Source organism: Hyaena hyaena, unplaced genomic scaffold (genome assembly GCF_003009895.1).
Source record: "Hyaena hyaena isolate Hyena2069 unplaced genomic scaffold, ASM300989v1 scaffold_919, whole genome shotgun sequence".
Lineage (NCBI taxonomy): Eukaryota > Metazoa > Chordata > Mammalia > Carnivora > Hyaenidae > Hyaena > Hyaena hyaena.
Window position 1 is genome coordinate 298,487 of NW_024081554.1, and position 72,089 is coordinate 370,575.

The window sequence follows — 72,089 nt, forward strand, 5'->3', positions numbered from 1 at the left end:
AAACAATACATTAACATCTCGATGAAATAGTTCTTATAATTCTACATATTTTCTGATACATTTTTTAATGTTTTTTATTTATTTTTGAGAGTGAGAAACAGAGCGCGAACAGGGGAGAGACAGAGAAAGAGGAAGACACGGAATCCGAAGCAGGCTCCAGGCTCTGAGCTGTCAGCACAAAGCCCAACGCGGGGCTCAAACCCATGGACCACGCACGAGATCCTGACCTGAGCCAAAGTCAGATCCTCAACCCACTGAGTGCCCCCATGCGCCCCTGATACATGTTGATTTATGTTTTTATGCTATGTTGTTTGGCTTCCAAAGGTTGCTATCTATTTAACTTTATTGCATGTTTATAATAAAGTGCACCAACAGTGTAAGAATAAAGTCAAACGGCTCCACCCAGAGAGACAGTGAGAGTAACCTCATCACCCTGTATCTCAGGTCTCATGTAGATAAAATGAGCATAACATCTTCCCAAATGAAGAAGGAAGCACATGATTGGCACCATTCTGATACTGTTGAAACATGAAACAAACATTAATAATTATTAGCCTTGCTGTTATTGTTAATATTATCATGACATGATCAAAGCTGACATGAGCTGTGAGTAAGCCTTGATATTCTTGTTTCAGAGAAAAATGCTCCCCTAAGACAAGTAAAAAAACACCTCAACGCCTACAGATAAAGCCAAAGTATCAATAAGAGTCCTTATTTGCCTTCTGTTGACTGCTGTTAAGTAAGGAATCCAGTTGACAGCAATGTATGCAGAGAACGCTCAAGATGTTTATGTAAAAAGAGCCAGTTAGTTATACAATTATTTTGCTCCCAGGCTATGTGAAGTCTTTATGTTATGACTCTGAGCTACATTTGGCAGAACTCCTTCTATTATGCACACACACATTCTCATTACCGAGAAAAATAACATTCATTGACATTCTCCTACCTTCTCACGTTCTGGAGGAAGATCAACTATTGATCAAGGAGTCCTCAAACAAGAGATCTTAAATCCACGCTTTCAGACAAGGTATGTTGAAATGATTCAGATTACTTTGTTATTCAGAGCCTTGAAAAATAGGTTATGAGGGTGACTCTGACAAATACAAATAACTCAACGGTACATGTGTCAAATAAATAAAACATTAGCAAACTGTAGATGAACTTTGAAGACCTCTATCTTATTGTACCTCTTATATGACTCCTTGCAACAGGGGGAGACCCCACGACAGCGTATAATGGAACCAAAAACAAAAACAAAAACAAAAAAAAAAAAGAGAGAGAAAAAAGAATACAGAAATAAAACCAAAAGGGGAAAAAAAACCCATGGGCTGATATGATAAAACATTCACTACTTTGTTGGAAAGCAGCCAAAATAATTTATACTTCAATACTCCATACTGAAATCAAAGAGAATGGGGTAGAAATGCCAATACAACTCTGCCCGGAGAGAGCTGTGAAGCAAGGCACAGCAAAAGAATATTTTGATTGAGACATTTAATGGCAATTCAAACAGACTAATTATGAATTAAGGTACTAAAAATGCATGTGATTTCACTTCTGAGGCAACAGCTGAATTTTTATTTCGAGATGCAATATTTGGCTACTCATCATAGTATGATTGGGACAATATAACTTTATTGTGTAAGTGATTTTGTGCCAACAATGTGAAAACCGAATTTCATATCCGGCTTATGTGCAAAATGGAATGCGTTCAAGATGTCAGTGAGACTCTCACGGCTCTTTTGCATTTACAAACAAATCACATGAAAACTAATGTTGTTCATGTTTTTCCAAAAATGTTGTTATTAGAGAGTATTATTCTCCCCAAAGTAAACATTTTAATCTTGACTACATACACATAATGCATTATGTTCACATTCAGTTCTCTTTACTGAGAAGGTTCAAGAAACAGTTTATGATTATAAACCACATCTAGAGTAATAACAGAAATAGAAGTTCCTGGAATTTATGTCTTTTAAATCCCTTGAGATCATTTATTTATATGTAATTTATTTTTAACCTAAAATTCATGTAGATATGCATATTATGATGCATATATTTTTATAGTTTAAATCAATAAAGTGCATGCATGTGTGTTCAGGGGTTATGATTCTGGCTGTCACATGCATTATTTTTTATAACAGATGAAGTGAATGCTGACCACTAGTGTATTCTAAGAACACTTCTAGGGCCTCATTTATAACTAATTATTGACCTTATTGTAGTTTTACTTTCCTCTTTATTCTTTATCATGTCATTATCACACATGGTATATTTCCACCTCTCCCTGAGTTATAGAAATGATGGTGCCCAAATCGAAGTGATAGCATATCAACTTTCATTTCATTGCATTACTAAGAGGCATGAATGATAGATGGTACAGTTCTCCAAACAAAATAAACAAACAAAAGCACTCTGAATTGGGCTTAGGATACAAATTTGAATATGTTTTGCCATTGATTTCAAAGTAGCCAACTTTAAATTGTACAATGATATCATTTCAAAATAAAAAGTTAGAATGCACTAAATCCTTCTTTAATAAAGGGAAAAGATACAGTCCGTGTTCTAATAAGAGTAACCTTTCTTTAATGACCCTGTTAATAGGCCTTTGTAAAATATTAGAAATTTGATTTACTTGAATTGTTCAAACATCAGTAAACATACAACTCTTATGTATACATCAAAAACTGAAAAATAATGTCAAATTTTATTGAGTATTTAAGTTCATCTTCTCATGATTAATTAGAAACCTTTTAATGTGTATATAACATTACTTAGTTAACTCCAAACATATATTCAAGTGCCACCATTTCATAGAAATAAATCTGATTACAATGCAATATTTCTCATGGAAAAATAAATGAACATATGTATTTATAGTTTTCTGGAACTTTCAAATTTGGTTGGTTCTTAAATAATTTGGTAACAAAAAAAATAATTTGGTAACACCTAAAACACATAAAATGTCCCAAGCATCTTAATAGCAAAATTCAGGAACACTCTTATTTTATGTATACTCAAAGACAACCCATGAAAATGGCTGTTAAGACTCAAGAAATGTCTTAGGTCTGAACAGTATAAAACATGTAGATGTAAATAAAAGAAAAGTTACTCCAGTCAGACACCAGTTAATATTTTAGAGTATCTTTGCATTGAAAAACGATAACCTTAGAAGAAAACAGTAAGAGTCAGAAAACCAGGTCTGAAGGGAGGATGTTTCATCCATTAATGGGATTCTAAAGGAAAGAGTGAGATGACATGAGCAGTCAGTTCTGATTAGTGAATACATTATGGTACTTTTAAAGTTCTGATGTATGCCTTCCTTTTTTTTTTTTTTTTTTTTTACCTGTGTGTCCAGGGCATGAACCAGGCGCCAGCACAGACTGAAAGCCAAGCTGGGATAAACAAGGAATTGCTTTGCCCCAGACTGATATGAGACTGGCACCACCGACCAGTTGCCACTCTACCCAGATCAGGGACTGATGTATTCCTTCCTAAACTTATCTTTTGAAGCATGTCCCTTGTTAATTGAGATTTCTGACTCACCTAGCTTTACCTTTCTGAGCTCCATTCTGAACTCTATCCTTGGGACCTCACTAAGATCCTGGATAAGACCAGTCATTTCTAATGATAATCACATGTAGTCTTGAAAATGGAAGTCTTCGGGATCAAAAGATTCCACTTTGGCATTTGAGGACTCACTCCTTAACCTTGTGTAGGACAAATCAATAAGTATATAAATTTAAAATAATAAATAAATAGCTTTCTGGCTTGTCTACCTGATAGCATCCTATCGATCCTCTGATATGAACACTGCTTAAACACCCCTTCCTCCAAGACCCTTTACCTGACTGCATTTTTCCAGCCTTTACATGGAGAATATTTGATCATACTCTCTGCTAACCTACCAACATACCTCACCATGACACCCCTGTTTCATTTTATGGCATCAAAGTGTTTTCTGTGCATGTCTCCTCCCCTGATTAGACTGCACTTTGGAAAGAACGAGAATGACATCTTTTTTAATGTCACATCTTGTCTCTCTGGCCTGATACCCAGTATAGAGTAAATGCTTCAGTAAATATTTGTGAATTAATCTGAAGGCTAGATGAGCTCCTTCTAGGGATTTTTGTCCAGAGCTTCACTTCACACAGGAAATTATTTCCACTGAGTTAAATACCTACATTTCTCAGATCCACTAGAGCTTAGCTATTGTCATGCGACTAAGTACTGGTCAGTAACATGTGATGCAACTTTTCTCTGGACTTTCAGAAAATCTTCTTAAACAAGAAGGGGTGTATCACTCCTTATGCCTTCCTCCAAGTGCCTGGCTTAAATTTGTATCAATGTGTCATATGCAATAACTGGAAATCCAGCCATCATCTTGTACCATGCGGAAAAGGGCCCTATGCAAGGAAGAGGGGAGAAAAGAATTCAAATGGTGTTGAATGGCTTTGTGGATGGCCTAGTGGGGCCATCATACTGGATCAGTGATATGGGCTGAATTGGATCCCCCTAAAAGTCTTATGTTTAAATCAGAACCACAAGTACCTTAATGTGACTGTACTTGAGACAGGGTACTATAGAGGTAATTAAGATAAAGTGAGCTCATTAGGTTGGGCCCCAAATGCAGCATGACTTTTTTTTGTGAAAAGAGGTAATGAAGACATCGACACACACAGAAGGAAAACCCTCCAAACACCGAGAGAAGGCGACAATCGACAAGTCAAGGAGAGCTTCAAAAGTAACTGACCCTGCTGATACCTTGGACTTGGCTTCTAGCTTCTAGAACTGTGAGGAAATAGATTTCTGTCGTTTAATCCACCTAGACGATAGCACTTTGTTAAAGCAGTCCTAGAAAACTAAAAGAGGTCTTGGTACAGAAAACTGAGATGCTGCTATAACAAATACCTATAATGCAAACGTAGCCCCACTACTCCGTCACTGGTAAAAGATGGAAGAATTTTAAGTGCATGTTAGAAAATGCGTACAATGCCTTGAAGAAGTTTCTGGTAGAAAAATGGAACTTCAAGGGGATTCTGGTGAGATAGAGCTCAAGAATAATAGAGAGAGCTATAGAGAAATCATCCACATTTTAGTGGTACACATGTATCATTAGGAATAAAATGTCCACAGACTATAAACAGTCAAGTCACTTCTTATTATGTCTCAATTGGAAATGAAGAAAAAGTTACTAGAACCTGGAAGAAAGGAGACACTGGTTATAAAGTGGCAAAGAACTTGGCTGAAATGTTTTCCAGTGTGTTGTGGAAGGTATAACTTATAAGTGATGGAGAGTTTCTTGAGGAGTTTTCTCAGCAAAATGTTGAAGGTTCATCCCAGTGTCTCCTGGCTACTTACAATAAAATATAAGAGGAGAGAGATAAGTTGAAGAAGGAATTGTTAAGCAAAAAAGAACCAGAAAGTCAAGATTTGGAAAATCTTTACTCTCTTCTTATTGCAAAAAAATGAAAGAAAGAAAGAAAAAGAATGTTCTGGAGCAAACATCAAGGCTGTAAGTGGACAACTATTTACAGATACAATAAGCTATCTCACCAGAAGTTGGGGATAGAGAGGGGAGGCATATGGAGATCTGTGGGGGACCCTCTTATCTGATGCCTTGGCGCCTGTGAATTGCATGAAACATCAACATCAAAGTTTTTGAGAAATTATTTTGCTTTCAGATCGTGTTAGTTTTCAAACTTGCTTAGGATCCATGACTCCTTTCTTTCTTCTTCTCTTCTCCTTTCTTCTGGAATGGAAATAACCATTTTGTGACTGTCTATACATCGTATTTTGGAAGTGGATAATTTTTTTGTCTGGTTTCACCGTTTCAGAGCTGGAGAGGAGCTTTGCTTCAGGATAGATCATAACTCAAGTCTCTCCCTTACTTGATTTAGGTGATATTTAGATGAGATTCTGAATTTAGAGCTGGTCCTGGAATTAGATAAGACTTGGTGGTGATTGTGAGGCAGTAAATATATGTTCCCTGTGAGGAAGACATGAATTTGGAAGGTCAGACAGAGGAATGTTATGTGTGGAGTTCTTTCCCTCCCAAATTCATACACTTATACTAACCCCCAGTACCTCTGAATGTGACTCTTTGGAGACAGAGACTATACAGGGGTAATGCAGGCAAAGTGAGGTCATTAAGGTGGGTCATAATCTGACATGACTGGTATTCTTACAAGAAGGGTTTAGGACACAGACTCAAGAAGGAAGACCTGTGAAGATATAGAAAGAAGATAGGTATCTACAAGCCAAGAAAATAGGCCTTAGAAAAAACCAAACCTATTAACACTTTGATCATGAAGTTCTAGCTTCCAGAATTCTGAGGAAATACATTTCTGTTGGTTAAACCACCCAGTCTGTGGTACTTTTTCCTGGTAGCCTTACTGAATTAATACATGGAGGATGACCACCTCCATACTTTTGTTATGTGAAAGAGAAACACATTTATATCCTATTGAAGGCACTAGTATTGGGGGGTTTTTAGCAACAGACAACTACATCAAATCTTATTTACTCCTATGAGTTGTAGAATGAGCTGGATCAGAAAAATGTCATCAGACTTCTTCATAGAAAATTTAACCCCCCCAAAAAAAAATGCACTCAAAATTACAGAATGTACTTTTTAAACAGAAATCTGTATTCATCAAATTAAGAATCAAGTGTCATAGTTTTTTTTTTTTTTTAATGGATGTTTTCAGGTTTGCCAATGTCCCCTTCCTCAAGGACTACTGGAATAAAGGGTCCATCAAAAACAGTAAACATGTGGTGGGATCAAGTAGCAGGAATTTCTATCATGATGCTGAAGATAAGCTTTGGAAAAGAATGTGGCAGCTGGTTTTTAGAGCAACAGCCAGATTGTAGCTGGGGAATAAAAAGGCATTTGGGGTGGAATTCAAACTATTTAATGAGTCATATGCCATCAGCATTGAGAAATTAGAAGCAATGCCAGCCCAATCATAATGGATGCAAGCTGCAAACACGATAAATAGCTTGTGCTTCACTGACTAGATATTAGCCTTACTTGGGGCCGGCTTCATGGGCACACAATTTTTGCAGTATGCACAATTCTTGTGGGTTCATGTTCTGGTTTTCGGTCATTAAATTCTTAAGTTTATCCCTGGACTTGTGTTTTGCGTGAAGTCTGATGGGCCAGTGGAGCATGTGTGAGATCAGGGGAGATCCACCAGGCGACAATATATGCACATGGGCTCAGGCCTCGGGCAGGACAGACAGCAGGCTTGGACAGAGTGCACCCAGAGGGGTCGGGCTGAAGGTTCAGCCTGCACATTACGGTCAGTCCCCGGTGCAAAAGCGAAGCTTAGTCCTAGCGGTGGTAGCAGAAGCAGAGATAGCCAGCTTGCCTTGGGAGAGGAAGCGCGCCTCATTGGGACAGTTTTCTCTGGTTTTTAAAACTGCTGCATCGTGTCAAAACCAATGTCCACAATCCTAGAAGTAAAAATTAAGTTGAAAAGTCATCACATATGATAGAAAATAGCACTATTTTCACAGTGAAATGTTCTTGTCCTGAAAGATGCAGCAATAGACGCACAAACATGAATTTTGAATTATAGTGAAACTTTGGTTCCCCAACATAATTTGTTCTGGAAACATGCCTGTCATCCAAAGCACTTGTATATCAAAGTGAATTTCAAGAACCATTGGCTCAGTTATGATCATGTGACATTCGGAGCCACGTACGACTCATATTGCAAGACATCGCTTGTTTATCAATTTAAAACGTATTAGAAATATCTACTCGTCTTGTGGAACACTCCCGGAACAAGTTACTCGCAACCCAAGGTTTTACTGTATATAAAAATCATGAAGCTTTTTTCATTTCTAGTGCAACTACCAGAAGTTATAGCAGGTAACAGAGTACGCATTACACTGGCAGTGAAAAATTTCCGTTTAAAATTAAATTCAGACTTACATGAAACTGATGTGTACGAAGAGTTAAATCTTTCTAGGAAAACTGTCTGATGTGAGAAGCATCAGCTCTACGTATATTAAAAATTATATTCTGAAATAATTCATCAGAGTGTATTCCAATATTGTCATTGCCAATTAAAAAAAACCTCTTAGAACCAGTACCAATTGCATCAGCAGAAAGATCTTTCTCAAAATTAAAAATTACCCCAAGTTACTGTGATCTTGTATTTGCCAAGAACCGCCAAAGTCATTTTTAATTATATTGATTGAAAACGAAGTTGGTAAAAGAATACATTTTGTTGAAGTAATAAATGAATTTATAGAAAAGAGAGCCAGTATAATCTTATAATCAATCAAGCTATATTAATAAAGTAATATTACTTATTGTACTGTTTAAAATTATGATCCCACAATTTTTTTCATAATTTATAAGTTTGTGTCATAATTCATATAGTATTCTTCCCCTACTATGTTTTATAAGTAATATAACATCTTTTAAGAAGTAGACTTTATCTTTTAGTATCTTTAATGGGACTTTTGAGCAAGGGTGCTTGAATTTTCATTATGCCCTAGAAGTAGTACAGCCAGTCTTTGCCTAGTTGCCAAAAAGGAAAAGAAAAAAGAAAAAGAAAAAAAAGAAAAACAGAATCCCAGGTATATTTCTGCATATTGAAAAGAGCTATACTTTTATTAAAATATTTAGAGATGTATTAATGATAAATGCATAGAAAAAAACTAAATGAACAACAAAAATAAGGCATTATTTATTCCAAAGGGAGCCAATGTGTATTAGAAAACAACCAAAAACCTCACTTGATGCCGGACCATGAACTTCGATTATACTGGCATGAAGATGAGACCATGGGCTATGACAGCCCCAGATTCTTTAATTCCTATAATGGAGGCATTAGAGCTGTAGCCGTGGGAAGCGTTTGCATGAGTGAAGTTCCTCCCTTCCCAAAGTAACAAGACGACAATAAATGCAAAACCACAAATTCAATCCAGATATGTTATTAGAAGCAGGCTAATTAAATTATAGCCTTAAATATGAGAAAAAATGTCCGACACAGTTGAGAATGACCTCCGTAGAACACAAATGAATGAGGGCTGGGAGGAGATATAATACTGCTTTCTTTGTGATAAGCCTGAAAGAGGTTTTAAAAAATTAATCGTACTATTTATCACTTGACAGGAATTACAATTGAAAATAAACACTACTGGGGCGCCTGGGTGGCTCAGTTGGTTAAGCGTCTAACTTCAGCTCAGGTCATGGTCTCAGGGTTCGTGGATTCAAGCCTCGCATCGGGCTCTGTGCTGACAGCTCGGAGCCTAGAGCCTATTTCCGATTCTGTGTCTCCCTCTCTCTCTGCCCCTCCCCTGCTCACACTCTGTCTTTCTCTCTCTTGAAAATAAATAAACATTAACAAAATTTAAAAAATTAAGTCCCTAATTTAGTGTCAGCAGGATTTGAAAACATAAATTATGCTCATCCCACCACAACAGTGGAAAGGTAAGGGGAAAATACAATGCCTCGTAGAAGTCTTACAGTAAAACTTGAAAGCATTAGACAGCTCTATCTCTTTCATTTAACCCCATTCTAGAGTATAAGCCAGATCAGGTTGAGGAATTCCTTTTCACTCAGCAGAGAAGTTTTGGAGGAGAGTATAACTTCAGTAAGTGCTACAACCTCTATTTATGGTGGAAACAGAGACAAATAAAATATGGTTTAATATGTTTAGGGAGCATTAAAAGCAAAAGTGGTTCATATGTAGATCATCCTTCTCTTCTCTTCCCTGTGATGCATTTTTTTTTCCCACTAGTAGTAATTCACAGCTATAGTTTTGAGACTGCAATATTAGCGCCTTTTTTAATCATTTAAGGGCCCTCTCAAATGTCTGCAATGCCTCATCTAAAAGCGTGGGGAGCTCCAAAACACAGAGAGCTCCTCACCATTCTATGGATGTATTTTGTAGCAAATTTGCCACCAGGAATGCTTTAAAAAGGTCTAGCATACATGGACTCAAAATATTTGTTACTTGCAACAGATAAGTGCCCAAATATCCAGGACAAATTTTTCAAATTGTGAGAAGCTAAAAATAATCTTTGGACTGAGAGACCAGTGTTTGACGATAAAGAACCCATTGCTGTATTTTTTGAACACATTTTTGCTGTATTTCTCCCTAATAGGTAAATAACCAGAAGCCACAGAAATCAATTCACATTAATTGACTCAACGGTTTACAACAGTTGCCAAGTAAGTTCATTACTCAGTATGTATGTATGCGTATGGTATGTATGTATGGTATGTATGTATGTATGTATGGTATATATCTGTGTATGTATGCATGTATGTATGACATGTATCTATGTCTGTATGTATGGTATGTATCTGTGTATGTGTGTATGTATGTATGACATGTATCTATCTATGTATGTATGGTATGTATATATGTATGCATATATGGCATATATATGTATGTATGACATGTATGTATGTATGGTATGTGTGTGTGACATGCATGCATGTATGTATGGTATGTATCTATCTATGTATGGTATGTATGCATGGCATGCATATATGTATGTATGGTATGTATGTATGGTATGCGTCTATGTATGTATCTATGTACTAATTAAGTTAGCCCCTTTGTTTGGCTATGAAAAATCATTTCCTATCTTTAAATTAACACCTGGTCAGAGAATTAGGTTCTCCAGGGAAACAATTCCTTTAAATGGTGTACAGCTTCATTCTGCCCCCTGCATTTAGTGTAAAATAGACATAAACAAACAAATAAGTTGTTAAGAACTACTTTCAGAAGAAAACAAACCTCCAGGTTCAGTTCATGGATAAGTATTGCTTTAATCTGCTGAAGATGAAATGTCACCCTTCTGTCCCAATGACCCCACCCCACCCACTGTAATGGCAGACAAGGGGGCGTTCCACAGATATGGTGGGAAGGGTGAGATACAAGAGTTTATCTTTCCCCCTAAAGACTATTCGTATACTTTTGAAAGTAACTGCAAAAGTAAAACACATAGAGAAACCAACACCGACCAGCAAAATATAATGGGCCATCACCATACAACCATATTCAAGAGGTCTGGAAGGTACCAGAGTTGAAGCACAAATTATCTTTATGTAAAAGTTTCTAAAATAATTGTTTTCCTCCAAAAGCAGTTCATGCTACCACAGAATGTGTAAAACCCGTGAATGCATATTTGACATTTGACATGGAGACGTATCTCACTGTTATTTTCATCCTGCTAAGCTGTCATTTGACTGTAAAAATACATCATTAAATGTAAGTCTCTGAAATAAGTCTGTAACATGGTGGCTGGAGGGGTTGGAAAGACGACTACAGGCTATGTTTGATCATCATTATTTTCTTTCCTTTTGGACTTACATTCCCAGACTAAGTACACTGAAGGATTGTAGAATTTGGATCGCAGAAAGAGGTCATGGCAACTTTTGTATTAGATTTCTGTTAACACAGCAAATCGCCACATGTTTTGTGGCTTAAAACAGCAGAAATGTATTATAGTATTAGAGGTCACATGTCTACAATAGATCTCAAAAGGCTAAAATTAAGGTGTCAGCAAGGTTGCATTCCTTTGGGAGTTTCTAAGGAAGCATCCATTTTTCTAGGTCCCAGATGCCGACGGCATTCCTTGGCTTTTGGCCCCTTCTTTCACATTCAAAGCCAGTAACCGTGGTTTGAATCCTCTTCATTTCACATCTCTCTGAGCTAGCTGTTTTAGTTTCTCTGCTTTTAGTGACTTGTTTGATTAAATTAGACTCGCCCAGATAATTCAAAACTTTCCCACCTCAAGATCGTTAACCTGAATCACATCTGCAAAGTCTCTTTTGTCATATAACCAGAGGTAAGATTCCCTCTAGGTCTGGGGATTAGGCGTGGGCATTCTATCCTGGCCATTGGTCTGCCTGCTGTATATTCCAATACATAGAATTGAAAGCATATTTTCACTTATTTTTTTTTAATTTTATTTTTTGAGAGATTGAGAGAGAGCACATTCATGTCCAAGAGTGGGGGAGGGTCAGAGAGAGAGGAAGAGAGAGAACTGCAGGCAGACTCTGCCATCAGCGTATAGCCTGATGCAGGGATCCACTCATAACTGTGAGATCATGACCTGAACAACATCAAGGGTCAGGTGCTTCACCGACTAAGACACCCAGGGACTCTTTCACTTACATATTCTTGTGACAAATACTAAAGATAGAAGTTTTACTTATTTTACTCTTCTCTGTACTTATGGTTCTCAAATTACAATTCCTGAAGAGCAACATCAATGCCATTGGAAACTTGATAAAAATGTGAAATTCTGAGCAACATCCCCCAACTACTGAATCCGAGTAAAGCCCTAAATCTGTGCTTTTCTAAAGACCCGGAGGGGATGCTGATGTAGAATAACACTTGAGAACCAAATTATCTACCCTGTAGAACTATAGGTTAGAAGAAGTAATTTAATACAATCTCTCTAAACACCGTTAAGAACTCCCCACTAATGTTTCTGATAGAAGGACATCAATGAATTGAATATTGTATATTTTTATTAATTTTGTATTCCTAAAAGAGTCTGTAAGCATTTATTATGAGCCACGTGTCAGGCAAAGCTCTCGTAATAACGTGTGGTGTGCACTTCCCAATTCTACCTTCAGCGACCTCATGAGAGTATGTATAACATTGTGGTGGTAGTAACATTATCAGGGAAATCAGTAAATGCTACAAATCCAATCAGAATCTGATTTTCCTGCCCAGAACTGGTGGCTAAACATTTCCCAGCAAACCTTTGATAATACTCAAGTATAAGCTCTTGGTCCTTAAAGAAATTATATATAATACCGGATGAAAAAATACTGAGGCATCAGAAATGAGAAAAACATGTGAATAAATATCTCCCACAGAATTTAGAAAAACAGTGATGGTTTTTTTTATGTCCTCATTTTTATTTTTTCTTTTCAACTAATTTCTATTATTATTGTTGATACTCTATTAATAGCATCAAATTAAATACAGTGGAAATAAATGTTTGATCCGTGCCAGGTAAATATATGTAAACGCATTCAAAAGAGTTATTAAAAAGAAAGGAATTGAGATTGTAATCTAACATAGAATCCAACTCGTTGTTATGTGAGAGAACCATGCTTACAAAGTGGGATTCAGAAATCCTAAAAATAAAGAAATGAGGAGCCCTATACCAGGCAGGGTCAAACAAAAATACACAGTGCTTGTAATAATGCTAGCTAACAAAGTGAAATTCAGAATAAAAAGCATTGGCCAGTCAAAAAGGATAACCTTTAGTGCTAAAGGCCATGCTACACAATGAAGATACAACAGTTATGGAAAATGTACTATCAAATAACACGGTGGTAACCTTCACAAGTTACAAATTACATAAAATATGCAATGAACTTATGCTTTTAAAACTATGTTGCTAAATCTAGCAATTAGATGACCTAGAACAAAGAAATCTTAGTACCAGTGAGCAAACCCAAGTCCACCTTACAGTTTTTGAAATCACTCCTAATCAGAAAGATGTGAAGTCCTTTGGAACAATGGCTAATTCTAGGTTTGTGGCAGAGGGAAAAAAGGGGGAGTCTGGGATATCTTATTGAGCAAAATACTAAGAAACTGGCCACAGATTTGTTTAGAAGTGACAATGACAGCATGGCGACAGAATCAAATGAAGGACAGAACTGGCTAAGTAGGAACAATTTGTGCTTTAATAAAAATAATATTAATGTAATTTAATATTGACCAAATAAAAATCCAGGTAGGTACAACAATGGTCACAAAAGCAGAAGCAAACACATTCCTTCCAAAAGAGTCTGTCTATGCAAAATGTTGTTGTTTTTTTTTGTTATACTTGCTGTATACATGTTATACTTCATGTAAGTGAATATAGCTCTGGTTAAATTAAACCAAGACAAAACAAACAAACAAAAAACGAAGTCAGCAAAACTCTCACACTTCTGTGTGGAAATATCTATTATTGCTCATCTAGTAAAACCCAAGGGTTTCCTTTTGTTTTGTTCCAACAGTACCATTCATACCAAGAAACTACTATGAGGGGAAAAAAAAAAACTCATGAAAATGTGTATGGTGACTTTCTGTTTAAACAGATGGTAGTGGCAAAGGCAACATAAAAGAAGTAATTTCAACAGGATGGTTCAGTAGGAAGCCATGGAGATGCTGACTTACATGAGCCAGATTTCCTTTGGTAGAACTCCAGGCCAGTGGAGAACTTATAGCACCTCACGCAGGCACAGCGCCAAGAAGAGTCTCATTGAACCAGATGGGAAACTTTGTAGTGCTTCCCTACTTGAGTGCCTCCCTCTCCCAGCACATCACAGCACATGAGGGAGGAAAAGAGGCCCATAGAATGTGGGTTCAATGTTCTGGCCTATGGGGAGAGCTGCCCAAAGACTCCTTTCTGTCTCACCTGGCTCTGAGCATTTAGGGAAAGGTAGTAACTTCAGTTGCTTGGGTACCTACCACACCACAGAATAATGGCATAGCATACATTTGATATGGGATTAATATCCACTATACATAAAGAACTCCTACAACTCAACAGCAATCACCAAAAAAAAAGCAATCCAATTAATAAGCGGGCAAAGTATCCAATTATAGTTTTTCAAAGATATGCAATTGGCCACTAAGAATATGAAAAGATCCTCAACATCACTAATCATTAGGGAAATGTAAATTAACACCAGAATGAGGGGGTCACCTCACACACATTAGGACGCCCATTATCGAAAACAACAGTGAACAGCGAGTGCTGACAGGGATGTCTGGATGTCAAAGCCCCCGTGCACTGCTGGTGGGAATGTAAATGGTGCGGCCACGATTGGAAACAATATAGAGTTTCCTCAAAATGTTAAAAAACAAAATTATCATTTGATGCAGGTCTCCCAGTTCTGGTGATACATTCAAAAGAACTGAAAGCAGGATTTTGAAGATGTATGTGCGCACTCATGTTCATTGCAGCATTATTCACAACACCCAAGAATTGGGAGCAGTCTAAACGTCCATCAATAGATGAACCAAGAAAATGCAGTATACACATACAATGGAATATTATTCAGCCTTCAAAAGGAAGGAAATTCTGACATTTGCCCGAAGTTTGAGGATACCATGCTGAGTGAAGTTGGCCAGTCAAGGGGACAATTTCTATATGACGCCACTTATGTGAGCTGTCTAGTATAGTCAAAATCACGGAATCAGAACGTAGAATAGAATTTGCGAAGGTCTGGGGAGGAGAGAAGATACGGAGCTGCTGTTCGATGGGTATAGTTTCAGTTTTGCAAGATGAAAAAGTTCTGGAGATCTGCTACACCACAATGCCAATAAAGTTAACACTATTGATCCAGGCACTGAAAATGGTTGGGGATAAAGTTGATACTATATGCTTTTTACCCCAGATTTTTAGAAAGCTGAACAAAGCAGTTTAGAATATTAATAAAAGTGTTTTTAAAGAAATGAACTATAAAATAAAAGTTGGAGAAATAGGAAAGTCAAAACAAAGGCGATGGAGAGGTAGACAATCAACGAGTCGATAGGCTGGGGATTCAGTTATTATAGAAAAAAAAATAATTGATCAAAAACGGAAAACTGAATTAACGACTTTATGGATGGAACTGCGGCCTAATTAAATAATCAGTCCAGTAATTCAGGAAGACAATACAGCATTCCACATTAGAAGAGGGGTAGAGGAGGGGTGAGGTGGGTAATCTGGCAATGACAGATAACAGCAGATAGAATCGAAGGACTAATTAGTTATGATGGTTGAGGAAAGAAACTCATTACATCAAAAGCACTCATTCAACATTTCTGTTTCGAGCATCCCATCATTTATATACTGACTCTCACCTTTTCAACTTCCTTCTTGTAAGCTGACCTAGAAATTATACAGAACTAGAGACTTCCCACTGTAATTATTGTCCTGACCCCTTGGGTTTTCCTTTCCTTTCTTGGCTTTGATTAGATTCCAGGCCTGGTTGAGTGGAGGGATAGGTGGATAATGGTGAGAAGAGAAAGATTAAGTGATAATCAATCTAGAGAGTGAATGTTGAAATTCTAAGCTCCTCCCTCTACCTGGCTACAAAGTGATAATGGTGAGGCTTCTATAACCTAGTATCTCCCACCTGGCCCTGGCTTTCTCACCCAAGAGAATGAAGGCTTTGTCCTTTGAAAAATAGGTCCAAGAATGGAAGCTAATCATAAAGACTGAAAATATTCCTCCCTGGAGACCTCTCTTCAGCCTTCATAATCTCCACGAATATTATGCTTGTTGATTGTTAAACAGATGTGGGTACCAGATTATCAATTACAATCTTCAAATGTATGGGAACCCTTCTTTTGAGGATTCCTCATCCTTATCTTTCTTTATTTAGTCCAAAGCTTTCTGAAGCAGAGCCCTTATGGACCTCCTAAGGAAAGGTGTATGGCCTACATATTATAAAATATTTTAACTGAAAAAAACCCTTTATTAGACTTAAATTTTGTGTAGAATTTGCTTTGATATGAAATTCTAAAGGATAATTGTCTTTCAGAATGTTAAAGGCACTGGTCCAATTTTCTTCCATCTTTCAATAATGATATGTAGATTATGATATACAATCTATAATGTTATGATATATAAATGCTCATAGTCTTATCCTCAGAGTTCATTTTCTTATTGGCTTTAGGTTTTTATCAGCTATCATTTAAAAATTTTTTTAATGTTTTATTTACTTTTGAGAGAGTGAGAGAGACAGCGTGATCACGGGAGGGTCAGAGAGAGAGGGAGATGTAGAATCTGAAGACAGACTCTAGGCTCTGAGCTAGCTGTCAGCACAGAGCCCAACGCGGGACTTGAAGCCATGAATGATGAGATCATGACCTGAGCCGAAGTCGGAAGCTTAACTGACTGAGCAACCCAGGTTCCCCTCAGCTATCATTTTTTAAAAAGGCCAGCCACAACCCCGATTGTATCCCTTACTGAACGTTGTTGTATTTCTATCTATTGCCTCTGGAGAATACTTTTTCAGTCTCCTGCAGAGGGTACTGAGTGTATGGACTAGACTTTTGGTTTTCTCAGACTTTTGGGGAAATGGATTAGAAGATTAATCATTCAGTGTGTAATTTTCATTCATTTCTTCTCTTTTGGATTGTCCCACCCACACCTCTCACAGGTGACTTTGTGATCAGCCCCTTTGTGACTTTGTGACAATGAAAAACCTCATCTTGCCCTCCTTAGAAAGTTACCTCTAAGTTCAAGGTGGGAAAAAGGACTGGGTATCCAACTGTTTCTGGGAGTCACAGACAATTTTCTTGTCTTAAGCTCATGCACAATTTGTTTTCAGAATCCCTAAGCTAATGGTGGTGATGGTGGGGTTGTTGCATGTTTGTGTGTGCATTAAATGAAAAGATGGTGAGAGGGAAATGACCAATTGGCTGCATAAAAGTCATCAAAATGAATTAAATTTAGAATAGACAATGTAGAGGCACCTGGCTGGCTCAGTCAGTTGAGCGTCTGACTCTTGATTTTGGCTCAAGTCATGATCTCACAGTCTGTGGGATTGAACCTCATGTCAGGCTCTGGACTGACTGTGGATCCTGCTTAAGATTGTTTCTTTCTTTCCCTCTGCTCCTCTCCCCAACTCATATTCTCTCTCTCAAAATAAAAAAACAATAATAATAAGAATGAAAAATAAAAGAATACACGATGTAAAAACCATGATGGAAGTCATGACTCTCAGAGTGTTCCTGTAAATTACTTTGAGGGCAGAAGCAAGAGAATGTATAGTTTCAGAGTTCAGATGAAATTAACTGGTCAAAGTTAGATTTTCTTTTAAGATCCATTTTTGCCTAAAAAAACAAAAATGTACATTTTGTGTTATATCTATTTATCACTAAAATATTTTAATGACTTTACATTCATGCACATTCCAGGAAGTGCACCACATTAATCATAGGACATTGGATACCTTCAGGAATTGTGCTGTCTATCTATCCGGGGAGATAAGCACTGCCTTAAGTTGAGAGTTGGGGCTGAATTTAGATGCATAAGCTACACCATGCATAAACCTTTAATTTAGGGAACCTATCGCTAAGAAATGGCAAACTAGCTAAACTTTCAGAGACTATTATTGTCAAATTCTGTACTACTAACAAATGGCTTCTATAGCATGAGAGCATATTGACATACTCCTGACATATGTGCCTTTCAAGAATCAAAAATACTAGGGGCCCCTGGGTGGCTCAGTTAGTTAAGCATCCAGCATCAGCTCAGGTCATGACTTTGTGGTTTGTGAGTTCGAGCCACACATTGGGCTGCTGCTGTGAGCTTGGAGCCCTCTTTGGATCCTCTGTCTCCCTCTCTCTGTCTGCTACTCCTGTGCTTATGCTCTCTCTCTGTCTCAAAAATAATAAATATATATTTTTTAAAAATCTAAACGATAACTGTTTTAACACAATGTGTTTAATGTGAATTTTTATGAAGCCATATATTTACATTATTAATCACTGTATGAAATACTATGTAAGAGTGGAGTTCATGTAGGTTAATTGGACTTTTATGATTTCTGATATTGAGATCTCAAGTACCTCGAATCCACAGTAAAATACAAGAAAGTAAATCCGAGCATGAGCAAGGATCACTGGGATTAGAATGATCCTTCCTATTATAAGCCACGGGCATTTTCTAAACCATGGCAAGAACATTTCTAACATAAAACCCTTATATGAAAAAATATGGACTGGACTGGAGAGAAGAACATAGATAGGAGTCATTTCTTCCTCTAAGGGTCAGGATGAGTTACCTCATACATTGAAAACTTGGCAACTTACTCAGAAAACTTTGAAATCATACATCTTGCTAAGCTCTGAGGCCATTCCACACCCCGCTGTTCTGGGTCTCCCTCAGAAGGTTCATTGAGACTTTCTCCTCTTGTAGACTTAAAGCACCATCTGCTTGAGAAACCACTGTGCTGTGTGACATTCTTCTTTTCTTCCAATGATATGTAATTCTTAGTGCCAGATCTTTGTTTTCCCATCCCCCAGCTCATGCTCTACTTCTTTTTTTGTTCTTCTCTTTTCTCTTAATTCACGGGCTTCAGCAACAAGGACGAAAGGTTTTTAACCTCACATTGTCTAACACATCTGGCACTTACTATTGCCAAATAGACCCTTAATTCCTAACTCCATCTCTATTTCTTCATTTTAATATATACCATTCTTGATTATGAAGGGAACAAAACATACGTGTCCGAGGCATCCCTCTTCAAATTGAAAGTCCTTAATTATTTGTTCAACGTATCCAGTGGAGAGAAAGATCACAGGATGGGAAGCAGAGGAGAATCTTCTCACATATATTTAGAAGACAAAGTTCTGGCACTAAATGTATTTTCTTGTACTATTGGAATGCAGTTGGGATATGTGTTCTCATCAACCCTGCTTCCAGAAATTCATTATGAGTTTTCTTCTAACTTACTTTACTGATGGCCATTATAATTTTAATATTGAACAAAATGTGTCTAGGATTTTGTTCAACTGCTGACCTCAAGTTTATGGGCATAGTGTGCCTTTTTTTCAACTTTTTTTTCATTCTCAAGTTAGCTAATACACAGTGTAGTCTTAGCTTTCGGAGTACAAAACAGTGATTCACTTCTTACATATGACACACCGTGTTCATCCTGAAAAATGCCCTCCTCAGTGCCCATCACCCATTTAACCCACCTCTCCATCCCCTATCCCTGTCAACTCTCAGTTTGTTCTCTGTATTTAAGAGCTTCTTATTGTTTGCCTCCCTCTCTGTTTTTTATCTTATTTTTCCTTCCCTTATGCTATGGTCTTCTATTATGGTTCTCAAATTTCACATATGAGTGAAATCATATGATATCTGTCTTTCTTTGACTGACTTATTGTAATTCACATAATACCCTCCAGTTCCATCCATATTGTTGCAAATGGCAAGATTTCATTCTTTGTCATCATCGAGTAGTTCCTTTGTATATATACTGTATACCACATCTTCTTAATCCATTCATCAATTGATGGACATTTGGGCTCTCTCCATATATTGTTGATAGTGCTGCTATAAACTTTGGGGTGTCTTTTTATAAAATACTCCCCAACCTGTTTGGTGGTTCTGGTGAAACAAACATTGTACTGAGACTTCCTTCCTTCCTTTCTCTTTTTTCTTTCTTTTTCTAAACCAAAGTGCTTTGAAACCACTGCATTGTGATGGTGGGAAAGTGAAACTAAGCCTTTAACATGGCGGCAATAATGGAGTTAGTACTTGTGCACTTACATGGGGTGCATTCTTTTAGCCACCTTTCCAATATAAATTTCCTTAATCCTAACAATGCTATGTTTTCTACTTTTCCTATTTCATAGAGAAGGAGAAATCAGGTGTAAAATGTTAAATAAAACTTGCTTAGCATCAAAGAGGTAGTAAGATAAGGACCAGATTGAAATCCACAGCGTGGCTTGTGGGTACGTAGTTAAAAATCGGATACCATTGTCTTTCTTTTTAATTTATTTTAATGTTTATTTTTGAGAGAGAGAGAGAGAAACAGAATATGAAGCAGGCTCCAGACTCTGAGCTGTCAGCACAGAGCCCGACATGGGGCTCAAACTCACAAACTATGATATCATGACCTGAGCTGAAGTCAGACACTTAAGTGACTGAGCCACCCAGGAACACCCCCTCCCCAGGTTTTGATTTCTGGAAAACAATCTCTTTATTTTACTCTTTATAGTCAGATGCTCTTTCCCCGAAGAAACAGAATATTACATGCTTACAGCTGAAACATCATTTTTGATCTGTTTATATCCCTCTATACTTCTTGGGTCTTGGCTCAACTATTGTTAGCAGCAAGTCATAGAATCCCAGGTTTATGCTACCTGCTGCTTTGTTTTCTCCTATCAAATATAGGTGTTGTTTACCTTAGAGATTTATCAAAATTTCTCATCAATTCCTTTTTTTTAAAGTTATCGAACTCCTCCAAAGCCACTCTCTTTAAAAGTGGGGGAGATTCACTTTGTCAAAATAGTTACAGAAGCTGAAGGCAGAAAGGGCTGCTACATCATTCTTTATGTTCTGGGGTCCTTTTCAAAGTGCCAATTTCATTTGTACCTATAAAGTTTAAAAGATACTTAGTTCATCCAAACTTTCTGGCTGACACCAAATGGAATTCTCAGTACCTGAATTGCAATCATGGAAGATAACAGGCTCATACTGTGTGCCTTGTACTGTGATTGATTTTCAGATGCTCTTCAGCAAACCACTTGCAGCTTAATTGAAAAAAAAAAAAAAATCATTCCTCCAGGCTGTGCAAGGTACAAACTTAGAGGAAAGTAGACTTTTTTCTTGATTAGAAAGAATCCAAGTGCATTAGAGAATAGGTGAACAGAGACAATGGCTAAACACCAGCTGCCCAGCCCCATTGGGGTAGTTGGGATCCTAATTTTCTGTAGCACAATGGTTTCCAGAGTTAGGGGTTTATAACCAATAAAATATCAATAAAATATCTGAGGAGTAATATGAAATTGTTAATATTTTATTTCCTAGTAAGAATACAAAAATACATATACACCCACATGCACCCATGATCCACCAATCATCATACTGCATCCACACTGATATTACCATGTATAATCTAGCCTTATGAAAATTTCACTACATTGTCTCGATTTTTCTAATTTTCCCATGAATACAAGTTGATGTCTCTGTAGAATAAGAGTGGTTAAGGGAAGAATTATTTTTTAGGCCACAAAGACTCAACTGGAACTCCAAATTCTGCTCCAAAAAGCAATTCCATACCTGGATATTATATTTTGAACATATCAGACATCCAGCTATTTGGATATCTATTTACTCAACAAATATTTGTTAAATTTCTAGTATGTGTCAAATGTCTATATCTAAGCCAAGAAGTGACAGCTTTATTGATAAGCAAGAAGCAAGACATTCTAGACTTATGCGTATATGAGGGTAACATATATTCAATATATGCATAGTGTATCATGAAACAAAATAAGTAATCCAATTCAATGGGCCTCCCATATCTGTAAGTATGTCTGTAAAGTAGACACAGTAAGAGATAAGCAACAATAACTAATAGGATAATTATAACAATACATTGTAATATAAGTTATGTAAAAGTCATCTCTCTCTTTCTCAAAATATTTTATTATTCTGTACACTCCTTCTTCTTATAATGATGTGAATGATGAAATGCCTACGTGATGAGATTCAGAGAGGCAAATGGTATAGACATTGTGATGTAGCATTAGGCTGCCTTTGACCTTCTGACAACTGCATCAGGAGGACCATCTACTTCCAGACCCACAGTTAAGGGGGACTACTGTATAAAATAAAAGCATGGCAATGAAATGATTTTAACAAGGCTCACATTTTCCTTTCTTTTTCTTTATGTCTTGGGCAATATTCATTTTTAATTTGAAAATATAAAGTTGTTATACTTGAAATTGCTAATAAAAATTTTAAATTATCCATCATCCTGTTTTGACTAAGACAATGAAACTCTGGCTTAACAAAAAGTATTCAGCACCATTTGCACAGAGGGTTTTCAGAATTTGTTCTTAAAGTTTCTGGAAATTTCCTAGCTGTAAAGTACAGGAATCACTGAGATACACTAGGAAGCGTCTCAGGAGGCAACCAATGAGAAGTGAAGCAATTGTCATGAAAGGGACCCACGTACATTCAGCAGAGGAATCTGGAAGACACAACAATCCCCTCCTCTCCAGTTCAGGAGGGACTTAAGCTAAGGGATGAAGAGTCAGATTGTTGATTTAACAGTACGTCTCTGGCATGGTTGCTACTGGGCCTTAATATCCTGTGATTTTTAGGAAGTTCTGTAAATAGTTTGAATTTAATTCAATTTATTCAGAAATTAAACCTGTTTAGAAAGGTTCACTACCATGCTAGAATATCAGCTGGTTTAAATATTCATGTATAATATGTGTAGGTAAATCACAGTCTTAAAGAATACTTGGACTACTGCACTATTCAAACCCAAACCGATTTTTAACAAAATGTCTGTAATTAAAAGCAGCTGATGAAGCTAAATCCAAGTTATGACAAGGGAGGCTCACTCTCACTAAACTGTGTTGTTTAGAGAACTTAAAGAAAGCATATGTCCTTAAAGCCATTTGAGTACTGATAAGGAGACACCCTCTCCTCATTCTCTGCCATAGGATTCCAGTTGAGAATGGGTCAGAAGTTAGCATTTCTAAATATTTCAGAGAAGCCCATAGAAGTGTTAAAAACTTTACAAATGTCTCTCAGTCAGGGCATCTGGGTGGCTCTGTGAGTTAAAAGGCTGACTTCAGCTCAGGTCATGATCTAACAGTTTTTGAGTTTTTGAGTTTGAGCCCCACCTCAGGCTCTGTGCTATCAGCTCTGAGCCTGGAGACTGCTTCAGATTCTGTGTCCCCCTCTCTCTGCCCCTCCTGCCCCCTTCACAGTGTTGTGTCTCTTTCTCTCAAAAATAAGTAAACATTTAAAAAAACCAATGTCTCTCTGTCTTTCTGTTTCTGTGAGTGGTGGTGGTCCTCAGAATTTCCTAGTTGTGCAAAGACCAAGGTAAGTTCGTATGCTTACTCAAATGTTAGAACGGAAGATGCATTGGTGGGACATCCTTAGCATGTTCCTCTGTGGGCTTTTTCCCAAATGTGGATCACCAGTGTGAGTCAAGACGACTCCTGTGAGAAGGTAGTGTTTGGTGGCCAGGTTCTCTTGGGTGTTGCTTCCTAAGTGGAATACACAGCAGATCAGGGAGTAGGAAAGATAACACAGGGAAGACACTCTTTTCAGTTCAAAAGGAATTTATGAAAGCCAGGGATGCATTCAAGAAGCCCATGGGACCCCCAGCTGTGGAGAGTGGTTAATGTGATAATCCAGAATCAGCGTTGATATCGATTCACAGGATCCAATGGCCAGTAGAGAAAAAGGAATGGAGGGGCGCCTGGGTGGCTCAGTCGATTAAGCATCCGACTTCAGCTCAGGTCATGATCTTGTGATTCATGGTTCATGGGTTTGAGCCCTGTGTCAGGCTCTGTGCTGACAGCTCAGAGCCTGGAGCCTGTTTCAGATTCTGTATCTCCCTCTCTCTCTGACCCTCCTCTGTTCATTCTCTCTCTCTCTCTCTCTCTCTCTCTCTCTCTCCTTCTCTCTCTCAGAAATAAGTAAAACATAAAAATTAAAAAAAAAAAGAAAGAAAGAAAAAGGAATGGGAATAGTTACAGAAGCAAGAGCTCCCACCCAGCATCTTCTAAACTTCTTTCTCTGGTTGAAGTCCTGTAAGAGACTGTCAGTAACTGAATTCCCATCATTGTTCTGTATTCCTGCCTGCATGTCCCACATCTCACTCTCAGAGAGTCAGGGGCATGGCCCAAAGACTGGAGTGAGACCTCAGGAGAAGGTTCATCAATCATGTAAAGATAGAGGACAGTATGCCTTCATCTTTGAGAAACTTTTAGAGAAGGTGAGGATGGCAAGTCTTGGGAAGTATACCTCCATTCGACAGAGAGTTTTTATGGCAAGCCGACCAGATCAATTCTGCTTAAACCTATAGAGCAGCCCCTCAGGAACGATATCTCATAATCATGAAACAAAAGGTGGACCTCGTGGGTTTGGAGCCCCAGATACTGCAGAAGAGCCTCCATAATACCAGCCTGTTCAAATACGGAACAGTGATGTGGCCTTGGTTTGTCACTGAAGCCAAAGCCCAGGACATCAAGGGCAATCACTCGATAAAACCTCAGAGTCAAACCATCCCGAATCTTGTACCAATCGTAGCTGGATGCTGAGAAGCCCTGTAAAAGCGCAACTATCTCAGGACTTCAAACAACACCCACAGAGTCGTGGTGGAAGATGCTTAGTCCCCTGTGGGTAAAAAGTTTGCATGACAACCGCCTTGAGTGAAGAAGGGGAGAACAATGAGGGTAGAGAGGAGTGGGATATGCAGATAGGCCACAAGCAGGGGCATAGCCCGTAGCCCCACCTGAACCTGGTTCAGGTAAGTTCTGGGCTACAAGATTCCACGTTTGGGGGAGAGCACACATTTCATATTAATTACAACCCTATGGCTGGAATGAGACCTGGGAAGAAATAGCAAGACAGAAAAGTGAAGAGATAGGATATTATTTAGCTTAGGGATATATAGCTTAGGTGGGAAATGTACTAGGGTCCTGGAGTTGGGAAAGCCTGGGAACAAAGAATCCCCTAGTGTTTATTAGGAATCAGGAAGAGATGGTGTCTCAATTATGTCATCTAGATCACAGGCAGACACAAGGAGCACAGTTCTAAAGCAATGCCTCAGAATCCTGATGGTTTCAGAAGCATGATGTGAGGCCAAGATAAGAGGAGGGAGACACTTGCCTTTAGTATATACGCATATGTCTTGTGGAAACAGCACTGCCTTGGGTAGCAACAGGTATGAATTCTGGTTCCAGATGTCTTGTGTGTAAATCAACACCCCTCCATTTCCCTTTCTGTAAAGGTAACCTTAATCTACCTCTCAGGGACAACATGTTAACTAAAGTGTCTAATCAAAAAGAATGGGCAAATACACACAGGGGTATCCACTGGTATTGTGCTCAGAGCGGGTGTGGCAAATGAATTTCAATGCGTGTGAACACTCATTTTCTGAATGGGGTCATCCATGGGAGCAATGTGTTAAGACAGCAAACCAGGAGCTAAACCATCTACGTATGTTTTGAAATCTATTCCCTGTGTTGTAGAAACAACACATAAGTATGGAATTGGCCAGCAAAGATCAACGATGCCATTTTCATATGCAAAAGCTATACACAATTCTTTCCAAGCACGTTCTATTTGTTCTGCTTTTCCAGTGGTTGTAATTGCTGGAGTCTCTAGGTGCCTCTCTCTTTTTTATTTTTATTTTTTTAATAATGTGATGAAACCTGATTATCTTCTATTCAGACTTATTTTTCACAGTTTCTTTTGAACTCATCTACTTGAGATCTAACAAAGGAAGGACTAGTATTGTTGCTAAGGGCAACATAAGAAATGAATTCTATCATGTGTGAAATAGGCTCTCCCCTTGGAAAGTCTGTCGATAGTGATTTCCAGTGCAGACTTCTCCAACAGGTAGATAGGGATCCATCAATAGCTTTATCACCCTGTGTTCTCAACCTCAGAGCATCTACTTCTGTGCCTCTTCAACCCACCAAATGGGTAATGATTGGCAACAATTCCCTACATCTCTGCAGTCCCGACCCCTTATTGATAATTAGGTAATAATTAGCAAAGCTTAATTTTCACCAGGCATCTGTCAAGAGCTTTAAAAATATTAACTCATTTAATCCACATAATGAGGGCATAAAATAGGGACTATTATCTCCATATTACAGAAGACAAAAGAAATAAAGTGTGTATGTAATTTGCCTAAATTCAAAGAAGTAAGAGCTGGAATGAAAATCCAGACGATCTAGATGTAATGTGCTCAATCGCTCTGCTAGGCTGTTGCCCAATACTTGAGGTGAGGATTTGTGTAGAATGAGTAATAAATTCATCCAATTGTGTATACATATCTTACTATTTTTTAATGCTTATTTATTTTTGAGAGAGAGAGACAGAGTGTGAGAGGGGGAGAGGCAGACAGAGAGGGAGACACAGAATCCAAAGCAGGCTCCAGGCTCTGAGCTGTCAGCACAGAGCCCAAAGAGGGGCTTGAACCCATGAACTACAAGGTCATGACCTGAGCCAAAGTTGGACACCCAACGGACTCAGCCACCCGGCACTCCTCACCCAATTATATTTTAAAGTTATTTATAAAATTCTCTGATGACATACATTTCCATTTTCCATATTTGCTTAAATTTAACTCTTCTGTTCAATCTTATCCTTTCTGATATGACGACGCAGTGTCAAATCCAGTTGGGATTGAGTTTATAACAGAAAGTCAAGGGATGGCATGGAGTTTCATAGCTCCTACCTGGATACAATGTGTCTATTTCCAGAACAGCTTTTAGATTACTAAATAACTCACCCTAGTGCTAGATCGACAAACTCGTGAAGATCATTAAAGTCTCTCCTTGTGGCTAAAAGCAAATGTTGGAAGATTTACCCTGGTCTTCCAGCATGGAAGAAACCCACAACCACAGTCCTTTAATTGTGGTTGAGTTGATGTGCCATGATTCTGCTGAAGACCTCTGAGTGTGTCTTTCCTAAGATCTCCCACTGCTTCCTGGCTTTCCTGAGACTGGGGCTCGTCTGTTGGTATTAGAGGCACCGGGTAAGCTTGCCATTTGTTTACTTCAAGCCAACTGTGATCAAAAGCCCCTAACATAAGCTAAAAAGATAGCTTAGTGGAATCAACATCTGGCAGATAAGACTTAAATTCCCTGAAATTCTGCTTTTACATCCTAGTAGGGTAAAATCAATCTTCCTTTTACTGGGAAAAATGCAATAAACTATAACTTTCTCAGTGTGAGTTTGTTGGTTTTAAACTTTTAAAACTAAATCATATTTGTTTTACACAGAGACAACTGATAACTTTTGAGGTGACTTGTCACATCTCCAGACAAACTGGGTATATGATGAAAATCTGTCAATATCGTTTTATGACTGCTGGATCAAACTCAAGTTTTAGGTTGAGAAACAGTATCTTAATAAAGTCTTAAAGTATGTTTATTTTTATTATGAAATGATGGAAGTATCACAATAGAAAACTCAAAAGTAAAAAGGAATTTATTCCCTAATGTAGATATAAAGAAAGTTGGGTCTGAATTTGCAAGTGATAATAATAAAAATAATAAAACAAAATTATATTTTACATTTTTTTCTGTAATTAGGTGACTTTGAAGGGTTTATGTTTTTCCAACTATGTGGACCCTTCCTATTCTGAAATGAATCTGGGCAAATGAAAGTTATTACTATAAGGAGTCACTATTTCTGATGAAATTATTTCAATTCCTTTGTTATGTGGTAGAAAATACTTGATACTCTTGACTTGAAAATTGTCATATGCTTTCATATATGTTATTGCTTTAAGTTTATCTTGGCTGGACAAAGATATGAATAACTAGAAAAATAGTACATTAGAAAGAAACTAGAGCCTTAACTAAATAAATGTATTATTTTAATTTTCTATAAAAGTAAACTTGTACTCAGAATTTTATTCAGTCATATATAATTATAGGAGTATATAATTTGGATTTCAAATTCCAAAGACGGGCCAAACCAAACATCCTTAAAATGAAATATTGCAATTGATATAGCATAAAAAGTAATTGCTAGATAAAATTATTTAAATGAACCTTTATTCTTATTTTATAAGCCTTAGTTATAAAATGAATTTGGTTGAACTCAAACAGCAATCCAGTATAATTTTTTTTCCAGTTCATGAGACTCATGTAGAGGTTCTATAAGAAAGGAAAGAGAAAAATACTTCTTTCTTTTCTCACAGACCTTCTTTTAGACTGTAAGTTGAACGATAATACCTGTATACTTATCATGTACAGAAAAACTTATTAGGAAAATAGATAGGAAGCTCACACTAAATGAATACATAATTTTAGAAAATGTTTTTGCATTTGGTCAGTCATTCTTCTTGGAGAAAAAAAATCTGATCTCAGTGCAGCTTCTAAATGGTAACTAAGTGACTGACCCAGTGTTTCTCTGTGAAAAGTCCCACAATATTTCAGTAGTTTTGGATTTTGCATAGAAAACAAATGGAAAATTAGGGAATAACTGGACTTAGGGAATTAATGGAACCATATTCACATAATACAATTCACATAATTGTATTAAACACAAAACACCTCAGAAATCTATCAGGAAACACAACCACCAAAAACAACACCACGTAGCATGTATTAAGACTCTGGTATTAACTTCTAACACAGCCACACCTCAGTGAAACAAGGCCCTATTGTCGGCAAAATCAACAACATTGAGACCAACAAAAACCTCTATTTTTCATTCCTATCTTCGGTCAAGTATATTATCCAAAACCTACTCCCCATACATCAATGAAAAGGCTATGGTTTTTCTTATAAGACCCTTATTACTAACTAGAAGTTTCTTCTCATTTGGATTACCATTGCTCACTCCATCTTGAATTTAAAAAAAGAAAATCTTTTTCAAATGTAGTTCTATACGAGTCTTTCTAAACTTTTTTTTTTAATATTTATTTAATTTTGAGAGAGAGATAGAAGCAGACTGCAAGTGGGGGAGAGGCAGAAAGAGAGGGAAAGACAGCATCTGAAGCAGCCTCCAGGCTCTGAGCTGTGAGCACAGAGCCCAACGCGGGGCTCAAGCCCAAGAACTGTGGGATCAGGACCTGAGTCAAAGTCAGATGCTTAGGGGCGCCTGGGTGGCTCAGTCGGTTAAGCGTCCGACTTTCGCTTAGGTCATGATCTTGCGTTCGTGGGTTCGAGCCACGCCTCGGGCTCTCTGCTGACTGCCAGCTCAGAGCCTGGAGCCTATTTCGGAGTCTGTGTCTCCTTCTCTCTCTGACCCTCTCTCGCTCACGCTGTCTCTCTCTCTCTCTCTCTCCTAGAAATAAATAAAAATATTAAAAAAGCAAACAAACAAACAAAAAAAGACGCTTAACCGACTGAGCCACACAGATGCTCCTGTATGAGTCTATTTGTTTAATGTTTATTTATTTTGAAAGAAAGACAGAATGTGATTGGGGGAGGGGCAGAGAGAGGGTGGGAGAGAGAATCCCAAGCAGGCCTCAATCTCAGGAACCATGAGATCATGACTTGAGCCTAAATGAAGAGACGACACTCAACTGACTAAGCCACCCAGGTGCCCCTGTATGAGTCTTTTTTTGAATATGTTCAAAAGCACTTGCTCCCTACTGCTCAGAAACAGCATAACCAGCTCTATCGAATTTCATGGAATACTTGATGTAAGCTCTATATCTATTTATATTTTCCCAATTGTATGACAGACAACAAAATATATAAAACTATTGGATCCCATGATACTTCTTGGATACATCAAATATGCCCCATTCTAGTGCCACAGCTGCTTCCACATGCAGGCCTTAGTCTCTGGGCCGCAACAATCCAATGCGAAACATAAAATATGGTCTGATTGTACAACTCACTCCCTGTTACTCACAACACTGTCTTTGTTGATTTATCTGTTGGTTGCAGCCCTTCTCTCTCAGGGCTTTGTGTGTCTCACCTAAAACAGAACAATTGGTTGAAGACAATGATTTTGCTTTCAGGAGAGTGGAAAGCTGCTAGCTTCTAGCACTTACCCAAGACCTCGGGCTTCCACTTGATGGCCCAGGTATTGTATCATCTCCACTCTGTCTAATTCAAAAGGATCAAGGCAAACTTGTAATACTCTCAGCTGTTTCTGAAGGAAGGGAACAGGTGTGGAAAACATAGATCTGCCCCTAGCCTGTCCATCACCAGAGCTCAAGAGCGAGGAAACACAAGATTTGCAGTTACAATGGCTCCAGAGGTCACAACCTGCAGATGGAAGTCAGGTAGGAGGAAGAATTAGCATCACCCTGATGCAAAGGGAAATGATGTGGTGAAGTTTAGAATCTGGTAGTCGAGTCCAGAAGAAGTGTGGGTGGGATGGTGGCATGTTTGGGAATTAATTTAATGACAGAAATGGAGCTTCCATTGTGTTGCACTTGAGAATGATGTAATAATATGTAAAGTCGCCTTAAATTAGTCAAAACATTCCAAGTCATTCAGATTACTTCCATGTTGGATTTAGAAGGAGCAGGGCATCCCTGAGCTCTCTAATGGAAAGATGACACATGTCCCTACCCATGCTAAATACTAATGGCCTTTCACTGAGCTTTTATTATGTGCTACGCACTGCGTACAGTCACTTGCTTATTTTAATCTATGTTGATGTAATCTGCCTGACCATCGGTGAGGTAGGTCAAGGCTCCATTTTACATATGAGAAATGTGATGCTGAAAAAACAGATACCTTTCTCTGTTAGCAAAGAGCAAAGTCAGATTAAAGAGTCCATGACTCAAGCCCTGTGCTCTATTTAATGTAATGTAATGATTGAGCTTAAAATCTCACTCCTGGACCTCACAATCCTATCATCACATCAGGTATCACAAGAGTCACAGAGAGAATGACCTTCAAATAATAACTATGGGTGTAAATTTAACCATTCATTTATTCACGACAATTTGTTCTAGATAATGCTGCAGCAGTGAACGCAAGACAAGGTCTCTGACCCTAAGGAATACACTTATAGTAAACTACTAAGGAGAAACAGAAAATAAACACATTTTCATGACATGTCAGATGAATAGAGCCGGATAAGAAACTAATTGGAAACGCCTTTTTATAAAGGGTGATTAAGGATAGATTCTTTGCTAAGAGTTCAATTGTGATGAAGCAAGAAAGAACCATTTGGATATTGGTAGAGACAGTGTTCCAGGGGAGAAAAGAGCAAATTTCAATTGCATTGTGAAAGCCAAATGTATTTGGGAAGCTGCACGCAAATTCGTGTAGCAGAAACAGAATGGAACTGAGGCAGGTTCGTACCATTGACCTTGAACAATACAGGGGTTAGGGGCACTGACCCCCTGCACAGTGAAAACTGCCATATAACTCAAATTTAAATACGAAGAGCCTATACTGTTGACCAGAAGCTTTACTGATAACACAGTTGATGAACAAGAATTTTGTATGTGATATGTATTACTATTGTGTACTTCCAACAAAATAAGCTAGAGAAGAGAATATGTAATTTAGAAAATAGTAAGTAAGAGTGTTTACAGTTCTGTAACTTTTCAAGACAAATCATATTTAAGTGGATGCATGTAGCTCAAATCTGTGTTTTTCCAGGGCCAGCCATAGAAATAAATGCAGATAGAGGGATTAATAACCCACGACAAGTCATCTGAAGGCTTCGAGTAGAGGAGTGTCATTTTCTGTGCAGAAGAGAGAAGTTGTTGGGTTTTTTTTTTAATGTTTATTTATTTATTTTAAGAGACACAGAGAGAGAAAGCATGAGTGCATGCATGCACGCAAGTTAGGAAGGGGTGGAGAGATAGAGAAAGAAAATCGCAGCCTACTGCATGCTCTCAGCACAGAGCCCAACACGGGGCTTGATCCTAGGAACCGTAAAATCATGACCTGATCCAAAATCAAGAGCCAGATGTTCAGCTGACTGAGCCATCCAGGAGCACCTAACGAAGTTTTTAAAGGGGCCCAGGTGTTGGTCAGTTTGGACTAAGTTAACAAAACACTATATACTATGTAGCTTAAATAGCAAAAACAGTTATGAAAGCTGGGAAGTCCTAGATCAGGAAGCCTGCATGGTCATATTCCAGTGAGAGTGTTCTTTCTGGTTTATGGACAGATTTTTACTTGCTGTGTCCTCACATAGCACACACAGAGAGAGAGAGCAAGCTTGGGCACTTCACCTTCTCTTAAGGACACTAATCTCATCATTACCTCTGGAGGGCCTCCTCCTCTGGAGGAGGCATTACAATATGTATGACAGTGTAAGTAACAGATGAACACAGCTTGAATCAGGCAATTCTGCAACAGCGATTATCAAGGATCAGAATATCCTAGAGAATCATTTTTTATTAATAGAAAACACTTTTTCTAAGTGATTATTTATGAGAGAGAGAGAGAGAGAGAAGCAGAGTGTGAGTTGGTGAGGAGCAGAGAGAGAGGGAGACACAGAATCGGAAGCAGCTCCAGGCTCTGAGCTGTCAGCACAGAGCCCGATGCGAGGCTCGAACTCACAAACTGCGAGATCATGACCTGAGCTGAAGCCGGATGCTTAGCAGACTGAGCCACCTAGGCGCCCCAGAATATCCTAGAGAATCTTGATTGTTTTAGGAAAAGGGATATAGACAGACTGTACACAAAATTTCAGCCTTTGTCGACATTCTGGTGGGGAGAAACACTTGAAATTAGAAAATTTGTGTTTATGTATAGGAAGATTAGGAGGAACTTGGCAGAGGAACATGGCAGGGGAGAAGAAAGGGAAATAGTGGGGGAGAGGGAGGTAGGCAAACCATGAGAGACTCCTGAATGCTGGGAACAAACTGAGGGCTGATGGGGGTCGGGGAGAGGGGAAGGGGGGTGATGGGCATGGAGGAGGGTACTTGTCGGGATGAACACTGGGTGTTACATGGAAACCAACTTGACAATAAACTATTAAAAAAAGAAGAAGAAGAAAATTTGTGTTTAGACTTCTTCAAATTCAGTCCACAGTGATCTTCTGGAGGGAACTCAAGTTAATATAAAATTTACCTTTTTCAAAATAGAGTCCCAGGAACATTATCAAAATCTACCCCTCAAACACACACCCACATACACACAAACATGCATCCACACACACCTACACACACACCTTCCAGTCCATGCAGTAGTGAATAATATTGGTTTGACGTGAGAACATGGTCAGTGAACTGTTTGCCCAAGGACATGGGCTCATAGGCCAATACTTGAACTTCATTTACTTGACAAACTAGGACCTTATTACAACTACCAAATTCTTATTTGTTTATTAAGGAGAAATGAGGGATTTGAGGTAGGTGGGTCTGAAGAGATACCCAATTGAGGTGTGCCTCCTGACCACATAACCACATTTTTCTGTGAATTTGGGAGGGATGTGCTGTGCATTAGGTATCTATGGTGGAAATGTTTTGATGGAAGTAGAAAGTCTCCATGAATGAAATTAACTGACGACCCTTCACCTCCATGGCTGTAAATGTGTAGCAGAAATATCTGCCTGATTGAGAATGTTTTTCTTCCTTCAGCTGCACGTGGTTGCCAGTCAGAGTGACTTCTCTCTAGTAGTTGCATTAACTTGCATGGCTTCCCAGTTGTCCAGCTGACAGAACTTGTCACATTGTGCTGTGATTTCTGCTTTCCTTGTCAATCTCCCTAATTAAACTGTGAGCTGTTTTAAGGCAAAGAAAATATATGTATCTAGTTCTTTGGGCATGGCAGTGCTCTGTAAATAACTCCAAGAATATATGTGTTTTTGATGACAAACATTCAATCTCAAACACCTAGATAGTGTGGATACATTTCTCTTTATAATTATTATCTATCTATCCTTGACCTGGCAATGAGGCATAAGCTTATTTCTCAAACAGACACTAACTTCTCTGTCTGAAGTATTTAAAGTTATTTGTTCTCATATATTACTGGTAAATATGCAGGAGAAATATTTTATCCCACATAGCTATCTTTCTAAGTATTTCTAAATTTATTTTTTATTTTTTATTGTTTATTTTTGAGACAGAGAGAGACAGAGCATGAGCAGGGGAGGGACAAAGAGAGAGGGAGACACAGAATCCGAAACAGGCTCTAGGCTCTGAGCTGCCAGCACAGAACCCGACCCGATGCAGTGCTCAAACCCATGAACTGTGAGATCATGACCTGAGCCGAAGTCGTATGCCTAACCGACTAAGCCACCCAGGCACCCCTTTAAATTTATTTTAAATAATCAGCTCAAGTAAGAGTTGGTAAGATTCTGCTATTCAAATTATTAAATTATGTCTTCATTAAATTATGTCTACCACTGGCTCATATAATATAACTAGCATTTTGTTGCATGATATACTATATTCTGACAAATTTCAATCCCTTGAAAGGAAACATCCTCATACTAAATTTTATGAGCAATTGCCATCTGATAAATCTTTTTAAGTAGAGGCACAGAGATACCTGAGATTTTCCATCAAGTCTCTTTAGAACCAAAACTGACATTTGTTTGTTTAACTCTTATCATGACACCTGTTGTAGATTATTCCCAGAATAAAAAGATTGCTTTGAAATTTGTTTATATAGTCTTCAATTCCCATAAAAGAGTAGGAGGTAATAATTAAAATGCGAGTTCTCAGATTTTCAGAAAGGTAAAAATACACATGGCATATTGTATGCATTATTTTCTAATTTTTCATTAGATGATTTATATGATAACCAATGTCTTCATTTTCCTAGTAAATTAAAACTGTAAATATACATAAATACCTAAATTCAAATGCAAAGATGAGATATTTCCCTAAGTTTTAGACGTTATGACCACTTAAAAGAACTTATGTCTGCAGTTTTTGGTCTGCCATGTACAATGTCGCCATGTGTATCCAAGAACAGCCTTAAACTTAAAAGAAAAACTTAAAATTTAAAAAGAAGAATTTTTATTCATATGTGGAAATTAAGAAACACAACAGATGAACATGGGGAAGCGAAGAAAAAACAATAAAAACATGGCGGAGGGCAAACCATGAGACTCTTAAATACAGAGAACCAACTGAAGGTTCTTGGAAAGGAGATGGTGGGGGGATGGTCTAAATGGGGGATGGGCATCACGGAGGACACTTTTTGGGATGAACACTGGGTGTTATATGTAAGAGATGAATCACTGGGTTCTACCCCTGAAACCAAGAATACACTGTATATTAACTACCCTGAATTTAAATTTCAATAAGTAAATAAATAAACAGACGAGAAAGAAGAAGAGAAGAAGGAGGAGGAGGAGGAGAGGAAATGGAAGAAGGAGAACGAGAAGAAAGAGAAGAAGAACCAGGACAACTTAAAAAAGATCCAGAATTCTATACATCGTAGAACCTACTTCAGAAGGAAACAAAGAAAAGATAATCTGTTCCCAGTGGAACCAAGCTTCAGGAAACTTATAAAGGACCTTCCTCAGGCTGAAGGGAAATGATGCCACATGGAAATTTTTATCTAAGCATGTCTAAGATACCTGTTACTAAAAGTTTTCCATTATTTGAAAACCCAAAGAAAGTTACTCAGTCATGTTAGTCATGGAGACTTATTTATATAATCACACTAGTTGTTCTGCTTTCCAGGGGAATTCGCCTATGTTTAGCTTTGTTATTTACTCTTTTATTAGAGCCCAGACACCAGGTATGTAGTGCTTTTGTCCAGTTGAAAAGATAACCCTCATAGCATTGTGTCATTGCTGTGTAGGGATATTTACTGCTTTTGTATATAAGCTAGTAATCTTATTATAACGTTATTTTCCTTCCCCATTCTATTGAGATATAAATGAGCAAATAACATTGTGTAGGTTTAAGGTACACAACACAATAATTTCATATACATATATGTTATGAAATGATTGTCACATAAGGTTAGTTAATACATGTATCACCTCCCTCAATTATCATTTTGTGCATGTGAGTGTGAGACAGAGAACAAACATTCGAGATTTACTTTCATACCAAATTTCAAGTATACACTAGAGTATTATTGGCTATGTTAACCACACTATATGTTAGATCCCAAGAAATTCATAATACAACTGAATTTTTACCCTCTGGCCAGCATCTCCCCATTTCCACTGACCTTCAGCACCTGGCAAAAACCAATCTACTCTGTTTCTTTGATTTTGATTTTTTTTTAGATTCCACATATAAATGAGATCGTATAGTATTTCTCTGTCTGATTTATTTCACTTAGTATAATGTCCGCAAGTTTCATCTATGCTGTCTCAAATGGCAGGATTTCCTTTTTTTAAGGACAGATAATATTCCATTGTACATATATACCATATTCGCTCTATGCATTCATCTGCCCACAGACACTTAACGCATTACTGTGTCTTGGAAAATGTGAATAATGCTGCAAAGTGGGGATAACGATATCTTTTTGAGATACTGAATTCATTTTTTTCCAATATATACCTATATGAGGAACTGCTGGATCACACGGTAGTTCTATTTTCTGTGTGTGGGGCAGGGGGAGAGAGAGAGAAAGCATGCGTGCGGGTACCTATTAGCAGGGAAAGGGCAGAGAGAGAAGGAGACAGAGAATCCTAAGCAGGCCCTGTCAGTGCAGATCCTGATGTAGGGGTTGATCCTATGACACTGAGATCAAGACTTGAGTTCAAATAAAGGATTGGACGCTTAAATGACTGTGCCACCCAGGCACCCCTATTTTCAGTTCTTTAATGAATATCCACCAAGTTTTCCATAGTGACTGTATCATTTTACATTCCCCCAAAGAGTGCACATGGGATCCCTTCCCTCTGCATCTTCACCAATACTCTTTATCCCTTGTCGTCTTGGTAATAGCTATGCTGACAAGTTGAGATGATATCACAATCTGGTTTTGTTTTGTGTTTCCCTGATGAATATTGATATTTAGCATCTCCTCCTATACTTGGTGGTGTGATCTGTACATTTTCTTGGGGAAAAAAACCTATTCAGGTCCTTTGTCCATTTTTTAAAATGGATGATTTATTCCCCCAGTGAGTCACATCAGTCACTTATGTTTTGGATATCAACCCCTTATCACATATATGGTTTGCAAATATTTTCTCCCATTCCATAGTTTGCTTTTTCAATTTTGTTGGTCATTTATTTTGCTATTCAGAAGCTTTTCAGTTTGATGTAAAGTCCCACTTCTTTTTTTTGAATTTTTAAATTTTTATTTTAAATTTTTAATGTTTATTTATTTTAAATGTTTTTTATTTATTCTTAACAGAGACAGAGACAGAGCATGAGGGGGGAGGGCCACAGAGAGAGGGAGACACAGAATCCGAAACAGGCTCCAGGCTCTGATCTGTTATCACAGAGCCCAGTGTGGGGCTCGAACCCACGGACTGTTGAGATCATGACCTGAGCCAAAGTTGGACGCTTAACTGACTGAGCCACCCAAGTGCCCCTTAGTCCCACTTCTTTATTTTTGCTTTTCGTATTTGTGCTTTTGGTGTCATGTCCAGAAATATCATTGTCAAGATTAATATCAAGAATTTTCCCTATGTTTTCTTCTAGGAGCTTTACAGTTTAAGGTTTTACATTTAAGCCTGTAATTCTTTTTGAGGTAACTTTTGGAAGTGGCATAAGATATGGGTTCAATTTCATTATTTTCCACGTAAATATCTAGTTTCCCAAGCAGCATTTATCAAAGAGACTATCCATTCCCAGTGACTATTCTTGGCTCTCTTGCCAAATATTAATTGACTGTATAGGCTTGGGCTTATTTATGGGCTCTTGATTCTGGTCCATTGGTCCATATGAATGTTTTTATGCCAGTATCCTACTATTTTGAATACTGTAGCTTGTATTGTAGTTAAAAATCATGAAATACGATCCCTTCAGCTTTGTTTTTTCCAAGATTGCTTTGGTTATTTGGGGACTATTGTGGTTCCATACAAATTTTAAAGAATTGGTTTTTTCTATTTCTGTGGAAAATGCCACTGGGATTTAGATAGAGATGTACTGACTCTAAAGATTGCTCTGGTTAGAACAGACATTTTAACAATATCAAGTCTTCTGATAGATGAGCACAGGATAACTTTCTGTTTATTTTTGCCTTTTTCAGTTTCTTTCATTCATGTTGTACAGTTTTCAGTGTATAGATCTTTCACCTCCTTTGTTAAATTTATTCGTAAACATTTTAATGTTTTTGCTGCTTTTGTAAATGGGATTATTTTCTTTATTTCTTAGGTAGCTTGCTGTTAGTTTAGAGAAACAGCTAATTTTTTGTACGTTCATTTTGTATATTGAAACGTTACTGAATTTATTCGAACAGTTTTTCTATCATCTATGAACAGATTAAATGACACATTTTCCTTTCTGATCTGGATTCGTTTTATTGATTTTCTTTCTCTAATTGCTCTGCATAGATTTTCAGTACTATGTTCAGTGGGAAATGAGAATGAATACCCCAGTCATGTTTCTGATCTTAGAGGAAACACTTTTAACCTTTCACCAGGGAGTAGGTTAGCTGTGGGCTTGTCACGCATGGCCTTTATTATGTCGAGACACACTTCTTCCATGTCTAATTTGTTGAGAGCTATTAATTATGAAAAAAATGCTGAATTTTGCCTAATGCTTATTTCTATGTATATTATGATCGTATGATTTTATCCTTTGTTAATGTGTTGTATCACATGTATTCATTTGTATTGAACCATCCTTGCATCTTCAGAATAAATTCCACTTGATCGTGGTGTATAATTCTATTAATATATTGTTGAATTTACTTTGCTAGTATTTTGTGGAGAATTTTGCATCTGTATTCATCAGGATATTAGACTGTGATTTTCTTTTCTTGTACAGTCTTTATCTTGATTTTTTGACAGAGTAACATTGATCTCATAAATTGAGTTAGAAGTGTCCCTTCCATTTTAAATTTTGGGAAGACTTTGAGAAGGATTTGTGTTAATTTTTTCTTTAAAAGTTTGGTATAATTCACCTGGGAAGTCATGAGATCCTGGGCTTTTCTTCTTGGGGAAGGTTTGATAATTGATTCTATCTCCTTAGTCATTATTGATCTTTTCAAATTTCCTATTTTTTTCCCCACAGTTTAGTCTTGGTAGGTTTTATGTTCTAGCAGTTTATCCTTTTCTTCCAAGTTATCCAATTCGTTGTCCTATCAGTGTTCATACTAGTCTCACATGACTTCATATTTCGGTTGTATCAGTTGTAATGTCTCTTCTTTCATTTCTGATTTTATGTGAGTCCTCCTTCTCTCTCTCTCTCGGATAGTCTAGCTAAAGTTTTGTCAATTTTATCTTTTTAAAAATGAACTCAATTTTATTGATATTTTCTTTTTTCTTTCTTTCTTTCTTTCTTTCTTTCTTTCTTTCTTTCTTTCTTTCTTTCTTTCTTTCTTTCTTTCTTTCTTTCTTTCTTTCTTTCTTTCTTTCTTTCTTTCTAGAGAACATGTATGAGCAGGGGAGGGGTGGGAGGAGCAGAGAGAGAGGGGGAGAGAGACTGAGAGAGAGAGAGAGAGAGAGAGAGAATCCTAAGTAGGCTCTGTGCTGTCAGAACTCGGGGCTCAAACCCCCAAACTGTGAGATCATGACCTGAAGTGAAATCAAGAATCAGACACTTAGCCAACTGAGCCACTCAGGTGCCCCCTGACATTTTCTAGTGTTTTCCTATTCCTTATTTTACTTATTTCTATTCTGATTTTCATAATTTCTTTTCTTCTGCTAAACTTTGGTCTTAGTTTATTCCTAGATAGATGAATAATGTTAGGTTGTTTATTTCAGATCTTTCTTTTTATTATAAATATAGGTATTTATACCTATAAACTTCCCTTGTAGCACTACTTTTGCTGCATCCCATAAGATTTGGAATGTTGTGTTTCCACATTTGTTTGTCTCAAGATAATTTTCGATTTCTTCTTGGATCCATTGGTTTTTCAAGAGTGTGTTCATTTCCACATATCTGTGGATTTTCCTCCTATTATTGATTTCTTGTTTCATATCCTTAGTGTTGTAAAAGATACCTCATAGTTTCAATTTTCATGAGTTTTTAATACTTGTCTTGTAACCTAAAATATGATCTATCCTGGAGAATGTGATGGGTGCTTGAGAAGAATATGCGTTTTGCTGCTGTTGCCTGTTCTGTTAGAAAAGAATGTCTGTTTGGTCCACTTTGTCTATAGTGAGCAAATCTGCTTTCTTCCTATTGATTTTCTGCCTGGATGATTTATCCAACGTTTATAGTGGAGTCTCCTACTGAAGTTTCCTACTATTATTGTCTTGCTGCTCATTTCTCCTTTCAGTTCTGTTAATATTTACTTTATATATTGAGATATTTTCAAGTTGGATGCATAAATATTTACAATTGTTATGTCTTCTTGACCAATTGACTGTTTTATCTTAATGCAATGACCTTCCTTGTCCCTTGTGACCATATTTCAATTAAAGTCTATTTCTCTTCTGTAAGTAAAGTTACTCCTACTCTCTTTTGCTTACCATGTGTTTGGAGTACATTTTCTACCCTTTTGTTTTCAGAGTGTGTTCTTACAGCTAAAATGGGTCTACCTCAGACAGCAGAATGTTGGGCCTTTTTTTCTTTTTCTTCTCCTTCTCCCTTTTCTACTTCTTCCTCTCCCTCCTCTCCTTCCTCCTTCTCCTTCCCCTTCCCTTCCTTCTCCTCCTCCTTCTTCTTCTTTTCCTCCTTCTTCTCCATTTAGCCACTCCAAGTCTTTTGATTGGAGACTTTAATTCATTCACATTGAAAGTAATTATTTATAGATAAGAACTTCCGATTGCAACATTGTTAATTGCTATTTTGACTGTTTCAAGCTCCTGTCTTCCTTTTTCTTCTCTTGCTATCTTCCTTTGGATTTGATCACTTTTTTTTGTTGTTTTTTTGCAGTATGCTTTAACTCACTTATATCCACCTTATGCATTCTACTATAGGCCTTTCTTTTGTTATGTTACATAAAATACCTTTTCATGTTTGTTACATAAAATGCTTTATCATTGTATCATCTTATTTAGGCGGAAAACAGCCTAATTTTGATACCATAGGAGAACTATATTTTTATTTCTCCCCTTTTCACATTTTAGGTTATCAACCTTATAATTTACACCTTCTTTATATTGTGTATCCAATTATAAAAATAATTATTGTGAATTGTAATATGTTTGTTACTCATCTTTTATTGTTGTTCTTTTCTTTCTCTGTTCTTCAGCTTTTAAAATAGACTGAGGGGTGCCTGGGTGGTTCAGTCAGTTGGGAATCCGACTTCGGCTTAGGTCATGATCTCTCGGTTCGTGAGTTCAACCCCCACATGGGGCTCTGTGCTGACAGCTTGGAACTTGGAGCCTGCTTCAGATTCTGTATCTCCCTCTTTCTCTGACCCTTCCCTGCTCATGCTGTCTCTCTCTCTCTCTTTCTCTCTCTCTCTCTCTCTCTCAGAAATAAATAAAACATTAAAAAAATTTTAAACAGACTGGAAAATGTTATATGTACCACATTATAATATTAGGAGATCTGACTTTGACTATGTATTTATCATTACTGGTGAGTTTTGCAAATTCACATGTTTTAAAATATTTATTAGTATCCTTTCATTTCAGCTTGGAAAACTTTATTTTTTATTATAAACTAAGCCTAGTGGTGATGAACTCTTTCAGCTTTATTTACTAGTATAGTATTTCTATTTCTATTATAAACTTTCTTTCGATTTTTTCTTAGAATTTCCATTCTTCTGCTCACATTATCACCCAACGTTCCATGTTGTCACATTATTCATCATTCTTTTAATTTAAATATTTGGCAATTTCAACATATCTTCCATAACTGAGTCTTATCCTGATGTTTACTCTGTGGCTTCGAATTGTGTCTTTTGCCTTTTAGTAAGCCTTATAATTTTTTGTGTGTGGAAAACTGTAAACTGTACATGATATACTAGATGAAAGGAACACTCATAAATAGGCCTTTGGTGAGGTAGTAGGAAGGCATATGGAGCGCGAAAGCATTTTGTATCCAATGATGAGATCTCAGTCTCTTAGGGAGTCTGTGCCCCTGGGCTGTGAACTTCACAAGTACTTCTCAGTTCTGCTTCCAACCTTAGGTGAGGCAGGATGGCTTGAGGAGGCTAGGATGACTGGAGTTGGGTCTTTCCATTCCCCTAAGTACTTAGGCTCTGAGAAAACCCCAATAGGTTTTGGTAATAGACTCTGGCAAAATAATTTCTCTTGAGAACAATCTTTTTTCAGAAGAACAGAAAATGCGCTGGCATACCTCCACATATTAACTTTCCAACTCCCCTCCCTAAAGCCCAGGGGGATGGTTTTTCAGCTATTTACTGTCAAAGCCTGGTAGAGTTCCAGGAAATACAACTCACAAAAGTGTGGGGGACCCTCTGGAATTCTTAACTCCCAGACTCACTCACACTGTGTGATTTGTCAATTACAGTTCAGGCAGTCCTGCCTCCCAGCGCTGGTCTCCACGGAAGTTTTGTTTCCTTGGTTGGGCTTCAGCTCTAATAAATTAAGATTCTCAGTATCAGTCTGTATGGCTTTCCAATTTTAGGGGCAGCTGTTGGTTCTGTGACCTCAACTGACTCATGATAGCTCTCAGAAAAGCTGTTGAATTTTCAGCATGTGAGCTTTTTACTTGTTAGGGTTAAGTGAAGAATTTCAAGCTTTTTACATGCCAACTAGAATCTGTATGTACTACATATCTTTTTGTTCTAGAAATAAAACACAACTATAATATAGAATGTCATCAAAGTTTGTGTTTTGACCACTTTGTATAAGGAACATTAGGGGCACCTGAGTGTCTCAGTCAGTTAAGCATCCGACTTCGGCTCAGGTCATGATCTCAGGGTTCATGGGTTCAAGCCCCGCATTGGGCTCTGTTCTGGTGGCTAGCTCAGAGCCTGGAGCCTGCTTTGGATTCTGTGTGTGTGTGTCTCTCTCTGACCCTCCCCTGCTCACGCTGTCTCTCTCTCTCTCAGAAATAAATGAAACATTAAAAAAAATTTTAAAAAAGGAACATTAATAGCAATAAGGCAAGAAAAAGGTGACAATTTTAAAATAAGCAAAATTAATTTTGTTCTATTAAAAAATTATCATAGCAAATAATGACAATAAAGGTAACACACCTGTACTTCATTTTGTGAGTTTACAATGAAAAAATTAAGAGGAATTAGACTTCTGGAATAATGGAGTGAGCATGTTATTCATTCTTCTGTCCCACAGAAACAAAGATTATATTGGAAAAACTATCATTTCTGAACTCCAAAGTTTAACCAAAAGCACAGAGTAAATGAGAAAACATTCATTCTAGAAGAGCTGCTGAATCTTGGTAAGAACAGCACACCTGTGATATTTTCACTGAGGCTTGCACCATTTCCACCTTCGGAATGATGATGTGATGGTCATGAAAATAGGTGGACCTGGGTCAGACACCCTTATAAAGCCCCAGCCCCAAACCCTGTATATTTTGATAATACTTCCAGTATCTTCTGGGGAAACTCTATTCCCACTATTAGACATGATTCAGATCTCTGTCCCAAGGATAAAGGCCTTTCCCCCAAGGTATTAATAAGTTGTCTAAGGCTGTGAATTTTTGTGGAACAAGTATCAGCCCAGCAAAAAATTTAAATATAAAGCCTCAGCAATAAGAATTAGATGATATGTATGATTTTGAAGTGCTTCAACACATTCTGCTGTTATGGACTGAATTCTTTCCCCCCAAAATTCATATGTTGAAACTATAATCCCCGGTGTGACTATATTTGAAGATAGAGGTCTTGGGGAAGTGACGAAGGCTGAAAGAGGTCATAAGAGTAGAACCCTAATCGTCCAGGGCTGGTGTCCTTACAGAATAAGGAAGATCTCTCTACACACAGAGAGGAAGGACCATGTGAAGATACAACAACAGGGTGGCTGTGTATGAGCTAAGAAGTGACCTCTCTTCTGAAACTGAGCTTACCTATAATGTGGTCATGAACTTCTAGCGTCCAGGACTGTGAGAAAATAAATGTCTGTGGTTTAAGCCACAAGTCCATGGTCATTTACTGTGGCAGCCTGAGGTGACGGATATAGCCACGCATTTATAAGCAGGGCTATGCTTATAAAGGACAGAGGCTGAGCCTGATAACTCATCAATGGCTAGCTTTAAGGTCCTGCATAACAGGAAGTGACAGCCAAGAATGACTTATGTTTGCTTTTTATCATCCTAAAATTTGTAGTTGAGCCTTTAACCACGAATCCCCATGCCAACGTGTATAATGCTTATTGGGTCAAGGCACTGAAGGACTCCTCTGACCCATTATTGGCTAATCATCAAACTATGCTGACTGAGAGGCAGCCCCCAAGAAGGCTAGGTTTTAAATATGGCACTTTAAAAATAAAAATGATCAGAGAACTCAGTGGCTTCATAGAGTCTTGAATAAAGGATCTATAAAATCCATTTTGGAAATCTGTTAGGCAAACCAATGGAAAAAGAGAAAAAAAAGTGTTAGGAACAAACCCCACTGGAGGAAAAAAAAAGAACTCATTTCAGATTTGCTATATTACCTAACATCTCTGCTTTTCAACAAAAAATTATGAGACATTCACAACAAAACAGAACAAGAAATAAACCAAAGCAGGAAAACTGTGTATAATGTATAAAACTGTTGAGGGGCTTACAATGTGTAAAGATGTAATCTGTATGATAATAATAGACCAGAAAAGGGAGAAGGAAGAGAATGATATTGGAGCAATATCTATGTACTATATAATCAAATTAGCATTACTCTGAAATAGACTGTTTTAAGTTAAGACGCATACTGTAATATCCAGAGAAGCCACTAAGAAAATACATCACGAAAACATATTTTTTAAAAAGAAACTTATGTGTCACCCAAGAAAATATCTGTTCAACAGAAAATACTGTAGAGTATTTGGAATGGAATAATAGAGAAACACACAAACATAAAACACATAGAAAACAAATTGCAAAACCCAATCATATAAATAATTAGACTAAATAAATGGATTAAATACTCCATTTCAAAGGCAATCTAATGAGGGGATTAAAAAACAGAATCCAACTACAGACTGTACACAAAAGACAAATTAGATTCAAATACCAATAATTCAAAAGTAAAAGGCTGGGGGAAGATATGCCGTACAAATGATAAACCAAAAAGAGTTGCAATGGCTATACTAATATACAAAATAGATTTTAAGGCAAAAATTATAATACAAAACAAATTACTAGAGGTAAAGAGAGATATTTTATAATGAGAAAAGTTTCCATTCAGCAGGAAGCAATTATGTATATTTACTTAACTACAGAGCCCGAAAATACAGGATACTTAAAACTGAAGAGAGAAATAGTTCAAGGAACATAGTTGAAGCTTTCAATATTCCACTCAAAAAAATTGACAGAACACCTAGTCAGAACAAATAAGAAAAAAAAATACAGACAACTTGAAAAACACTATCAACTTGACTAATATCTGTGGAACATGACAACCAACGACAGCAGAAAACACATTATTTTCAACAGAACATAGAGTAAGCAAGTATCAACATAAGATTAATAAAACAGAGTATACACCACATGATCTCTCTATAGACGTGGTAAAACTTGGCAAAAATCCAACACTCATTCATGATGTTCATAGACAGTAACTCTTTTTAACCTAATAATGGGCATCGATACAATATCCACAGTGAGCATTGTACATTAATGGTAAAAGACTGAAATATTCAGCCTAAAATCAGGAATAAGACAGGCATGTCTACCCCGACCGCTTCTAGTAAACATCGTACCAGAAGGACTAGCTAGTCTGATCAGGCAATAGAAAGAAATTAAAAGCATCTAAATTGGAAAGGAGGGGGTAAGACCATCTTTTCTCACAGACAACACGATCTTGCACATAAAAATCCAAGGGCATCTACAAAAATAATTCGAAGTAAAATACATGTAGAACAAGTTTTTAGAATATTAGGACAATACTGGAAAATCAATCGCATTTCTGTTTACAACAATCACCAATATGAAATTAGGAATGCAGTTTTTTTCACAATCACATCAGAAAGAATAAAATACTCATGAGCAAATTTAACAAAAAAAGTGTAAGACTTGTACACTGAGAAATAGAAAATTTAAAAAAATTATAGCAGGAAATTAAAGTTCAAAATAAATAGAAAGACATTCCATGTTCTTGGATTAGAAAACCCCAAACTGTTATATAGCCATTTCTCCCCAAACTGGTCCATAGATTCAACAAATAGGTTTCAAAAAGTAGAGATTAAATCCATAGGATTTATGTTTATAAATGTGCCAACAAAACTTTTTTTTTTTTGCAGAAACTCAAGCAGATCCTAAAGTTTATGTGGAAATACAAAAGTCCAGAGAAATGAAAATATATGTATTATTTTTTCTTTTTTTTAATTAATTTATTTTTTTAAGATTATAATGTCCATTTTATTTCTATTTTTTTTTCTTAAAAATAGTTTATTGTCAAGTTGGTTTCCATACAACACCCAGTGCTCATCCCCACAAGTGCCCTTCTCCATGCCCATCTCCCCCCTCCCCCCCACATCCATCAGTCCTCAGTTTGTTTGTCAGCATTCAAGAGTCTCTCATGGTTTGCCTCTCTCTCTTTCCCCCACCATTTCTCCCCTTCTTCTCCCCCATGGTCCTCAGTTAAGTTCCTCCTAATCCTCCTATATGTACAAACATATGATATTTGTCCTTCTCTGCCTGACTTATTTTGCTAATATATGTATATTTTTTTATTTCAATAAGCTATTCTTAGAGTCCAATAGGCTAGTTTTAGATTCACACTGAAATTAAACAGAAGTTATGGAGTTTCCAAACTCCCCCTGCCCCCACCCCCACCCCTTGTCTCTCTTATTATAATATCCTGCATTGAAGTCGTACATTTTTTCCTACCGAAAACCGACATTGACACATGATATCATTATTATCCAAAGTCCATAGTCCACATTAGGGTTCGCTCTTGGTGTACATTCTACACTTTCAGCAACTGTATAATGACATATGTGCACCGTTATAGTTTCATACAAGGTACATTCATTGCTCTGGCGATCCTCTGTGCTCTGCCTTCTTCCCTAACCCTTAGTTACCTCTGTTCCTTTTTAATGTCTCTATAGTTTTGTTTTCTTCTACAGTGTCTTATAGTTGAACTCATATAGTATGCTGGCTTTCGAACTGGCTTCTTTCACTTAGTAATATGCACTTGGGTTCCTCCATGTTTCGTTTATGGACGGATCACTCAGTTCCATTGAGCTGTGAATAATATTTCATTGTCTGAATGTACTACAGTTTATTTATCCATTCACCTGCTGAAGCTCATCTTGATTGATTCCAAGCTTTTGCAATTATGAATAGAGCTGATATAAACATTTATGTGAAGATTTTTGTGGGACATAAGCTTTCAGCTCCTTTGAGTAAATAGCAAGGAACAATAATGCCAGATCTTACGGTAAAAGTATATTTAGTTTTGTAGGAAGCTGCCACACTTTCTTCCAGAGTGTCTGTATCGTGTTGCATTGCAATGGATGAGAATCCCTATGTTCTACTTCCTCACCAGTGCTTGGTGTTGGCATTATCTTTAATTTTCACCATTGTACTAGGTGTGTAGTAATATCTCGTTGTTGTTTTATTTGCCATCCCCTAATGACCTATGAAGTTGAACAACTTTTCAACCAGTCGCAGATTTTAAAAGAACCAAGTGTGAGGACTTTCACTTACCAGTTACAAAACTTAGTATATACCGATACAAAATTTGCATAGAACTGTTCTAGGAACAATTACTGATAATGCTTAAAAATTGGAAATATCTCAAATATTTATCAACCAGCGAATGGTTATACAAAATCTAGTATATCAATACAACGGAATGTTATTCCATTTATTGCTGTATGCAATAAATTAGAACAGAAAACTCATACATGCTACCCCATGAATAACTCTCAAAAGTATTAAGGGAATTAAAATTGTAAGACACAAGATCACACATATTGCATGATTTCATTTATATGAATATGCAGAAATGGCAAATCTGTAGAGACAGAAAATAAGTTATTGGTTACATGAGGCAGAGCATGAAAAGTGGGATTAACTGAAAATGAGACTAAGTAGGGGTAACTGGGTGCTCCGTTGGTGAAGCATCAGATTTTGGCTCAGATCATGGTCTCGCAGTTTGCGAGTTCGAGACCCCCAGAGGGCTCTGCGCTGACAGCTCAGAGCCTGTAGCCTGCCTCGGATTCTGTGTCTCCCTCTCTGCCCCTCCCCTGCTTGTACTCTGTCTCTCTCTTTTGAAAAATAAGTAAACATTAAAAAAAATTTTTTTTAATGAGACTGCATGATCTTATTGTTTGAAGATCTGCTTAATTGTGCTTAATACTGCTTAATTGTGATGGCTTCACAACATAGTAATTTTTCTAAAAATCATAGAGTTGAAAATGTGAAATGGGTAAATTTAATGATACATAGAATGTGATGCATTATGATATTTTTCACAGTAGCCAAGACACAGAAACAAACTAAATGTAAGTTGATGAATAAATAAGTGAAGAAAATGGTATACATTCTCCCTCTCTCTCTCTCTCTCAAAAATATATGAGCATACTATATATATGACAATGGGATACTATATAAATATATATATATATATAAAGTGAGATACTATACACACACAAGTATATTATTCAGCCTTTAAAAAAAGAAAATTAGGCCATTTGTAACAGCAGGAATGAACCAGGAGGATATTGTTAAAGTGACCACAACCAGACACAGAAAGACAAATACTGGATGATGTCATTTGTATGTGGAATCAAAAAAGTTGAAGTTCAAAACAGAGTAGAACAGTGGTTATCAGGGGTTGGAGGATGGGGGAAATGAGATATTGGCCAAAAGATTCAAAGTTTAAATTATGCGGGATAAGTAAGTTCTGAAGATCTAATGTACACAATGTAACTATAGTTAACAGTACTGTACAGTACACTTGACACTTGCTGAGAGTACCAAACACGCACACACACACACACACACACACACACACACACAGTTGACTGTGTGAATTGATGGATATGTTTATTAGTTTGTGGTAATCAATCCACAACGTAGTCACATATCAAGACACCAGGTTGTATACTTCAAATATATACAAGTTTTAATTGTCAGTCAGAACCTCCATAAACCTGACACAAAATTGTGAAATATACGAGTAATTAATCAACAAAAAAGAACACATTTTCCACATGCACGTCAGATACTCACTTTGAGGAATAACGAATCCCTTCTCAATAAAAGTCAAACCACAATAATGGGACCTGTGGAGTGTGAGGGGAGCAGGGAAGAAGTGCAGTGTGCGGTGTTTCGTGTTCTCTGTGGCAAAGCTGCAGACGCAAATATTATCAGATCTGGGGAGTTCAAGGAAAGAGCTGCAAGAATCATGTTCAAACATGATTTCAAAGACTGTAAATTCTGACAAGTTGAAAACCCAGTTTTAAAATTTTCAGCAGTATTAAACATTTACAGCCATCATTATCTCACAGCTCACCCAGAGCACACTGGTGGGAATGCTGAGGCAGACTGTCCTGCTTTCAAAAAAAGACAGAGATTACCATACCCCATGTTACGATCCAATAGCTCCCGTGAAATTCAAAGGAATTGTTAAGTGTAGCTGTTTCGGGTGGTGGTCACTGCCTGATACTCTGACAGCTTGATCAAAGTACAAGCAAGAAGAGAGTAAGGGATTCTCCTTTCAGGATGCATTGTTAGACATATTTTGTGAATTTGTTATTGACTTGGGGTTCTTGCAGAACGTGGATCAAAATATCGTACGGAGATGACTTTCTGACAGAGGTGTTTATTTTCAAACAGGGTCATTGCCAGCCGTAGCCATCTGTATCTTTAACTTACATTTAAAACGCATAGAATGGTTTTCTTCAATAAAATACATGCCTTAGAAGGTAGAGAGACAAAAATGTTATCAGAAACCAATAGAGGCTTCAAGAAGTACATGATTCCATTCTCTCATTTTACAGCTCCCTGCCCCCCCCCCCATTCTGAAAAAAGTCAAAATGGCCCAAAGCATCTGGTTCACACATATTCTTTAATTTTCAGATGGATAAAGAAAATCATAGCACAGGTCAGTTTTTTGTTTTGGTTTGTTTTTTGTTTTTTGTTTTTGTTTTGTTTTCGTTTTTATTTTTACAGGTGACTCAAATCCTGGTAGTTTCACTAGGAAGTGTTATCACTTAAAACTGACATCGCTTTAGGCTTAAGGCAACCAACTATTATATAAACTACATTCTCGTATCTTGTATGTGCTGAAAGAAAATGTTTAAGCTCTTTCAGGCATGGTTGGAATTTTAGGTACTTTGGATTTATCCTAAACTCGCTGTTTGAGGAATACCTTTGGCTTTCTATACATTAAATACTATCTACACAAGCTTTAAAAATAACGTTTTCACTGACTACCCCAAAACCGATATTCAATAACTGCAAATCTCCATTGGATTAGCAATGTAGACTTTCATCAAAGTCAATCTTGAACAATTTTACTTGTTAAAAGAAAATTATCTGTTTTTTCCCCAAATCCTGAAGCAGGTAACACACAGTTGGGTACAAAAAATGAATAACAATAGTTCTTAAGAATCGGCTACTTAAAATGGTGGCCTGCTCATGGGTATGGGTTCTCAAACTTTTTCTTTTCTGTCCATAATAGGTTAAGAAAGCAAAATCTAGAAACTTTTATAGTATCTTGAGAAAATTGTTTTTATTTAATATAGCCACTAAAAATAGAAATTTTTCTTACATGTTTTTTAATGCTATTTTTCTTTCATTTTGTAAAAGGATAGGCCTGAGAATTATTAGAAAAATTGTTTTTTCACCATTAAAATCGGGTGAGAAACAGTGGTCTAGAAAATCTTGAGATTTTTGTAATGTAATAAGGATTTCCTGTTTCCAGAGGATCTCATGGATATGCAAATAAAATGGGAAATTATTTTGTGTTGATATTCTTCAAAGTAGACCATTGCTTTACTTTTTTTTTTTAAAAGAAAGTGTGCAAGAGTGGGGCAAAGAAGGAGAGTCTTTTTTTAAAAAAAGTTTATTTATTTTGAGAGAGAGAAAGAGAGCAAGAGATGGGGAGGGGCAGAGAGAAGGAGAGAGAGAGGATCCCGAGCAGGCTTTGCACTGTCAACATGGAGCCTCATGCCAGGCCTCGAACTTACAAACTGTGAGATGAGATGAGATGAGGGAGACAGAGATAGAGTTTTAAGTAGATTCCATGCATCGCATGGAGTCTGAGGTGGGGCTCGATTCCAGGACCCCGGGATCATGACCTGAGCCAAAGTCAAGAGCCAGATGCTCAACTGGCTGAACCACCAGGCACCCCATTCTCTACCTAATTTTAACACTAGATTATTTTTTTAAAAAACCACAGCTGCTGCTCAGGCTGTGAAAAATGCAAACCTCTGGGCAGGAGGTCCCTCAAATATACGAACAGGGTGGGGTAAGTCCGCGTCATAACAGGTGACTGGAATGCACCAGGTGGGCGGGACAAAGGCTAAGTGTTCTGAAGACTCAAGAGAAGAAAGACAAGGAATATCTGGGGTCCTAAAACAGTTATGACCATCCAGTGAATCTTTCTAAGGCTCAGGCATGGTGACTATCTTGCCCCAGGGCACACAGCAAGTCCGAATGACAGAACTGGTATGGGCATCCACCCCAAGGCATGACGTTTCTTTGGCCTCGGGGCCTTCAGGGAGTTGAAGTGTCTTACCCCTGACTGCTCCCTATATCGGCTTTTGAGAGTCTTTATAGATTCTGAATCCATTGTGCCCATATAGGTACATGGCCACGCAGGTGAACACACAGATGTGCTGGCACTTGCTGGCACCTGGATCTCCACACCTGCCATCAGTGGAGAGCCCTGACCCTGTGTCTGTGCTCTGCCAGCCCCAGCCTGAGAACTTTCTAAGCAGAACAGGTACCTTGGCAGATCAGTGTGTCCTGATCTGACCTGGTCATGTCCCCACAGCCCCCGATCTCTGTGTGTGCTGTCCGCTACAGTGGGTTTGTTTCTAAAACAAAACCAAAACCAAAACCTGCTTACTGGTCAATTCTCCAAATGACTACTTTGCCTAAAAGACAATTCTCTGAGTGCTTTGGCATTTACTTTTGTGTTCCATCCCTTTATACATAGTGTGGGATTTTTAAGAATATTTTTAGCATCCTGCCCTTGTTAGTATGGATGTCTACAACACATTTAAAAATGCTTAGATTCTTGGAAGAGTAGACTTGTTTCGGATAACTGGGATCCTCTTTTTAAACACTGGGTGCCTGGATGACTCAGTCAGTTGAGCATCGGATTTGAGCTCAGGTCATAATCTCACGGTTCACGGGTTCAAACCCCAGGCTGGGCTCTGTGTTGACAGCTCAGCCTGGAGCCTGCTTCAGATTCTGTGTCTCCCTCTCTCTCTCTCTGACCCTCCCCTGCTCATGCTCAGTCTTTCTGTCTCTCAAAAATAAATACATTAAATAATATTATTTAATTAAAAATATCTAAACACTGTACCATCTTAGAGCAAGAAAGGAACTTTAGCAAGTTTACATAAAGGCAGGACAAAACATATAATTCTGCTTTTATTTCTATTTGAAATCAACAGATAGGAGCATCTTGGTGGCTCAATTGGTTAAGTGTCTGACTCTTGATTTCCAGCTGAGGTCATGATGTCAGGGTGCATGAGGGCAAGCCAGAGGGTGGGTCCCACTGATACTGTGGACCCTGCTTGGGATTCTCTCTCTCTCACTCTCTCTCTCTGCCCCTCTCCCACTCATGGTGTCTCTCCCACTTTCTCTCTCTCAAAGTAAATAAACTTATAAAAGATCAACAAATATATTAAAATGGCATCAGCGGTGATTTCTTCTGCACTAAAAACATCATTAAATAACTCTTCATTGAGACACTGGCTAGAAGTGAAGAAGTCCACGTGGGGTGTTTTTCATAATTCAATCCTGCTGAGTAAACTTACGGTCCTCTTTAACTTACTGTCTTGATTTTATAGTAACTTCTCTTGACTCATTGGTATAACCACATTAGAGATTGTGTTTGGGCCTTTTCAGATTAATTTCCTGCTATTTTATGGCTATAATAGACTGGTTTTACTTAATTCTCCAGCAGGGCGGAAGCCATATTGCCAGGATAGGGGTAGTCATAGTGGGGGGAGGGGCATTTTGTTTCAGTGTCTCTTTTGCCAGTTGTAAATATTAAATCACACGACAGTGTATATTTTTACCTCCCCCACATTCTCACACACACAAAGGGAAAGTAAATCGTAGCGGTGATTGATGGAATTTGTCACTGCGAGTTGAAAATCAATGGATGCCTGCGATCTATCCATTCATTCCAACAAATTTTAAATTTGTCCTTGCCTCAGGTTAGGTGTTAAATCTCATTTGATTACCTTCTCACAAATATCACTTCAGTGAGTAATGGCATCAGGGATACTTAGCTCTTTTCTGAGGATAGTTACAAGGTACTGTCACATAAAGAATTTCTCCTGTATAAAACCAGATTTTAAGTTTGTCCAATTTTTTGTTCAGTGACCATATGGCAATTTTGTTTAGATAATTAGTTTCAGTGATCAGTTTTATGGAAAATAATTAATGATATTTTCTTTTATTAGGCACTGAAAACAGACACTACTTTCATTTTTATGTTTCAAAGGCTGCAAAGCTTCAGCCAAATTTCCTGCAAAACTATGATAATAATCACTGTAGCTTAAATATCTGATATATTTATTATCTCCACCCTGGAGTTTCAAAATTTTATACTACTTACATTCTACTTGTCAGAGGCCAATGTATCGCTTTACGCAAAGTTTTCCAAGTCTTGTCAATCACACGTTGCCCCTGAATACAGTATTATTATAGTCCCCTTGCTGTTTCTCATCCTGAATAATTTGCTATGATCCCCATTGTAATTTTTCACTTAATTATCTCCAAACACAAAACATTGATATATTAATTCCTTAAAACATTTCACAAAAGAGCTCTAAATTTTTCTCAGGAAAAAAAAAGATCTGTTTCAGTTTAGACAGGTAGGTTGCATGCTGAGGATTCTGTGTGCATGTGTAACTGTCCCTCCGTGCACGCAGATACACACACACACACCATGTTCAACAGACAGACCTCTTGAACAGAGTTAGCAACATAACGATGTGCTTAGCTGCGATATGACCTGTTCTGCAGTCTGAATATTTGTTAACAGCCGCCCTTTACCTCCTACCTCAGTTACTGCCAACTCCACTGGGCATCTCTATGAATGTTGTATGGATAGTGGAAACACCTCTTTACATTTGGATTATCAAAATACAAAAATGGGGGCGCGTGGGTGACTCAGTCGGTTAAGTGTCCCACTTCAACTCAGGTCATGATCTCGCGGTTCATGGGTTTGAACCCCGGGTTGGGCTCTGTGCTGACAACTTGGAGCCTCAAGCCTGCTCTGGAGTCTCTGTCTCCCTCTCTCTCTCTGCTCCTCCCCCACCTGCGCTCTGTCTCGCTCTCAAAAATAAATAAATAAATAAATAAATAAATAAATAAATAAATAAATAAAACACATTTAAAAAATGGTGCACCACATCACCAAATCCATGTTATAAATTAAAGTGTTATATACACATTAACTATGCATCCCTAAAGTAGTATTTCCAAATAGGATTGGTTACATTGTAAACTGCATGGGCCAAAACTATTTCCTTCTTTCTGCTTCTGTGTCTCCAATGGGGATCGTCCTTTCTCTTCTCTGCCCTGAGCTGGCTTGAGAGGATTTGTACTGGGGCCTCTGAGAATCCTGGATGAGGATTTTCAGTCCTTTGTTTCTTTCTTGACTCTTATTTTTGTGCCTCTAGCTACTTCTGATCTTGATTCCATAGATATTAAACCATTTCTGTTACTCATTTCTGCGGGTGGTGTTTCTTTGCCTATAAGACACTGCGTCTCTCTCTCTCGCTCGCTCTCTCTCTCTCTCCTTATAACTCCATGCTTTTCCAAGTAGAGATGTCTCTAATTCTGATCTTGACCTAAGCAATGTTATGTTTAAACCTTTGCTTGTAACACTGACCTCTATATTTGAGGAGCCTGAAATTAAGTCCTCCATTAGAAATAACCTCAGGCTGCACGTAGTCCCAGTTCCAGGCAAAGCCTCCGCTGAAGCCGCCCTCGGACTGCCCTCGGATCTGCCAATCGAAAGAAATGTGTAACATTGCTATAGTCTTGGAGACGAGTCAGGGCTGGGAACTGCAGGTAGTTACTTTGTACAAAATAGCCAATCATTCACTGCTTGTGTAAGCCCCACGTAGATCCTCTGAGCCCACCTCATAATTGGTCATTTTCAAAAGATTCTCAAAGGTCATGATTGGGTCCCACCAAAAGTAACGGACGCCTCGCAGATACTGAATGGTCAAAACTGTTACTATGGGCATTGTACAATTATGATTGGTGCTTATGTAATAATGCAAAATGTACAACGTGTGCACAGTAACACCCCCTGCCTATACCCCATAAAAACCCTGCTTGCCATTGTTCGGGGCTCCACTTCGCTGCCACTGCGCTGGGAGATGAGTGAGCCCCTGCTCGAGCTTGTAATAAAGATCCTTTTGTACTTGCATCAGTGCCGGCTCTTTGGAGGTCTCTGGGGACTCACGATTCGGGCATAACATATTATTTAGCGGAGTAGGGGCTAACCTCCAATTACCACTGAGTCAAGTTACCTGTTTTAACACTACTTCTAACCTTGTAAGAGCTCAAACACACAGACTGCCATTGTGAATCACACAATAGCCATGTGTGACTTCTTTACCCATGTTAAAAAATATATATGTATATACAATACACATATATTAAAATTAGAAATATATAATATGTAATAAGTATTAAAATATTAAAATATATATTAAATATTGAATATTAAAATATATGATATAGTAAAAATAAAATATATATCTATTAAAATAATATTTTTTTCCAAGGAAAGAAAAAGAAAAAACTGTATTCTCAGCATCTGACCCCTCTGACTGGAAAGGATCAAGTTTTGATGGCAATGGCAATGGCTACTAGGCCAAAGCTCAAATTAGATTCAAAGGCAATAAGGGATTTATGATCTATTGGATGTTGTTGCAAATAATCCTAGGAATCTCAGTACTGAAGAAAAATAGAACATTATTTCTTACTTACATAAAATCAAAAGTTGGTTCCTAATTGGTGGGCGGCTTTGCTCCTGGTTGGTCATTCAAGGACCTACGTTTCTCTAATCTGCATTCTATTTTCTTTAGGACCTGGAATTCTTTTGCATTCAGCCAATGGATGGGAGAAAAAACATTGGAGGGAGGCATACCTATTTTTAAATTTTTTTAAAATGTTCATTTTTGGGGGAGACAGTCAGACAGAGCTTGAGTGAAGGAGGGGCAGAGAGACACACACACACACAGAACTGGAAGCAGGCTCCAGGCTCAGAGCTGTCAACAAAGAGCCCTACTGGGGTTTGAACTTGTGAACCACGAGATTATGACCTAAACTGAAGTCAGATGCTTAACTGACTGAGCCACCCAGGCACGTTGGTATACCTAATTTTGTACTGCTTTGGCCATAAGTGAAACCACAAAGATCCACTCATATTCCATCTGGAAGATAGAGTCACATGATTCCAATAGACAACAGGAAGCTTAGAATTGTAGCCCAACCAGGAAAGCCACATCTCCAGAATGCTTCATGAAGGAAAGTGAACACAAAGTAGTAGTTAGATGCTGTCAGAACTAGCTTTGGAAAATCCTCCCCCCGCCCCTAATCCTTAGTGTTATAGGTGTGAAAACAGAAGCCCAGGAATGTAGATTATATGCCCAAAGTCACCAAAATAAGTAGTGGCAAACCCAGGTGGGACTCACTTGTTCTGTCCACCATGCTGCCTTCTGTGACGTTCTGATGATGCAAGAGCCTAGATAACGCTGGGTTCCAGCCATGCACAGTTACCCAGGAACTGTGGCTTTCACCGAGGATGAGAACTGGGCTGAAAGCAAGAATACCAGCCATAACTAGGGTGAGCATATAATTCCTATCCCAGACTAGGACACTATGAGTTGTCATGGGCAAACAGGAAAAAAAAAATTTTTTTAAAGTTCCTATGTTTAATTTTCCCCACAGATTTCACCTGGGAAGTTTTTGGGGCAAATACTTCAAGGAGAGTCGATAACATACAGAATTCTGTTTCCACGTTCCAGTCCCAATTTAACAATTATAACACATTTCTTGGGTGGAAATTCTCTCCTGTTGACATTCTGATTGATTTGTAAGAGGATTCAAAAATCTTTCTAAAAACTCTATGAGGAGCTTCAAAGAGCAACCGCTATAGAACAAACGACCCCACTGAATGTAATTCTGAACAAGTTGTTTCCGCACTGTGTCCGAAAATTTCAAAATGATCTATTACCAAGCCACGGTGGGGAGACAGGAGATGGGAGCCAAGGGCGGAGATCGGGAGCCACACTTTATCTTCAGCTTCCACGTCACTCTGGATAAATGAAGTCTTTTAAATATGGGGCAAAAGGCGGAGGGAGGGAGGGTTGGCGGGGAGGGGGGATGGAGTACAGAAAAAACAGTGGATAAAAAAACCATACCTTTCTGTCACCTTTCCTGGGCAAGCATCTCCACGTGCCAAGTCCTACAACACAAAGAACGTCTCCCTCAAGCATCTGTAAACATTTGCTATTCCCTGCGGAACATGCCAACTGCAGCTAACATATGGTGCTACCCACGAAGTAGTCCAGAATGACTGCCCACACAGATAAATTCGCTGTTAATGATGCAGTGTTGACTAACTCCTGTGATACCTCCCAGCGGGAGAGAAAATGGAGCTGTTTCAAAAGCCCGCTTCAAGCGCCTTCTTTAAGCAAACCACACCATCGTCTCTGTCCATTTTGCCATGCCATCACCGGTTTTGATCAGATCTCAAGCATGATTCCCATGCGGAGACGTCGACGCTCTATGGTTGAAGGTGCTGTGCAAACAGCACACCCATGCAGCCTGGGGTTAACGGCCCCCCGGAGAGAGATCGAGGTACCGGAGCCTCCGTTTGGCACCGGAAGGAACAGCGGCTTTCCTTAGGAAAGGAATTGCTTTGCTCACTTACGCGGTGTATAACTTTGTTTACGCGGTTGCCACATTGATAATTTATGATCAGAACCTAACTCCTATGGCTAGCGTAAGGGGAATGGATGGTAGAAATGCTGGACTTCACAATCTATTAAAAAAAGACAAGTGTTGGGTGTGCTACCTGGCACACTGTTTGACGATGACAATAGTAGCCAGGGCTGTGCGTGGTGGGCTTGCTCCGCACCGGACACAGGCCTAGTGCTTCGGGGCTTCCATCATCGCTCCAGCCAAAACCCTATGAGGTAGGTGAGCTCAGCAGTTTAGCGGCTCAGTCGTTTAATTAAGGAATCAGATTAGGTTAATTTCTGAAGGAGGTTATTCATTTAGTAATAGACTAAAATAGATACAAATATGTATATATAGTATATATAGTATGTAGTATATATATCAGAATACACATTCATATGTACATATGTATCTAGCATATATAGTCATATATATTTAACTTGTCAGAATATATACATGTATATGCACATATATATGTCTAGTACACACATTCATATGTACATATATATCTAGCATATAAAAGGCATATATATTTAATGTGTCAGAATATATTCATGTATATATGCATATATATGTCTAGTATACATATTTTATTACATTTATTTGCTTATTTTGAGAGATAGAGCACAGCAGAGAGAGAGAGAATGTCAAACGCCAGCACAGAACCCGATGAGGGGCTCGAACTCATGAACCATGAGATCATTGCCTGAACTGAAACTAAGAATCGGCTGCTCAGGCAGCTGAACCACCCAGGCGCCCCTAGTATACATGTGTTTATACACACTGTATACTGTATACATATATATAATTTATATGGAATATACATATATTTTCTAATATTTATCTGTTCCACTTCAATGAAATCTTGCCTTATAACCTTAATCATAATTTCAATGCTCTCTTCTATTTCCTTTAACTTCTTTTTATAGACTTTTGGACAGTGGTCATTCTTAACTCCTTTTTTTGTTAAACTAAAGACTTCAGTTCTGCAGAACCCAGGATTTTTGTCCTGCTCTCTGCTGACAGCATCTAAAATAGTGCCCACATAAACAGGTATTCCGTATTCAGTTAAAAGGATTTGATTCATGGTCATTGTTGTATCCAACTTACTCCTTCTACCCATCCCCACCCCACTGCCTAGAATTTACATTACAGGGGAAGAAAGGCATCAGTCTGAAAAATTAGTGACTCAAGTTTAATAGAATGATCCTAGATAAATCCCTCAAATCTTTATTCTTCAGGTTTCTTATCTGTACTCTCGGGGCACAATCAAACTCAGAATAATATAAGAACCATTGTAGAATTATATAACGAATGTGCTACGTCTAACGTTTTGATGCCCAAACATGATTTCCACCAGGATTTCAACATGATTGAATGCCCTCTATTTATCTTGTTGGAGATAATAACCCCCTAAATCACAATCATGCATGGTCTTATGCATTTAAACAAGTCAAAGTCAGTTTCCCCCTTCCAAGCCAAGAGGGCAGTTAAAGTAAGTACAGTAGAGTAAGTCCAGAGGGGAAGGAAAGCCATCAACCCTCTGCTGGCACCTGGACCTGCGTGGTGTACTGTTCACCACAGGCCCCTCGGACCATGTGGCCCCATGCTATCTATACAGATGGGGAGAGTGAGATCAGTGAACCCAAATCTCTCCCAGTCTACACTTCCTGAGATCTTCCTTTCTTTTTATGGAGCACACAAATGCTTTATCAGGAAGTATTTATTGAGCATCTATTTCTCCGCTATTGTACTAAGCATATATGTATTTTCTCTAATATTTATGGCATTGTTTAAATGAATAAATCCATCTGGTGAGCTAAACTGATGCTCATAGAGGTTAAGAGATGCATTAACATTCACACAGCAAGGAAGAGAGGGCTGCTGTGCACCTGTCAGTCATGAACCACAGGATGAACTGTCCCTCCTCTCAAGAGGCTGACAAGGGAGAGTTTGCAAGTTTAGATTGCATGGGCTCTCTCCTTCGCACCAGCAGACAGCATCCTGGGATGGCACTTTGTTATGTGTGTGCATGGCCATGTGTTTTGATAAAATATGTGAGTGTGAGATTATCTTTCTTATAAAGTGCCCCTCTTTCCAATTTTATCAGCTTCAGCATTCATGAATCATGAATGTGTCTCTGTCCTTCAATACTCCAATTTATTCCTTTTATGCCTGCTTCTCATGCTACTAAATCCTGGGATAAGCGATTCTTGAGGCCTGACAAAGTTAATTTGGTCTTCTCTGGATCTGTGTCTCTCTCTCCATGGGTGTGTACACAGGTGCACACACACAGTCAGACCCACACACCCATGTGCATGCACATGCACACACTTGGTCAGGCTAGCCAGAAGACATCGACCATGTAGCATCTACTGAGTAGAGTTCTACACTCATGTTATCACACTCAAAGAATTTACAATCCAGTTAACTGAGATCCAAACAATGCTGATATACACAGGAAGAGGGTATGCAATCATACCTAGAATATTCATTTAAGGTTTTTGGATATTCAGATTATTTGTAGATTATACTTTTATGTGGATTATTACTATTTATTATTGCTGTAGTTCATATTGTCATATAATTTGGCAAAAATGGGTTAGGCACACCTCAACATATAAAGGTCATGTATGAAAACCCCAACTAATGTCATAAATGGAGAAGAACTGAAAAATCTCCTCTATAGTCAGGGACTGGACATGGAGGTCCATGCTCATCACTGTTATTTACCATAGTACTAGAAGTCCTAGCCACCGCAATCAAACAACAAAAAGAAATGAAAGGCATCCAAATCAGCAAGGAAGAAGTAACAGTTTTCACTATTTGCAGATGATATGATACTCTATATAGAAAACCTAACCCAGCAGTAGCACTGCTAGGAATTTACCCAAGGGATACAGGAGTGCTGATGCATAGGGGCACATGGAACCCAATGTTCATAGCAGCACCCTCAACAATAGCCAAAACATGGAAAGAGCCTAAGTGTCCATTAACTGATGAATGGATCAAGAAGACATGGTATATTTATAGGATGGAATACTACATGGCAATGAGAAGGAATGAAATCTGGCCATGTGTAGCAACATGGATGGAACTAGAGGGTGTTACGTTGAGCAAAATAAGTCAGGCAGAGAAGGACAGATACCATATGTTTGCACATATAGGTGGATTAGGAGGAATCTAACGGAAGACCATGAGGGATAAGAAGGGGAAAAATAATTGAAGAGAGGGAGGGAGGCAAACCATGAGAGACTCTTGGATACTGAGAACAAACTGAGGGCTGATGAGGATGGGGGGGAGGGGAAGGGAGGTGATGGGCATGAGGGAAGGCACTTGTTGGGATGAGCACTGGGTGTTATATGGAAACCAACTTGACAATAAACTATTTAAGAAAAAAAAAAGAAACCCCAGAAGACTCCATCGAAAAAATTGCTAGTAATGATACACGAATTCCCTAAAATGTCACGGGATACAAAATCAACATATAGAGGTGTACCTGGGTGACTCAGTCGGTCAAGTATCTCCCTCTCATGCTGTTTCTCTCTCAAAAATTAAATAAATAAATAAATAAATAAATAAATAATCAAAACTGCAAGGAGATATCATGTTACAGCTGTCAGGATGGCTAAAATCAGCAACACAGGAAACAACAGGTGTTGGTGAAACAACAGTTGTTGGTGTTGGGGACCCTCTTAGGAATGCAAACTGATGCATCCATGCATACTGGAAAACAGTGCGAAGTTTCCTCAAAAAGTTAAAAATAGAACTACCCTACAAACCAGCAATTGTACTGCTAGGTATTTACCAAAAGAATACAAACACACTAGTTCAAAGGGACACATGCACCACTACGTTTATAGCAGCATTATTAATAATAGCCAAATTATGGAAAGAGCCCAAATGCCCATCGACTGATGAATAGATAAAGAAAATGTGGCATATGTATACAAAGGAATATTACTTAGCCATAAAAAAGAATGAAATCTTGCCATTTGCAACAACAGGGATGGAACTGGAGGGTCAATACCATTTTGCTAAGCAAAATAAGTTAGTCTGAGAAAGACAAATACCATACGATTTTACTCATATGTGGAACTTAGAAAGAAAAAAGACAAGCATAGGGGAAAGAGAGAGAGAGAGAAACCAAGAAACAGATTCCTAACTATAAAGAACAAACTGATGGTTACCAGAGGGGAGTCGATAGGGGGATAGATTAATAGATGATTGTTAAGGAGGGCACTTGTTGTGATAAGTGTGGTATGGAAGTGTTGAATCACTATATGGTACACCTAAAACTAGCATTATACTGTATGTCAACCAACTGAAATTAAAAAAAAAAAAAAAAAAAACTTAAGGAAAAGAATGTCAAAATATGCATTAGTAATATAGCTGCATACTATTTTTATAAGCAAACGGATTACTGTCACATAAGACACCTTTTCAAAATCAAAAGATTTCACTATAATTTAAAAGCATATTTATTTTAAAGCACATTCTCTTTAAGTTCTATTGCCCTGTCCTAGGCACGGAATTTTTAGTTTTTGTTTTAAATTTTTAGTAAATTAAGTCAATCTACTCTTTGATTTGCATTATTGACTTGATTCCCTCTGGATAAGATTTAACTGTGATCACGAGTGACAAGAATTGTGTCACACCCTAAAGGTACAATGCTAAAGAAAGGAATCTAGTCTAAACATGGGCAATCAGGCAATAGGATGTGGAGTTGAGTCACTGCCAGATTGGTAATTACACTCCCATCAGGAAGTATATCCGACAGAAATCCCCCATTTTTGTCTGTTGGGGCCCATCACCTCACTGTGAGGCACCCCTAACCCTCTCTGCCACCAGCATTGCTAGCTCTGAATGCAATAGGTGCCTATGGTTGACTTTGACCTCTTCTTCGTAGGTGCTCTCCATGAGGGAGAAAGGTGGCCATGGAGAGAATGTGTAACGCCCTTTAAAAACTCCAATGGGTTTCCTCGAGAATTTTGCAGTTGCGGTATTTAGATCCCACAAACCACCACACATCTTGCTCCCGTTCTATGAATTCCCACCGCTCTTCAGAGAGAATACTACAGGAAGATATTCAACCCACCATGGCTGAGCCCTCACAGTGGAGGATGACCAATCAGAAGTAGGCTTGAAAGAGCCATCTGTTTTCCTTACATGACACCCAGCTCTACATTTGTAATGGGATTAACATTATTCCTTCCCAGTCTGAATCAGGAGCTTCCCTGCTTTATCTGCAAAGGCACTCCACTTAATTCGTTTTCCCTATGATGGATGTGCAATTGGATTTAGGACCATCATGGGGAATCAAATGTACATGCCCAGAGTGAAAGAGCACTGTAAAGAATTATGGGTAGAATGTTACAAAAGTAATATTTTTGCTGAGCCGTTTGGACAAGAGAGAAAAAATAAGTGACAGAAAGCTGTAAGGTCCTTGTAATAGAATCATTTCCATGCAACATATTGCCTTTCTATATCCCTTAGGAGCAAGAGTTTGACCCTTAAATTTGGATGGGCTGTGATAAAACATAAACACCCTTTCTTTCTGATAGAGGAGTAAATGATCCTTTGTACCCCCAATGACAGCATTCTCTGCCCCTCACCACCCTACTTTCATTAAGCCAGGATTCCAATTTCCTTCATATTGTTAAGATACAGGAATAAAACACAAAACAGCATACACAGCTTTTGATAACAGTTTACAAGATGAGGTTAATTCCTACGCTTTGGAGTCTGCCTTGGTTACCGATTCAGATTCAGTCCCTTAAAATAGACATGAGTAATGTATTAAAATCTGAGACATTCTGTATTGCTTGTGTCTTAGCATTTACTTTGTAGAGACAGGATGATTAATAATATTAATCAGCTTAATTTAAATGCCAGAGGGTAAATATTTCAGGTCACATGTTTGGTGCACTGTTTTTGCAAATGTTGCTAGAGATAAATGAGTGTATTTTACATACACAAAGTCTATATACATTTTCTAAGCACTGATATACGATTAATTTTAAATCTTTTAAGACCTAAATGTGAACATTTTAAGAGCTCATTAACAAATCCCGTGGTTTTTAGATAATTATAGGAAAATTATTTACAAGCTCTTTTTTAAACCGTATTTGACAGAAAAAAAAAAACCCACACATATTGACTTAAAATATAACATAGAATATCTGGAATTTTCAGTACATATATTTTTGCTTTTGTTTTTTAAAATTTAAATATTTTAGGGGCACCTGGATGGCTCAACCGGGTAAGCATCAGACTTTGGATCAGGTCATGATCTCACAGTTTGTAGATTGGAGCCCCATGTTGGGCTCTGTGCTGACAACTCAGAGCCTGGAGCCTGTTTCAATCTCTGCCACTCCCCAGCTCACTCTCTGTCTGCCTCTCTCTCTCTCAAAAATAAATAAACATTTTAAAAAGTTTTTTAATTTAAATATTTTAAATATAATCAAAACATAGTAATTCCTGGGGCGACTGGGTGACTCAGTTGGTTAAGCATCAGACTCTTGGTTTCCACTCAGGTCATGATATCAGAACTTATGGGTTTGAGCCCAGCATTGAGTTCTGTACTGACAAATTCTGTGCTTGGGATTATCTCTCTCCATCTCTTTTTCTGCCCCTCCTTCACTGGTTCTCTCTTTCTCTCTCTCACTATCTCTTTCAAATTAAATAAACTTAAATTTTTAAAAATATGGTAATTATCATAAAACTTCCTTGTTGGAGTCTTATTATTTTGGTGACAATCATTTTGTCCATCTTCACCCTTCAAGCTCAGTATCAAGGGCTTCATCTTCCACCTTTGATTCCCGAGTCATTAGGTCTGATCTAGACGCTCATTTCCCAAACCATCAGCTTGCTGCTTAATGATTTCACAACTTGATTTTTTCCAGTTGAGCTTTTATCTTCCCTTCCATGCCTCTGCCACTGTAGGCAGCCAGGGGCCTTGTCTATTACGGAACCTGAATTAGATCCACTGTGTCATGGTTAGCACTCTGAACTCTGAACTTGAACTAGCTACTCGTTCAGTGTGTTATGCATAAATAAATGGGCACATGGATGAATGACCACATGTGTAAATAAATGGATACACTAGGAGGGACACAGATAGATTACTACCCCTGTCTCCATGTATTTCTAATCTTGCACACATCTTAATCTAATAATAATAATAGTAACAACAATAATAATGAAATGCAAAACAGAGTAGGTTTAAGTTTTAGGGGAATATCCAAATATCCATTAACTCCCAACACTTCACAATTCTTCTCTTTTAAAATTTTTTTTCAATGTTTATTTTTGAGAGAGAGAGAGAGAGAAAGCAGATGAGGGGCAGAGAGAGAGGGAAACACAGAATCTGAAGCAAGCTTCAAGCTCTGAGCTGTCAGCACACAGACCAACGCCGGGCTCGAACCCATGAACCATGAGATCATGACCTCAGCTGACTGAGCCACCCAGGCACCCCAATTCTCTTTTTAAAGGAAAGAATGGACAGGCATCTTGGTCCTTCCCTGGAGGGTCTCTATTGACCCCAAATAAGTGTCCTACCAAGAACTGCATTTCATAGATTGTACCATGTTTTTGTCTTTTCTCGGCACACTCATATCCTCTCTTCCCTGCTTATACAGACAAGCTCAAACCACTTGCTCCTTTCGAAACCACATCCTATTCAATCAGCTTAACTTCAACCCTGGTTGAATACTATCCTGTACACCCAGACATACAGCTCCCCAAGGCTTCCTATTTTATCTTGAAAAAGCAATCCACAACTTTTTTTTTCCTATCATACTTATCTATTTAGCCACATCCAATGGCTCGTAGCCCACCTTTCTCCTACCTCCTGCTATTATGGACAACCTCTTCTGGAGGAGAAATCAATCCTTCTCCTTGTCCACGAAGCCATGTCCCATCCTCCTTGCCCAGAACATCATTGTGGAAACTCCTCATTCCCTTTCCTGCATAGCTCACCTTTCCTTCTCTGCTGCGTTATTCCCATGGGCACAACTACATCTATTTGCAATCACACAGTTCTGAAGGCAGAGGTATAGAACGAAGGTGTGACTATGGCTAGTTTTGGAGCCTTTAAAGGCTGCTTACAGTCTGTGACTTGTGGCTTCTTCCACATATCACAGCCTCTGCTTCTGTCATCACAACTTCTGCTACTGACTCTGAGCCTTCTGCCTTCTTGCAATAGGAATACTTGTGGTTACACTGGGTGCATCCAGATAATCAACGTAGCCTCTCCATCTAAAACTTTTTCATTTAATCATACTTGCAATGTGTGTGTTAGATAAAAATACCATATTGCCCACTTCTAGGACGTGGCCATGTTTGGGGGATCAGTATTCAACCTACTCAGGTCTCATCTAAAAAGAAAAACCATCTCTTGATCCCACCTCTACAAGCATAACCCAATCTCCGTGCCATCCTTGACATCAAAATTCATCAGAAGAATGTCACTATGTCTCTTTCTTAAGTCTCCTCTTATTTTCTCTTGGACGCGTTCCAAATAGTCTTTCATTCTTACCACTCCACAAAGCTCACATTCAGTTTGCCACCATCAGCACTGCTAAATCCGAATGTCAACCTGTCTATTGATTGGACCTCTCGGCAGCACTTAACGAAGGAGGTGTCTCTTCCTTTGTAGCTTATTTACAGAGTTGGCATTCTCCTATTAGTACTCCTGCTTTCTTAGTTTCCTGCTAGTTTCTGCTCATTACGTTAACTCAGTATCTCAGGGCCTAGTCTCAATCTGCAGTCATTCCCTTGGTGATCTCATCCAGACTTAGGACTTGAAACACCGCTCCTACTCAGAGCTTGTATACTCAGCCAGAAGGTCCTAATAAACTCTTGACTCTTCTTCGACTAACAGACATTCAAACCATGTCCAAACAGATGACTTCCACTTCTTCAACTCCAAAAACCTCCTCTACTCAATGAAAGCTGCAATATTCCACATTCTTGAAAAAAAACCTATACTCATTTTTGATTTCTCATTTTTTCTTACATCCCCATTATAATCATTTACTGCATCCTGTGGTCCCTACCTTCAAATAATATTCGATATCTGGGCACTCCATCACATCTTCCAAGGCTCCGTCATCCCTTGCCGGGATTATTGCAATAGCATCTGAACATGTCTCCTTCCTTCTACCGTTTCCCCCTTCAGAGCATTGTTAACTTTCCTATTGGAAAGTCAACTTTAAATATGAAGTCAGATCATGACATGTATTTGCTAAGATTTCCCAAACTCTCCCCATAATCAGGCAGAGTATAGAGTATAGGTCACAACTTTTACTGTGGTCTACAAGGCTCAAAAAAAAAAAAAAAAAAAAGTAAAATAATCTGGCTGCAGTTAATGAAGACTTCACCTCATTCCTCCCTGTTTTTTGCTAGTTTGCTAGCCACAAGAAAAAGACAAGACTCACTCATTACATAAAAATCTCTTCCTTCCAGGTATTTTTTTTTAAAGATTTTATTTTTTTAATGTTTTATTTATTTCTATGAGAGAGAGAGAGAGACAGCGTGAGCCGGGGAGGGTCAGAGAGAGAGGGAGTCACAGACTGAAACAGTCTCCAGGCTCCAAGCTGGCAGTCAGCACAGAGCCCGACGCGGGGCTCGAACCCACGAACCGCGAGATCATGACCTAAGCGAAAGTCGGACGCTTAACCGACTGAGCCACCCAGGCGCCCCAACCTTCCAGGTATTTTTAAGACACACGTATTTCAAAGTTTTGTCCTGATATCACCTTCTCGGTGAGATCTATCTTGACTACGGAAAAGTAGCAGAATATGCTTTTCTGACATAAAGAATAGTTTGAGATGGTTGTTTTTTGAGAGACAGCTGACACAGGAGAAACTCAGGAAAAGGAGAAGTTTACCTTTCTGTAAGACACATTTACATGTATAAATAAAACTTTCACTTGTCATTGTCTCCCTCTATGTACTTGGAAGGGAAGGATGACTTTACCTTTTTAGAGAGAGAACATGAGTGGAGGGGAGGGAGAGAGAGAGAAAGAATGAAAATCTTAGGTTCCATGCTCAGCGTGGAGTCTAAAGCAAGGCTTGATCCCAAGGTTTTGAGTTCATGTCCTGAGTCAAAATCAAGAGTTGGATGCTTAACTGACTGAGCCACCTAGGTGCCCCTAGAGAAGGAGGACATTAAATCACAAGAAATTCTTATCAAAGGTGAAGACAGGACTTAAATTTGCATAACAAACCTAACCCTATATACTGTGGTTTTCCTGGTCACCTTCCATAACTAGCCTCTGCTCCTTCCTAGCTTGCTCTGATGTCTTTAGCTGAAGATGGTATTTAAAGTGGTGGCTTGGGCCATCTCGGGGAGTTACTCAGTTTTTCTAAGTAACTCCCATGTATGCATGAGGTATACGTGTTAATCAACTTTCTTTTGTTTTTCTTTTGTTAATTTGTCCATTATTATAGGGGATCTCAGGCAAGAAGTCAGTAGGGTAGAGAAAAACTATTTTTTCTCCCCTCCTCTACTCAAAATGTCTCCCCTCTTCCACTTGAAACTCAGCCTACTTCATAACATTTATCACCTTATTCTATGAAGTATTTAATTTACTTATTTTTTATTGTATATCTTTTTTTTTAATGTTTTATTTATTTCTATGAGAGAGAGAGAGAGAGAGAGAGAGACAGCGTGAGCAGGGGAGGGTCAGAGAGAGAGGGAGTCACAGACTGAAACAGGCTCCAGGCTCTGAGCTGGCAGTCAGCACAGAGCCCGACACAGGGCTCGAACCCACGAACCGCGAGATCATGACCTAAGCGAAAGTCGGTCGCTTAACCGACTAAGCCACCCAGGCGCCCCTTTTTATTGTATATCTTAATATGGCCAGGGATTTTTATTGATTTTGAGAACTGTCATATCCCTATTGCCCATAACAGTTACTGGCATACTTAGTGGTTGCTCAAAAAAAATCTGTTGAATTGATAAAAGTTTAGTCATAAAAACAGACATATAAACAGATATGAAACAACATACTTATTAAAAGAAAAGAAATTTTCATGAGTTATTAGATGCTTCAAGAAAGCATTGATTGTGACTTTGACAATGGGATATGAAGTTGACTAACTTTGCCACTTTCATTGTCTATCGGACACGAAACAAATATACATAATTTTATCAGTGGTTACAGAATATGCACCAGTGGAAAGGATTGAAGAGTGTGCTAAGTATGTTGACATGCAGATCAGATGACGCAGAAGTCAGCAGAGAGCTAAGGAATATTCTTGCTAAAAATAAGGTTAGAAAGGGTCATTCAGACCACTTTTGGCATAGGATTTAGGATCAGCAAACATGATGATAAGAAATTACTATTATGAATAGGATATTTGGGTTATAGCATAAGATAATAGTAAGAGTGAAAACAAAACTTAGGACCAGAATATACACAGTAAACCTAAATCAGTAGACCATAAGAAAAGAATTAAAATAATTCTAACAATTTCAATAATTCATATAGTTCACATGTTAAGAATGGAATTTTATTAATCTTCACCAAGACCCATAAAAAATAATAGAGTCCCTTGCTCAAGGACAACAGTCAACTTGATTTTCCTTTGCTGAAAAGCAGGCATTTCTGGGAATACTGATTCTCATTAACAAAAAAGAATCACTGTAATAGGATTTGCTGATTGGTATCCTGTTTATAATGTTATTTTAAAAGATAAGTTTAATAAGATAAGGCAGGGGCAAATGACAAATAATGGGGACCCCAATCAATATATACGATTGTTTAGCTGAGTTCCTACCCTGAAAGGAAAATGGTGGCAAAAATATGGTAGATCCAAAAAGAATCCATTCAGTTGAAAGGAAGTTGCCACAAATAAAGATTCTTTCAGTCTCTAAATAGTCCAAAGAGAATGTTCCGTGGAAAAGCTCCTTGTCACCATAAATTTAATTCAGATCCAATAATACAAACTATAATTATCATCTTCATTTCAGAATACGGTGTAATTTATTCAGGTGTCAAGACTATGGCTACTTTGAATCCTAAACTTACAAACGTTAGTATCTTTGATACTTCAACTTCCTATACATTCTGTCATCCAGTTTCACCTGTCAAGCCTTAGAAAGCATTTATTCATATATACCTCCTTAGCCCAAATAATATGTAGGAAAAAAACACACTCATTTGATTTCTGTTGTTATTCTTCATTTAAGATTTGAAAACTGAAACTCAGTGGGGTGCCTGGGTGGCTCAGTTGGTTGAGCGTCCCACTTCAGCGGGTCATGATCTCACAGTTTGTGGGTTCGAGCCCCACGTCGGGCTCTGTGCTGATGACTAGCTCAGAGCCTGGAGCCTGCTTCACGTTCTGTATCTCCCTCTCTCTCTGATCCTCCCCTGCTCACACTGTCTCTCTCTCTCAGAAATAAATTTTTTAAATTTTTTTAAAAATTTGAAAACTGAAACTCTGGAAGAGTAAATGACTTATACATTAAAATGTTGCTCGATACCATATATCTGAAAATTGATACTTTCTAATTTCCAATCTCGGTTTCCTTGGGCCAAACCGCTGTCCCCCCAATAATGCCTAAACTTGGTAAAGTGTCTCTTCTGACTTCCTCCAAATTCCAGCCTTCCCACAACTTCCACTCTACCCCGTGAACTATATGTGCCGGAATTTGTACATCATGATGATGCTTTTGATCCATCAACATAAAACATTCGCCTTGAATTGTTTCTCTGATTCTTATAAGGAGCAGGTGATCCAATGAGGCATGCCACCTGAAACAAAGATGACCAAAATAAGATAATTACATTGATTTTCATAGGAGAGGAAAAATAATCTTGCCTCTATCTTTCTAGGTTATTGCCTTAGACCTCTCTGCAATAAAACAAGTTAACAGGGGAATAACACATTTAATTACATATATTTGAAGAGAAGCCCTACAAAGTTCTGACACTTGGGAAGTTTTTCTACGTTTCAGACAAAGAAACAACAAATTGTGTACAATTGACAACACAGAGAGGTTTGACTTAGGTATAGTGAAATGGTTCAGAGTTACCAAGTTTTGCTTATGCAGCCGTCCTGAGCCTAAATTCCGTTTCTGGTGTTAGGGATGCCATCTTTGCTCCTAGTATGGGGACGATACCTTTCATAGGGGACATTTATCTCCTGCTTCCAAGGGGGGAAAAGGAGGGACAGAGTGTCCTTCTTTCACTAGCTCTTCCTCAAGTACCTTCAATTAAAAGAAATCAGTATGCCAAAGTGGCATATTTTGAGGTGACATATTCTGAACCCCTACACTTTATTATTTAAATTAATTTATTTTTTATTTGAGAGATAGAGCATGAGTAGTGAAGAGAGAGAGAGAAATTCAAGCAGACTCCACCCTCAGTGCGGGGCTCAGTCCCACAATGCTGGGCTCACAACCTGAGCCAAAATCAAGAGACAGATGCTCAACCGACTGAGCCACCCAGGCACCCTGAACACTTATACTTTAAATATTTATATACTCCTATGAATCAGAGGAAATAGTTTTATCATGTGCCACATAGATGCAACCTCTAAAATAGTAGAAGAATCCAGGTTTCAGCTCAACATAAGGTGATTTTTCTAATCTAGTATCTGTAATCATACGGGACCATAAGGTAGGCTGAGGGCAAAGAACAAGCTAGCACTCCCCCAACCTCCCCACCTCTCCAAACCCACCTCCACCCCAGATA

The 72,089-nt window shown here is 38.1% G+C and overlaps 1 non-coding gene and 1 pseudogene across 1 annotated transcript; both read right to left on the reverse strand.

The window, feature by feature from the left end:
- Positions 1 to 3,346: 3,346 nt before the first annotated feature.
- Positions 3,347 to 3,481, reverse strand: LOC120222873. Its single transcript, XR_005526133.1, has one exon. It is a non-coding gene; the product is annotated as a small nucleolar RNA SNORA48 (small nucleolar RNA).
- Positions 3,482 to 23,791: 20,310 nt separating this feature from the next.
- On the reverse strand, positions 23,792 to 57,259 carry LOC120222872 (annotated as a pseudogene).
- Positions 57,260 to 72,089: the final 14,830 nt, after the last annotated feature.